This window comes from Papaver somniferum, chromosome 2 (genome assembly GCF_003573695.1).
Source record: "Papaver somniferum cultivar HN1 chromosome 2, ASM357369v1, whole genome shotgun sequence".
Lineage (NCBI taxonomy): Eukaryota > Viridiplantae > Streptophyta > Magnoliopsida > Ranunculales > Papaveraceae > Papaver > Papaver somniferum.
The window spans coordinates 42,759,408-42,831,496 of NC_039359.1; the positions used below are offsets into that span (position 1 = coordinate 42,759,408).

General features: G+C 35.4%; 1 protein-coding gene and 1 pseudogene across 1 annotated transcript; one reads left to right on the forward strand and one right to left on the reverse strand.

Annotated features, from left to right (window-relative positions):
* The first annotated feature begins 6,610 nt into the window (after positions 1 to 6,610).
* Positions 6,611 to 15,961, forward strand: LOC113347479 (annotated as a pseudogene).
* Positions 15,962 to 17,053: 1,092 nt separating this feature from the next.
* On the reverse strand, positions 17,054 to 17,653 carry LOC113350892 (uncharacterized protein DDB_G0283697-like). The gene has a single exon (XM_026594996.1). The coding sequence runs from the start codon at positions 17,651 to 17,653 to the stop codon at positions 17,054 to 17,056; it is 600 nt and encodes a 199-aa protein (XP_026450781.1).
* Positions 17,654 to 72,089: the final 54,436 nt, after the last annotated feature.

Sequence of the window (72,089 nt, forward strand, 5' to 3'; positions counted from 1 at the left end):
TTACTGGAGATTTCTCTTTTTCCTTGATTAATGGCTTAACAATCATATTGACATCTTTTCCATCCAAAGATATGATGCATAGAGAAAAGTTATAAACAACTGGTTTTTGTGAGTGGAATTCACAATCTCATCAAGCAGTCTTAAAATATAAAAGATATCAGAGAGGAAAAAGGAATGTAGGGTTCGCAACCTTTAAACAGGTTCGTGGACGCCTAATTCTAAACCCTATAAAGAGTAGAATTGCCGATAATAACCCTTTGTTTTATTTGATAGACAGGAAAAACAATCCCAAGAAAAAAAACTTTTCCTAAAGCCTGAGCGGTACACAATCTTATCTCTTTTTAATCAGGCACATGAGACAAGATTTACCAAACAATATAATTAATTTTTTATGTGGTGAACAACAATTTGTCCACCATTTTCCTCTTGAGAGGAATCCTCAGACTTATGTCTATCAAAGCTATTTGACCATACCTTCTTCTCTAATGGTCTTATTTTGTCTTTGGAAACCAACTTCTTAGACGAAGATAAAATCCTACATACCTCAGCAGTCTTCTGAGCAAGTTTAAGCTTCCTTGCCAATCGATTTGATATCCGTTGAAGTTTGTTGGCGTGCCTCACTTGATGTTTGTACTTGTAACATCTTGATTGTTCATGACCCTTCTGAGAACAAAACGAGCACGTCAAAATTGGATAGTATTCAGGCATCTGTGGTGTGAAAGCAGCCAGACACATAATAGATCCTGAAACATTACAACCAGAGTTTCCAAAGGATGGGCCAATTGATTCTTCCATCTTGATTGGATTCTCTTCTTCACCGAAACCATAAAGGTTGATATATGTATTGCTACAATTATCAAAATCAATGTTTTCACATAGAAGACCAACACTCGATTTCCTATCTTCATCAGAATCATAGATCTCAGACATCTCATCAAGTGTTACATCAAGACTTTTGTTCCTAGTGTATTTTCTACGATTTGGGCACTCGTTTGCAAAATTACCAAAACCTTTACACTTAAAGCACTGTGGTATATCCTCGTCATCATCCTTGTTAGCATCCTTGTTTTTAGGAGGAACGCGATTGTAAGGTTTATCTGACGACCTAGGTTTGTCTCTTGAAAACCGTTTACTTCTCTTCAATAGAAGATCCCTAAATTGTCTGGTGATCAAGGAGACTGATTTGTCAAGATATTCATCCGAAAAATCACCCTCAGACTGATCATCCTCAGAGACATAAATACTTTTACTTTTATCAAATAACTTAGTGTTCTTATGTGTTTTAAAGGCAACATCCTTTCCGATTTTAGATGTATGCTCATGATCAAAGATCTTTAGCTTTCCAACCAATGTATTTCTGGAAAAGATTATCAAGGTTATTTCCCTCAACGATGGCATACTTATTAGACTCATATCTAAATGGCAACGATCTGAGAATTTTCATCACAATTTCCTTTTCAGGAATAGTCTTACCCAATGCAAAAGATGCATTAACAATTTCAGACAGTCTGTGATTAAACTGATCAAATGTATCTTCATATGCCATACGAAGGTTCTCCCAATCGGAATTAAGGTTTTGAAGCCTAGCTTCATTTTCAATGGAGTTTACTTCAAATACGGTTTCTAATATATCCCAAGCATCTTTAGACCTAGTGCAATTTGACACATGGTGCTGAAGATTTGGGGTAATGGCATGTATGATGGCATTCAAACCGTCGGAATTTTGCTTTGCAGAAAGTATCTCGGTAGGATTATATTCACCAATATTTTTGGGAACGTTTACATCTCCAACTGCCACAACGGGAGCATCATAGCTATTAACAACATATACCCATGATTGAAAATCACGCGCTTGAAGAAAAGCTCGCATAGCAAACCATAACTAATTAGAGCCATCGAAGACTGGTGGTACCCTAATAGAGATAGCACCTCTGTCCATAGAGTCAGATCGCTACAAACCCAGACTTGTAAGGTCTTGAACGTGTTTGCGTGCTCTGATACCAATTGAAAGAGCGGGGGTCTAACAAACCACCCAATATTTCGCTTAGAAATCTGTATGGACAAACTCGAATATACTTTTAAGAGAATCAACAAGACTCAATCAATTAAAAGTACATCAACGAGTTTATATCTCTCTCTCTTGATTTGATTTCCTCAAACAAAAACTGCGAGTACAAATCAAATACAAGGAATAACTTTGATGGTACCAAAGACCAATATCCAAGGATCAATCAATGACAATCATCAACCAAAGGTTGGATTACTCTAATTGATGATCTAACGCACAACCTGTATTATTTCAGTTATAAAGATAAAATAATATAATGCGTAAACTGAAATAACACAGACAGCAGAAATTTTGTTAACGAGGAAACCGCAAATGCAGAAAAACTCCGGGACCTAGTCCATATTGAATACACACTGTATTAAGCCGTTACATACACTAGCCTACTCCAAGCTAACTTCGGACTAGACTGTAGTTGAACCCCAATCAGTCTCCCACTGATCCAAGGTACAGTTGTACTCCCTACGCCTCCGATCTCAGCTGGATACTGCGCACTTGATTCCCTTAGCTGATCTCACCCACAACTAAGAGTTGCTACGACCCAAAATCACAGGATTTGACAATAAAAAAATATGTCTCACACAGACAAGTCTATCAAAGGATCAATCTGTCTCCCATAGAAAAACCCTAAAGTTTTTTGTTCCGTCTTTTGATAATAATCAAGGTGAACAGGAACCAATTGATAATCCGGTCTTATATTCGCGAAGAACAGCCTAGATAAATCAATCACCTCACAACAATCTTAATCATATGGTAGCGAAACAAGATGTTGTGGAATCACAAACAATGAGACGAAGATGTTTGTGATTATTTTTTATATCTTGCCTATCAGAGATATTAATCTCAAGCCAATCAATCTGATTGTACTCGTACGATAGAAGATGCAAGATAAGGTCACACAACTACGATAAAAGTAGTATCGGTCTGGCTTCACAATCCCAATGAAGTGTTTAAGTCGTTAACCTGGTTTTAGAAGAAGAAACCAAAGGTTAAAGGAGAAACGACTCTAGCACGCAAATTAGTATCACACGTGAAGTATGTGGATTATTTTTGCAGAGGTGCTAGATGTCCCCTTATATAGTCTTTCAAATCAGGGTTTTGCCTTGGTTACAAAACAAGCAATATCCACCGTTAGATGAAAACCTGATTTAGATTCAAGCTAATATTTCTCAACTGTCATATCAAAAACTTAGCTTGTTATACACAAATGAAATGCACGCTTCTAGGTTTCTTAACCGTACCCAAACATGTACATTGTTGGTTCAACGATAGTTAACCAAAAGGTTATCCATATGAGCATTTCATACCAACCATATTCTTCTTCACCATAACTAGTTCAAATGACTCAAATGAATTAGTTAGAGAGTTGTTCAATTGCAAGGAAATCTTGTGTACTACACAAGACACAATTGAATCAAAGATGATTTGATTCACTCGAATAGGTTCATGAACTTTATAGCCACGGTTTGCAAATTACATTCCTTAGTCTTTATAAGTTTAAGTTCAGAAATCATCTTCAGATATATAACCTTCTAAAGTTCGCACACTAGGTTCGCGGACTTAAGCAACCGGGCAGAGTTTACAAACTCCAGCAGAAAATCTCGGCAAAGACTTTCCGCCGGTTCGTGGACTGGGTTCGCGGACTGGTACTCACGTAACATGTTTTTCAACTCCAACAGAATTTCCCGGGATGAGAAGTTCGGCAGTTCGCGGACTTGGCAACAAGCCATTCTTCCGGTTTCTCTTGATCAACAAAGTTCGCAATTTTTGGTTCAAGGGATAAGACTTATGCACATATGTGTTTCCATACCAATTCTTATGTCCATCATTGGTTATGTAATCTAAACTCTCATTCCAACCATTAAAACATTCTTAGAGGATGTTATATATTTGTTACACCATTTCTCGTCAAAGCAATTTTCAAAGTGATTGAAACATATCATGACTTTCGTCACTAGGTAAAGATAAACATGGTCGAAGGGAAACACTTACCAACACATATTTCGAGATATAGATAGGCGAGGTATACTCGGCTCGAAATACCAAATGTGTATAATCTAAGTCTATATATAGCATACAACCTTTTGTCTCAAGAAGTAGGAGATAGAGTAGATAGACTTTTGAGTGACATATAAGTTCAAGTCTTCACATACCTTTTTGTCTAGAAGTTCCGTCGGTTCCTTGAGTAGTTCTTCTTCTTGTATGATGAATCGCCATGAAGTCCTTGAGCTCAACTACACTTTCTATCCTAGTCCGAGACTTAGCTATAGTAGACTAGAAATCAAGATTTATAGTTTTGATCACTAAAAACATGCTTGAGATAGCAACACTTTCGAGTTCAACCAAGCAATGCTCTAACAATAATCACTCATCTGCAAAATCTGTTTCCAATCAAAGACTTAGGAGATGTGCACTACTTTTTAGCCCTTGAAGTAAAGAGAGTTTCTACATCACTGCCTATTTATCAAACAAAATACACCTTTGATCTTCTTACTAATTTTCATATGAAAGGGGTTAAACCATGTTAGACACCCATTGCTACATCCACTAAACTAACATCTACTGATGGCCAGTTATTTGACAATCCGGCTGAATACAAAAGTTTAGTTGGCTCTCTTCATTATCTAACTTGGACTAGGCCAAACATATATTTTGTTGTTAATCAAGTTTTCCAGTTCATGCAACATCTTAGGGACACCCATTTCGTGTGTGCAAAGAGAATTTTAAGTTATCTCAAGGGTACTTTAACTCATGGATTGTTTTATACCAAAGGAAAGTATTTTATATTGGGATTTTCTGATGTTGATTGGGCAGGAAGTATTGAAGACAGAAGATCTACGGGAGGGTATTGTATTTTTCTTGGTCTTAATCCAATATCTTATTCTTCAAAGAAATAAACTATAGTGGCCAAATCATCCACATAAGCAAGATACATAACTCTGGCAAACAATGCAACATAGATGGTTTATATTTGTTTTATTTTGCATGATTTGTTTTGTTTCTTCCCAGCCATACCTAAGCTTGGATGTGACAACATCAGCTCTATATCTCTAGCTTCTAATCCAATTCAACACTCCAGAATGAAACATGTGCATATTGATTATCACTTCATCGGAGAGTTGGTTCAATATAAAGCTCTAGATGTCTTCAGTGTATCCACTCTTGATCAAATTACAGATATTTTCACTAAAGGGTTGCATGGTCCCATATTTCTTTTTCCCAAAGACAAGCTCAAAGCTCAAGACTTGAGCTTGAAGGGGAATAATGATATACACAAGGATGCTGTAGTGAAGGATAAAATTATCGGTGTTGTAGGTTAAACTTTGAGCTCTTTACGTCTCACATGTATGCCACACGTGTTATTCTTTATCCTGATTAGTCGATCCTTTATTTGCTTTAAATAGTTGTAATAATAAAATTATTTTGTAATGAGTTTTATTTTCATCTGTAATGATACCAGAGTAAAATTGATCACTACTGATATGTTATCAATATGGACCTTTCGGAAAGTGAGGAATTCACAAATTAAAGATCAGTAATGATTGTAGCATACTGGAGGCGAAATTTTATCAGTTTCATGCGGTCTTCAAAAGACTGTACATATTCGGTGCTTCCTAGCTAATTGGGAGCCGTAACAAATTCCTATATTCCGTACGTGAATATAACCCTTTTTCTTTGAAAGAAAATAAAACCAACTTAGTTTTTCTTTTTCAGATTAACGTACCAGAAATGGCGGTGATAATAACAATTGATGTGGATTTCTTACTTGGTTCTTTCCAATTTTCATTAAAGTTTTCATTGATGAGAACGCACACCAAACATGACACAGACATTCTATTAGATAAGCTCTCTAATTGATAGCTTAACAAATGTGTCTTAATTCGAATTAACTTGTAATATATGTGCACTGAGCAGATATCTTGTCATATACTCGACCATGGTATTGACAACTTGTTTCTCTGTTGCTTAAAAAAATAAACTTGTTTCTATGCACATCCAACATCTATGAATTTTCCTGCTACAGTGGGTTGGGGAATTCTATTGGGGTTAATGTATCAACACTTCTCTTTTCCCCGCAGTTTCATGTTTTGTCTGGCTTCACGCTATACACGTACGTATAACTGGTGAGAGTCACTGTGACTTTAAAACAATATATAGCCATATATAGGACCAAGCTAATGCTTTTTTACTAGGGTGACCATTAATATCACATAACTTATCAGAGACAATGCTAACTAGTCCAATGGCGATAACGGAGTCATCGAGTTTAATTTTATCTCTAGTTACCGAAAACTGTTCGACAATAGTATTTGATAAATTTGAGTTACCCTCGAGGTTTCGTTTCCAAGTTGCATTAAAGAACGCAATCATTGTGAACTCATGTACAGTATAGCTGACACCAAGTCACTAATATCCGAGCTCACTCGAGCCGAGCCATTTAAAAAATAGTATAAAAAATAAAATCCAGCTCTATAAGCTGTGTCGGCGGTGTTATTGTGAAAGTAAAACCTTCTCCTTCGTCTCCTCTACACCCCACCACAGTCACTCACACTCACAAAACAACAATAAATTAAATAAATTAAAAGAAAAAAAAAGAAACAAAGAAAAGGAATAAAGATAAAAATCTCTCGCATTCCTTCATTGTCTCAGTCTCTTCCTTTCTTCGATCCTGAAGAAAAATTAAATCAGTACTTCTCTCTCTAGTCTTTAGAGAAGAAGAACTGATTTCTAAAAGAAAACCAAGGAAGAAGAAGCAGCAGAAGCAAACAGCGTGAATTTGTATCTCAATTCACATTGAACTATACTTCATCAAAATCCTTTGTTGGGAATAAAGAACGTTATTTCGTATCAATTTGTAAGTAAAAGTATAATCTCCGATTCATTTCTATTAGTTTCATTTATTCCGTTTGACATTTTCATTAGAATAGTCCGTTTGACTCTTTAGTTGAATTACAGTCTGATCTGATATTATTTTCAGTGAAATTCAATTCAATTTTTATCAAATTGGTTGAATAAGTTTAGATTGCGGAGAAATCAGCATTAATTCGGTTGGTAAATTCAACTTTTTGTAGAAATTTAGAGGATTATGTATTGCAGTATATTAATTGGGTTAAGATCTCAGAACTCATAGCGATCTGTATTGATTTTTTGAAATTGAAAGAAGCAATTCAGATTTTACTGCTTAAGATCTACATTTGCGTGCCTGTTTTTTTTTTTCATTGAGTAGGTCTGAAATTCTTTTGCAGGGAATTCTAAAGTTTTCATGATTTATTCGAAGTAGATCTGAAGATAAACAAAGATCTACAGTAAGATTTTATTTGGAGGTCTTGAATTCTAGTCAAGCTGGCGGCTACACTAGCTTGGAGGTATTCTGGCAACAATGGCAATGGCCATGGAGCTAATGATCCGGTTAGTTTTTTTTTCAACAATTCTTTGAAGTTCAAAATTGCTTAACATATGAACTTTAATTTTAATATTCTCATGGAAGATGTAAAGGTTTTTTATTGGCATTTCAATTTGATAATTCTGTTGGAATCTGAGTTGGTTAGGAATTTGTTTTGGATCTTTAGAAAGACTGTATAATGTGAATAAAGCCACTTTGGTTTCTATTTGATGAGCTTGAAAGCAAATGTACATTTCATTATTTCTGTTGTTTCGAATCTGAGAAATCAAACAACACTTCTTGAGAAACAATGTTAGTACACTGACATGTTCGGGCATGATCTGATGCTTGTATAATTCAAACAGCGACCCGTTCATACATATATATGTCTCTTTCTTGATTGTTACAATTGAAGTCATTTCTATGCTTAACGCCTTCAACTTTTTGCCTTCTGAAATGATCACAGGATTCGAAGCATCAAGAATCGGAACCTCCTACTCCACACTCTGTTATGAAGATGAGTTCGAGGTCAGTCTAAAATTATTATGTGGGGCAGAAACATACACACGTCGCTAGTTTTATTTTTATTTTTATCACTGTCTGAATTTGAAAGTGTACTTGTGGACCCATGATTACTGTATTCATGCTCGTAGCAGTACTGGTATGCCACTAAAAAAAATACAATACCAGTAACACATTTCTGTCCAAGTTCAGCATTTGCGGATTGCAGTTCTCTTCTCTTCGGATTGAATCCTGCTGTTAAATGATCTATATATCATTTGTTATTCGAGCTAGGGAAACTGATATTTGTTTGTCCTTCTTAAACTCTTGTCACGTGTCTTGTTCACAGATACTCATTTTTTTCCTTTTCCTTTGACACAAGGCTTATGACACCATTCTCACATTCTCTTCTCATCTATTAAAAAATCAAATTGGTTTCTCAAGCTCCACATTCTTTCATCGGACAGTCATCCTTGCACTTCACACCGTTTACAATTACTAAATTATCTCTTAAACTTTAAAAAACCTTTAAAGTAAACTTTAGGTAGCTGTACAAGAGTTTGTATCTGATTTATATGTCTGTTTATATCATCTCATTATGTTGCCCAACTAGCAAAACCTAAAAATACTGGCCTTATCTTTTACGGGCTTAACAAGTACACATTTATCCCTTTTCTTCTCAAGAATCATATCATACAACTTTTTACCTGTAGCAGTTCATGACTTTCTGTTAGAATTTTTTAGCCACTTAGATTTATTTTCAGGGACCGGACTAGTAGCAATATGGAGGATCCAGATGGGACATTGGCAAGTGTTGCACAATGTATTGAGCAATTGCGTCGAAGTTCCTCAGCTGTGCAAGAAAAAGAGAGCGCATTAAAGCAGTTGCTAGACCTTATTGATTCGCGTGAGAACGCTTTCAGTGCCGTTGGATCTCACTCCCAGGCTGTTCCCATACTTGTGTCTCTTCTCAGATCAGGATCTGTTGGAGTGAAGTTGCAAGCTGCTACAGTTTTGGGTTCTCTTTGTAAGGAGGATGAACTAAGGGTAAAAGTGTTACTTGGTGGTTGTATTCCTCCCTTGCTTGGTCTACTCAGGTCAAGTTCCAAGGAGGGCCAAATTTCAGCGGCAAAGGCTATTTATGCTGTTTCTCAAGGTGGTGCTAGGGATCACGTCGGTTCAAAGATCTTTTCAACTGAAGGAGTGGTGCCTGCGCTTTGGGAACAACTAAAAAATGGGCTCAAGGTCAAGGATGAGAACTTGGTTGATAAGCTTTTAACTGGAGCACTGAGAAACCTGTCTACAAGCACCGAGGGTTTCTGGACAGCAACAATAGAAGCCGGAGGAGTTGATATACTCGTCAAGTTGCTTGCCACTGGTCCGTCGAGCACTCAGGCAAATGTTTGCTTTCTTCTTGGATGTATGATGATGGAGGATGTATCTGTTTGTTCAAAGATCTTAGCTGCAGAAGCTACCAAGCTACTCCTCAAGTTACTGGGTTCGGGGAATCAGCCCCCAGTACGGGCAGAAGCTGCAGGTGCTCTAAAATCTCTCTCTGCTCAGTGCAAGGAAGCAAGTCGGGAGATAGCTAATTTAGGTGGAATACCTGCGTTGATAAATGCGACAATAGCTCCATCCAAGGAATTCATGCAAGGTGAATATGCCCAAGCACTGCAGGAGAATGCAATGTGTGCCCTAGCGAATATATCTGGTGGTCTGTCATATGTCATTTCAAGCCTGGGTGAGAGCCTCGACGCATGCACTTCACCTCCTCAGATTGCCGATACTCTCGGGGCTTTGGCTTCAGCTCTAATGATATATGACAACAAAGCAGAATCTGTCAGAGCATCCGATCCTTCCCTTATTGAGAAGATATTAGTTAAACAGTTTAAGCCCCGGTCACAGTTTCTTGTGCAGGAACGTACAATAGAAGCCTTAGCCAGTTTGTATGGCAACCCTATTCTCTCTCACAAACTTTCGAACTCTGATGCTAAACGTCTTCTTGTTGGGTTAGTAACGATGGCGACCAATGAGGTTCAGGATGAGCTGGTAAGGTCTCTTCTGGTACTTTGTAACAGTGAAGGCAGTCTATGGCGTGCTCTTCAAGGCCGTGAAGGGGTTCAACTCTTAATATCTCTTCTTGGGCTTTCATCAGAGCAACAGCAAGAATGTGCTGTCGCACTTCTTTGTCTTTTATCCAATGAAAATGATGAAAGTAAGTGGGCTATCACTGCCGCTGGAGGCATACCTCCCCTTGTTCAAATTCTGGAAATAGGGTCCGTCAAAGCTAAGGAAGATTCTGCAACAATCCTTGGAAACCTTTGTAACCATAGCGAAGATATTCGAGCATGTGTTGAAAGTGCTGATGCAGTTCCTGCTCTATTGTGGCTGCTGAAGAATGGAAGTACTAATGGGAAAGAAATTGCAGCGAATACATTAAACCATCTTATTCATAAATCGGATACAGGGACTATCAGTCAATTAACTGCTCTATTGACGAGTGATTTACCTGAATCCAAAGTTTATGTTTTGGATGCACTGAAAAGTTTGCTTTCAGTTGCACCCCTAAAGGATATATTGCACGAAGGCAGTGCTCCAAATGATGCAATCGAGACAATGATTAAAATTCTCAGTTCTACAAGGGAAGAGACTCAAGCTAAGTCAGCGGCTGTTCTAGCCAGACTTTTTGATATCAGAAAGGATCTGCGTGAGAGTAGCATCGCTGTTAAGACTCTTTGGTCAGCTATGAAACTCCTAAATGTGGAATCTGAAAAGATCTTAATGGAGTCCTCTTGCTGCCTTGCCGCTATTTTTCTTTCAATTAAACAAAACAGAGATGTGGCCGCCGCTGCGAGAGATGCACTGGCTCCATTGATTGTGCTAGCTAATTCTGCAGTTCTAGAAGTTGCAGAACAGGCAACGCGGGCTTTGGCTAATCTTCTTTTGATAATGAATTTCAGACGAAGCATTTCCTGAGATATCATTTTGCCGGTTACCAGGGTTTTGCGTGAAGGAACAATTGATGCAACGCCCATGCAGCGGTAGCAATCGCCCGTCTTCTCCAGTAGCGCCAATTGATTTGCGCTTTCTGATTGTGTGAACCGTGCTGAACTGTTCTGGCACTAGTTCCCTTCTAGAATCTACAAGTGTGAATCTTCAGCCACGTCAGAGGCACTTGATGCACTTGCATAATATCAAGGTCCAAAGTAACTAGTGGGCATGTCAAACCTGCATGGGCGGTCTTAGCTGATTTCCCCTCAACCATAGCTCCAATAGTTTCAACTATAGCTGATGCGACACCTTTGTTACAGGACAAAGCTATAGAAATTTTGTCCAGGCTTTGCCGAGATCATCAGTTGTACTGGGAGATACAATTCTAGTAGCTCCTGAGTGTATTTCATCAATTGCAAGAAGGGTGATTAGCTCAAAAAGCATAAAAGTCAAAGTTGGTGGAACTGCACTTCTGATTTGTGCTGCCAAAGTTCAACATCAAAGAGTGGTAGAAGCTCTCAATGATTCAAAGTCATGTGCCTATCTCATTCAATCTCTTGGAAATGCTGCAGACTTCCGCATTGGTAGTTTAAGGGGGAAACTGAAACCCTAGACATATATGTATTTACAGGCACTCTAACGGACAGACTAGATATGGCGAGTCTGAGAACAGCACAACAGTTATTTCTGGTGACAATGTTGCAATTGGTTACTTTCAGTTCTTGCTTTCATGACAAAAGTAAAATTGTCATTATGGAGGCTGGAGCAGTTGAAGTTCTTACAGACAAGATCTCCCACGTGTTTTTCACAAGCTAATCAGGTTACATTATTAACTCTTTCAAAATTAATTTCTTTTCCTTTATAAGCAGCAAAAGTTATGCTGATTCCATATCATTTTGTTTAATTCCTTGTGTGCCTATGCTGCAGTTGATACTCATAGTTAGTTAACTCTTGGGGCTTCTATTCACGTTGTCTATATTATGTTCTGCAGTATGATTCTAAAGAAGATGGAAGTACTTGGGTCTGTGCACTATTGTTCGCTATTTTATTTCAAGATAGGGACATTATACGAGCGAACACGACGATGAAATCTATTCCAGTACTTGCAAACTTGTTGAGGTTCGAGGAGTCAGCTAACAGTATTTTGCAGCACAAGCTCTGGCAAGTCTAGTTTGTAACGGTAGCCGAGGAACCCTTCTCACAGTGGCAACTCAGGAGCTGCAGTTGGGCTTATTTCTTTGCTTGGATGTGCTGACATTGATATAGTGATCTGTTGGAACTATCTGAGGAGTTCTGTTTGGTGCGCAACCCGGAGCAAGTTGCTCTGGAGAGATTATTTAGGGTTGTGATATCAGAGTTGGGGCTACTTCTCGTAAGGCAATACCTGCCCTTGTGATCTCCTCAAACCAAGTTCCAGATCGTCCAGGGCACCTTTTCTAGCACTGGGCTTCTCACTCAGCTCGCTAGAGACACTCCCTCAAACATGGTTGTAATGGTAGAATCAGGGGCTCAGAGGCATTACTAAATCTTTCACTGGTCCACAGATTCTACAGAGGAAGCAGCCACGGTTGTTAGGGATCCTTTTTGGAAGTGCTGAATAAGGAGGCATGAGTCTGCATTTGGCGCTGTTATCAGCTTGTAGCAGTCTTGCGTTTAGGTGGAAGGGGTGCACGTTATAGTGCTGCCAAGGCGTTGGAGAGCTTATTTTCTGCAGATCATATAAGGAATGCGGAGTCTGCACGACAAGCTGTTCAACCACTGGTGGAGATTCTTAATACTGGCATGGAGAGAGAGCACCTGCTGCCATTTCAGCTTTGGTTCGGTTACTTGTGACAGTCCATCTAAAGCCCTAGCTTTGCCGACGTCGAAATGAACGCAGTTGATGTTCTTTGCCGAATCTGTCATCTAATTGTTCCATGGAGCTAAGGGGGATGCCGCAGAGTTATGCTGGTCCTTTTTGGAAACACACGAATTAGGTCAACCATGCTGCAGCTCGTTGTGTTGACCTTTGGTCTCCCTTCATAACCGAGTACGTCCCTCAGCATTCGGTGGTTCGAGCACTTGATAAGCTACAGACGTGAGCACTGGCTGAACTTTGTAGCTGCTCATGGTGCTGTGATACCTCTTGTTGGCCTTTTCTTTGGTCGGAATTATACTCTCCATGAGGCCATTTCAAGAGCTCTTGTGAAGTTAGGAAAAGATAGACCAGCTTGTAAAATGGAAATGGTGAAGCGGAGTTATTGAGAGTGTCTTGGATATCCTTCATGATGCACCTGATTTCTTTGTGCTGTGTTCGCGGAGTTTTGCATTTTACAAAACAATAGTGCATTGCGAAGGGCCATCTGCTGCCAAAGTGGTTGAACCCTTTCCAATTACTTTCAAGACAAGAATTTGGTCCGATGGTCAACATAGTGCTTTGCAGGTTCTTGTCAATATTTTGGAGCATCCCCAGTGCCGGTCTGAGTATAGACTTACCCCTCATCAAGCTATTGAACCACTCATCTCTCTGCTTGACTCTCCGATGGCAGCCGTACAGCAACTGGCCGCTGAGCTTCTCTCACATCTTCTAATGGAAGAACATCTTCAGAAGGACTCGGTAACACAACAAACAATTGGACCATTGATAAGAGTTCTTGGATCTGGTATTCAGATTTTGCAGCAGAGAGCTATCAAGGCCCTTGTTAGTATTGCAGTTACTTGGCCTAATGAAATCGCAAAAGAAGGTGTCGTCACCGAGCTTTCAAAAGTCGTATTGCATGCAGATCCTCCATTGCCTCATGCTTTGTGGGAGTCTGCTGCTTCTGTCTTAGCCAGTATTTTGCAATTTAGCTCAGAATATTATTTGGAAGTACCTGTTGCAGTACTGGTTAGATTACTTCGTTCTGGAACAGAAGGTACAGTTGTTGGTGCACTGAATGCCCTCCTCGTGTTAGAAAGTGACGATTCAACTAGTGCTGAAGCAATGGCTGAAAGTGGTGCAGTAGAGGCTCTTCTAGAACTTCTTAGGTCACACCAATGTGAGGAAACTGCAGCACGTCTTCTGGAAGTTCTTCTCAACAATGTGAAGATCAGAGAAACAAAAGCGGCTAAATCTGCAATTTCACCTTTATCTCAATATCTTTTGGATCCTCAGACTCAAGCTCAGCAAGCAAGGCTGCTTGCAACTCTAGCTGTTGGTGATCTGTTTCAAAGTGAGGGGCTTGCTAGGTCTACAGATGCTGTTTCTGCTTGTCGAGCCTTAGTTAATGTCCTTGAAGACCAACCTACTGAGGAAATGAAAGTGGTTGCTATATGTGCGCTGCAGAACCTTGTAATGTACAGCAGATCAAATAAAAGAGCAGTTGCGGAAGCTGGTGGTGTTCAGGTTGTACTGGATCTCATTGGTTCAAGTGATCCCGATACATCAGTTCAGGCAGCAATGTTTGTGAAACTTCTGTTCTCGAACCACACCATTCAAGAGTATGCTTCTAGTGAAACTGTGAGAGCTATAACTGGTAGGTTCCCCATATCATTTTCTGATTCTCATTTACTTCACTAGTTAAGGCTTGAAATCAGATATTCAACAAAGAGGAATATGAGTGCATATAATCAGATATTCTCATTTTGATACTCTTAACTTAAAGACTCCGATGATGTTGAACGAAAGATGTCTCTGATATTTCTATGATCTAAACTGTTTTAGCTGTTGTTCAGTGAACATCGATAAGCTTGTGAATACCTTTATTTGTAGGCTAATCAGTTTTCCCCCCCTTCGCCTCCCTCTCTTCAGCTGCTATTGAAAAGGATTTATGGGCCACTGGAAGTGTAAACGAGGAGTACCTAAAAGCTCTAAATGCACTGGTGGGTAACTTCCCGCGTTTGAGAGCTACCGAGCCTGCAACACTCAGTATTCCACATCTGGTGACATCGCTCAAGACTGGCTCAGAGGCAACTCAAGAAGCTGCATTGGACTCACTTTTCCTACTTCGGCAAGCATGGTCGGCGTGCCCTGCAGAAGTCTCTAAAGTACAGTCAGTAGCTGCAGCTGAGGCAATTCCGTTGCTTCAATATCTAATCCAATCTGGCCCGCCTCGCTTCCAGGAAAAAGCTGAGCTTCTTTTGCAGTGTTTGCCTGGCACTTTGACAGTGATTATAAAACGTGGTAATAATTTGAAGCAATCAGTTGGAAACCCTAGTGTCTACTGCAAGCTCACACTTGGAAACACTCCACCAAGGCAGACAAAGGTAACAATCCATAATGCCTCGTGTATTTCCAGAGCCCTAGATGTTAATAAATTTATTGCTAACTTTGCTCTTGCAACTTGTTTCTCAGGTTGTATCGACTGGAGCTACTCCCGAGTGGGATGAGGGTTTCGCATGGGCATTTGACGCCCCTCCTAAAGGACAGAAACTACACATATCTTGCAAGAACAAGAGCAAAATCGGAAAGGTAAAGTCATTGAAAACTAAGTGAATGATAGTCCATTCACCTCCTTGTCTCTCCATGGACATCCTTGAACTCATACTTAATTTTATTCAATACACAGAAATCATTTGGGAAGGTAACTATCCAGATCGATCGGGTAGTCATGCTTGGTGCAGTCGCTGGGGAATACGTACTGTTGCCTGAAAGCAAAACTGGACCTTCACGAAATCTAGAAATCGAATTCCAATGGTCCAACAAATAACAAACCTTCTTTTAGGTAAAAAGAGAAACAACTAGTATCTTTATATTAGCGGTTGTAATTTTAAATTTCAGAGAAATTTGAGATATCTTTACATATCCTTTTTGTTATTATTCATGATGTTGTATAGAGATTGCAGTAGGATGATAGTTTTTCTTTCTGCAGTCACAAGAACCAGATATCATATATTTTTTTAGTCACTGAACACTGTGTGTGCAGATTTATCGTTTTGTATTTCTTTTACATTTTTCATGTATGGGCGGAGAAAATAGTCGGATTGGAGAAAACGTAGTTCCTTTGTATTCTTTTTCATCAAAAGTGTGTATTATTCCTGAGAAAATTAGTCTGTTCAGCTCACTTTGTTTTTTGTTATGGACCTATATCTACTTTCCGTTTTTTTCCCTTTCTTTTGTTTCTTGTCCGACACGCCTGTAAATGAAGAAAATGCTTTGTACACCAAATCTATGCACCATCACTCATTGGTTATACTTGGCCTTCGTGTGGGAATATGATTTACTATTCCTAGATAGCGTTTTGACGTGCACACGCAGTGGTGTGTGAATTTGGTGCAAGAATTGACCGGCACTCGTGCTTAGCTCTAATCATCTTCAATGGTCCAATTAGCCTAACTTTCACCCCGACCCATCTTTTTGAGGGAAGATTGCTTGGATCCCATCGAACCCGAGCTCTAATCCTGAGTCCTGACAGAAGAGCTTAGGATCTGTCTAAGATGGGAAATTTATCAAGACCTCAGCTTTTAAAACTTTTCTGGAACCTGATCTAGAAATGTTAAAATTCCAGCTAGAGTGATGTTATTTATATGGAAATGTTATCCTTGTCAGGGAGATCGTAATTCAAAGAATCTATATTGACTCTTATTTATGTCCTTTGTGTTTAAATGAGGAAGAAAGTTTGATGGATCCTCCTGTTACTCACTTATCCTTTGATTAGTAGAGTTCGACATGCCAGTGCTTTTAACATCAGATTTGCTTCTTTCCAGAATCACCCTATTCATGACTAGTTGTGCTATTTGGCTTGCAGTTGGTCAATTTAGTAACAACACTACTCGTGATTCTTTTAATTCTGTAGCTACTTTGATGTGGTCTATCTGTATAGCATATGAATCGCCCTCAAGAAAGCTACGGAACTCAAACTGTCGCATGCTATTTTGGAGAATGATGCTCCTGCCTTGGGAGATAAGATCTCCTAGCAAGATTTTGATAGCTCAGGAAAAATGTCTAATTTTACATTTCGTTCTGGTATTAGAAACTTTAAATATGTTTATAATCGTAGGACTTGTAATTTGGGAGCTTACTCTCCCTCCTTCATGATTGTTTAGCCTTGTGAAGGTGAGCTTCATTATTGAATTTCTGTTTGTCTAAACAAAAATAAAAATATAACAGTCATCACATATTAATTCTTGGTTATTCAAGAATGACACAAAATTAACTAAATCTTTATAACTGAAGAATTCTCCGCCAGATGAAAATTTGTGTCCTCATCGTTGGTGATTGGTGCATTGTGAGGAAACTCCGTTTTGTCTTCGTCGTGGTTCTTACCGTCATCATCATCGTCGGCGTCATCTTCACCATGATTTGCAACCACTGGCGGATTCTTCCATGAAAATTCTGTCTCACCATCATCTATAATTACTTCCTTATTTTTATTATTACCAAGTCCTAATACTGTTTTCTCTTCTTGTTTCTTGTTATCATCAGTCATATTGGGTAGTCCAGTTTTGTCGATCACCTTAGGATTTCTTGACGGGAAATCGTATCGTTCTGATGGCCACTGAATAGCCAATGACTTGTTATTTTTCTTTTTATCAGTTTTCTCCTCCTCTTCTGATTTTGAGTTCAGTATAATCTCATTTTGATAATTGTCTTCTTGCTTTGACGTTTTTACCTTCATGGAATCTCCTTCAAGTGCTTGATCATCGTCGGTATCTAATGATGGCTTTGCCAAGTTTGATCGAGTATCCGGATGTTGTTGTTGTACATCACCATTGCTGTTTTTCTCCTTTGTCTTCGAATAACACAATCCACACATATTTTTTCTCTACCAAACAAATTCAGATACATCATGTACGTGTAGCGACTTATAAAGAATGTGATAGGTGCTAGTTAGACTAAATTTAATTACGTTATTAGCTTAAGTATTTGTCATCACTGATTAACACAATTATTACTTTAATTTTATTCCCTTATTGTTGGAGATCTCAAGTAACTTGTTATATTGAAGGGCATAAGAACGTTTAAATCATTAACTAGACAGCTTTTGAGAATATAATAGACAAGGTTAGTAAGTGATACAAGAAACGCAGCTATACTCTTCCTATATATTCTTGTTAAAGTAATGCATCATTTTAGCTTTTATGCCTTAACATCTTAATTCTCGATGCTCACGCTGTAGTGCATGAGGAATCCAATGATTTTTATCATGTAGGAATCTAGGGTTTTTTTTTTTTTTTTCTGTAAAAAAAATTTATATGTGTGTCAGTCGAAAAAACGTTGCAGGCCAATAGCATCTGTGTTTGGAATTTGCCAATGGGACCTTCAATAGAGTATGTGCACCGTATATGCTTTAGTATATTGATCAACAAAGCCAGCCATAAGAAAACAAGGCTATTACAAAAAGTTACCAAATTCAGCTGGGGTTACCAAGAACAGTGATTTGAACTACATTCTCGTGAAATTAGTAAGCCCGTGGAATTTGGTAAACCCCCATAATAACATAGCTTTGTAAGAAAATGACTCCAACTTGTCATCGCGTTAGTAATCAGAATGTATAAATCCAAAGTACGGTAGGTTCTGATAAAATGGAATTGGTTCTCAATTGGAGGACCTATCTTCCTGACGAACATCAAGAACAAAAGTTCGTTTTTATCTTTGTTTCTCCAAAAAGTGATTCAAGAAGTAAAGTAGTTCTAAATTCTGTATTCCATGTTGTGTATCTTTTTCACCTCTTTATCCAACTACTAGCCTACTACCACTACTTCCCAATCCAAGCCGTATCCAATAGTTCAGTTTGTTGCCCTACCCCTAAACCAATCAGGTGGACAAATGCTTCCTTTACTGTGCATTCATTTTCTCATCACTTCCCGCGTTTTTTTCTTCCTGTAGGCACTAGCTAGCTGGTTTTGGTCTTAGATGGATGTGTTTGTCGTAGTTGATGTCGGATTCAAGCCGGTTAGCATCTCTGTCGTTTAATTGTAACAAATGGACATTGAATTTTATGAATATTTGTAACCAAACAGTCTAAAAAGATTACGGTCTCTTACTAATTAAGAGCATCACAATGTCAGCTATAAGCCTATAGCTGACAATAGCCAAATAAGCCAAATTTTACCGCCAAATATGGTCAGGCACATTTCTAAACTAAGCGTCCAAGCCTTACGTAGGAGGACTGAGTTTAAAACAACTGAGACTGACTAGTCGACCAAAGCTTGAACAGTGATCTATTTTTTTTTCTTCAAACATACAGGATCAGCCATGTTTAGTCTTGCAGTTTCACTCTAAGGCCGGTACACAACTTTTTAAATATGGGAACTTGAAGATTTTGGGATTGAAATATAGCTACTTCTAAAACAAAAAGAAACCAATCACGATAATCAATAACTTTTTTAATTGACAATATCAATTAGTAACATCTAAGCAACAGCATTACTTAAATCTTGTTAACCAGATATAGTCCTCTACTTCTTACCTGCTGTAAAAAGCACTATACTTGCATCTTTTTCATGTAGCAGTTCTTGCCATGTCCACTTTTCATAGTTTTCACGAACTATCCCTTGTTCTCTCTTTCGGTGGCAATTTTGATGTTTCAGCCTTGACGTTCTGGTGTGCAGTCGCTACTCCTCTACCTTCCAAAGTAGTCAGCTGCTCTGGGTCTCTTGATGGGATTAGCTCAACCTTTGGGGAGGCTTTTGGGGCTTGAGCATTCTTATTAGACTTCTCATTATTTGGGAACGGAGTTTCTTGTTCTCTCGACGCAGTTAGCTCTTCTGGCGACACCTTTGATGTTTCACTCTTGCTGTTTGGTGCATCAGTATACGACAAAGAAGCGTCGTTGATACTTTCTCTGTTACGGTGTAGTTGTTGTTGCTGCTGCGATTGTTTTGAGTAACTAGATTCGTCGTTAACTACATCTTCACGAACTGTTGTTGTACTAGTTTTGTTACCATTTGCATCTATAACTGGTTGATCTTGTGACTTCCTAGGGCTCCCATTGTGCCTTGGGTACGTACGAACCGGATCTTGGGTCGGCGGCTTTATAGGTAGGTTGGGCGGTTTCCGAGACACTTCGCCGGTGCCACCACCAAAACAATTAAAACACATCTTTTCTGTCTCTGAAAAAGTATTGCCTTGATTACTAGCTCCAAGCTACACAATAACAGCTTATATGTGAGTACGGACTATATAGCTACCTTGTGGGTTCCTTCCTGCTGTTAAGCAGAAGTATTACCAGTGAAGTTCCTATATGACCAAATGATTAGTACTTTTCTCATCCTGTAACTATATATGGTCCAAGAAAAGTGAAATAAACATTTATTAATGTGATCAGTTGAACAAATATTCTTTCAAGCCTAATTAATCTTTTGGAATCAAATCTTTTGAAGTTCCCATTAATCCATTACTAGGTGCTTAGCCCGTGCTTTGCACGGGCATTGTAATATGTTACAGATAGATATTTCAGAAAACACCTAAACAAATTCCAAAAACATCTATCAATTAAACTGCTGACTTTTGTTGAGAGAATATCAAGTTTAAGTTTTATGTATCAATCACATCAATCTCAACAATCGTTATTCCAGACTTGACACACATGACTTGCTTCCATCAAGTGTGTAGTGCATCAAACAGTTGTAAGTTACGTATTAATTCATAAAAATTAATGACTACTAAAATACCTGTTTTTTTAAAGAAAAAACAATTGATGTACCATTGATAACTTACTTCATTCTTTTTCAATGGGTGCTACTTTTTTTCTTTTTGTCCCGAGTGGTTAAATGACTTTGATTTGATAAAACCGCCGCCAATATACTTTTATAAGGTTGGCAGTGCAGATAACTGACTCATCTCTCGGTGGGAATAAATCATGCTTGAAAATGTGATGGTAATTCTACGGTTGCTTACTTTAAACGTGCTGCAACTAATGTAGGGTAAATCATTTCAGGAGAATCATCTGCAATGTGAGATTCCAACATCATAATGAACTTGAATTTCCGAATGATTGAACTCTAGTACTGTAATTGATTATCAAACTATCTCTAGTAGTTATTTTTACAGTCTAAAACTCATCTATGGATTACAGTTAAGTTCAAAAGTTACAACATCAAAATGCTCAGCCTAAACCCAAGATTAGTTGTTTCAGTCAATACATCGACTTCATCAGCCGTAAATGTGATGCTTGGCAGGAGAGAAACAAAAGAGTGCAACAAAACCAACATACTACGACACATATCCCGAGGCCCAAAAAATCCAATCATTCTCTATCCCCTTCAAATAAATATTCCACTGTAGCCAACCGAAACTTCAATTGACAACCTCCTCCAGGAGCCATTTCCACGCATAAATCTGGGTTCCTTGTAAAGCTTCTGGAAACCTCCAATTTTGTCTTCTCCAAGACAAAAATCCAGATTCTCTTCTCCAAGACACAAATCCAGACAAACAATTGTAAGGAAGATTCAAGAACGTCAATTCTTGAAGGGAACTAAAAACCAATGTATTTATTTATCAGTTTATATCTCATCTTTCTAAGAGTTTCACCGGCCAATGCTTACTCGAAATGCATATAAAATAATAATTAAACCACATTCTTTACTTCCCATAGATATCCAATCGGATTTTCTCATCCAACTACTACAAACATAAAGCAAAAACACAAGGGTCCAATCACCAGTTCGGAGCCTAGAATTTGACCAAGTTATTACCATCCAGGCACTCTGGAAGCATACTCATACATTGATTGATGCTGAAGAGATGTTAGTTGTGCAATCTGATTTCTTATTCTTGTCTTGGTTTATTGTCTAAAGTGCACCCAAGTAGAAAGCTATGTATGATTTCTACTATTCATGGTACCAATGGATCACACGGGCTAAAAGAGTTCTTACCATTTGAAGTTCAGTAAATATCTTCAGCATGATCAGATGCAGTAATCTCACCAAATCTGCATAAACAACTCGGAAATTCAATGTGCTGTTAACCTGCAATTGCATGAAAATGATTACAATGCATAAACTAACGCATAAACCTGCAATATCTTCAGACTATGGAGATGCTATAGGTATAAATTGCTTTCATATAATAGGTTTCTCTTTCTTCTGTATTGCTTATTCTCCTAAACTCCTTTTTACTTGAAAAAGAGTGAGCACATTTTAGAAGTTATGTATATGAAGGTACAATCAAATCTTTTCCATATCGTCCCTTGTTTTTTCGGATTGACCTGCTCAAAACAAACAATTGTGAAAGCATGAAAATTAAAGTGTATCTACCTGATATGATTAAGATTTGGCTTTTCAGCGTTTTCTTGTGCAACTTTTTTTTGAAGCGTCCCAATTTATTTTATGAAGAAAGTGTCGGTTCATTGCCCTATCTATATGACTTCATTGTTCATGCATCAACATGGGCCTGTTAAATGAAAATGAAACATAATTAAACAATAGGCTTTGATTAGAAATGCATTTTATTAGCATAATGTACTAATAAAATTAAGGTTATTAAGCATGAGAACACATCAAGATCGGTGTGCACCAAATATTAAGCTTTTTACTAAGGTAATTCATTTGGCAATTAACCCCATTCCGACCCAAGATTTTAAAGTCTTGATGGGCTAAATCAACTTGTGTAAAGAACCAAGAGGTGAATCATTTTCCTGATCGTGGCTTTGAATAACACTTGGGATTGTTAAATAATAGTACCTCGTGTTACGGATACATAAGGCATGCAGTAAGCTGAGATGGCCAGGCTCAATATCCCTCCATATTTTGGACTCCTAGCGAGCAGAACAATCATCTACAACTACTTGGATGTTGTCTTCCAAAATCTTCAAAAGGTTTTCTTCATCTCTTTGTAGCCTTTTTTTTCAGTCACCATGGTTATACGAAGAATCTACGTGCTCCACATGAACTGCTGCATTAATACACATGATATCAGTTGCATTTAGATAAATTCCGAGCATTAGTATTCTGAATAATAGTTGATGGAATCATATATAAGAAGAAGAATAAATGAGTAACTAACATGAATATATTTGGGGTTGTAGCCATTTCAACTTGGCTCCACTTGGAACTGAAATTAGACTCCGGATGATGGACTCTGTATCCAATTTACAATCAATCAACTCCGGGAGCTTTTGACTATCAACAGTGCTGTATCTACAAACAGAAGATTCAGCACAATTAAGAGGTAACTTAATTATATATATATAGAAACAGATCAAGGATGCATATGACGAAAATATAAGCATAAACTGCAGACACTCTGTGTGTATTGCAGAAAAATACGCAGTACTACGTGTCCATACAGTACACAACCAGAAAAAATTCAGTCTCAGAGGCTTATTTTTATAGAAAATTTGAAGAGTCTTCAAGCATCCCTTAAATCATTGGTGAACAATAAACAAATACATTTTTCATTGCGTCCTTTGAACTCAAAATATGACCTAAAATCTGTCCAGAAATCAGTCCAAGATAAAACCATACTTGATGACCTACAGATAAACTAAAGAACTGAATTGAGGCAGGAAATTGGATGCATTGAGTTTATTTACCTTTGGTAGTGTAAAATTAGTGGCCATTGACGTTGATGTAGTTCTGAAAGTAATCTTCATCTTCTTCAGGTGACCAAGGATTTTAATGCCTCCGATCAATTGGGTATACAGACAATATCACGAAAAGCTACTTCAAAATATCGTTTGTCAGCCGTGGTAACTTCATAAAAAAAACAGAATATAAGAATCGGGAGAAAAAACCCAGTCGTGGTAACTTCATAGACTAAAGTCACTAAATGGTTACCTGCAACTAATATTTTCATGATTGTTATAAAAAACCCAGTATTTCGACCTCAAATTATATGAATAGCAAAGGATTGAAAATAAAAATCATTGAGACTTAACTCGTCATCTTTACTGCATCCATAAACCTCAGTCCATTTAGATCAGGCATTCAAAATAACAGAATATAATCTTAACAAAAGATACAGCGAAAAGTATATAATCCTAACAACCATACTGATCCAAACCGAACTCAACAATCATTTAATCATTTACCAATTCATAGAACGTGATCTAGTAACCACAGATCATATGAAAAAAATAATAAATAGGTTTTTAATTTTGGATCCATAAGCAACCTCAGGGGAACCAAAACATGATCTAGTAACCACAGATCATATGAAAGAAAATAATAAATAGGGTTTTTAAGTTTGGATCCATAAGCAACCTTGGCTGATAGATGATAGATGCTGATAGATGATAGATGCACTGAGAGTTGGCGTTTATCTCTTCTTTATGTACGCAAATAGCGATTTCATCTGTTGTGAGTGACGGTGTTGGAGCAGGTTTGAGATTTAGGCTTACAGGTTTAGAGTTTTAGTAGGGGAAACTTTATCCGGAGGGAAGATCGGAGGGAAGGGTGGAGTGATAGGTTATGTTTTGTGCTACCGTAGATTGGTAACCATCGATTTCTATTGGTAGGGGGACGGGAGCTCTAGAATTCAAGCTTTTGGCCTAACTTTCATTCTGGAGCCAGCATTTTCCACTCAAATTATATATAAAATGAGTCATGCTTTTAGGTCGGTCTGGAGCCAGCATTTTCCACTCAAATTATATATAAAATGAGGCATTAATTATATATATAGAGAAACAGATCAAGGATGCATATGACGAAAATATAAGCATAAACTGCAGACACTCTGTGTGTATTGCAGAAAAATACGCAGTACTACGTGTCCATACAGTACACAACCAGAAAAAATTCAGTCTCAGAGGATTATTTTTATAGAAAATTTAAAGAGTCTTCAAGCATCCCTTAAATCATTGGTGAACAATAAACAAATACATTTTTCATTGCGTCCTTTGAACTCAAAATATGACCTAAAATCTGTCCAGAAATCAGTCCAAGATGAAACCATACTTGATGACCTACAGATAAACTAAAGAACTGAATTGAGGCAGGAAATTGGATGCATTGAGTTTATTTACCTTTGGTAGTGTAAAATTAGTGGCCATTGACGTTGATGTAGTTCTGAAAGTAATCTTCATCTTCTTCAGGTGACCAAGGATTTTAATGCCTCCGATCAATTGGGTATACAGACAATATCACGAAAAGCTACTTCAAAATATCGTTTGTCAGCCATGGTAACTTCATAAAAAAAAAACAGAATATAAGAATCGGGAGAAAAAACCCAGTCGTGGTAACTTCATAGACTAAAGTCACTAAATGGTTACCTGCAACTAATATTTTCATGATTGTTATAAAAAACCCAGTATTTCGACCTCAAATTATATGAATAGCAAAGGATTGAAAATAAAAATCATTGAGACTTAACTCGTCATCTTTACTGCATCCATAAACCTCAGTCCATTTAGATCAGGCATTCAAAATAACAGAATATAATCTTAACAAAAGATACAGCGAAAAGTATATAATCCTAACAACCATACTGATCCAAACCGAACTCAACAATCATTTAATCATTTACCAATTCATAAAACGTGATCTAGTAACCACAGATCATATGAAAAAAATAATTAATAGGTTTTTAATTTTGGATCCATAAGCAACCTCAGGGGAACCAAAACATGATCTAGTAACCACAGATCATATGAAAGAAAATAATAAATAGGGTTTTTAAGTTTGGATCCATAAGCAACCTTGGCTGATAGATGATAGATGCACTGGGAGTTGGCGTTTATCTCTTCTTTATGTACGCAAATAGCGATTTCATCTTTTGTGAGTGACGGTGTTGGAGCAGGTTTGAGATTTAGGCTTACAGGTTTAGAGTTTTAGTAGGGGAAACTTTATCCGGAGGGAAGATCGGAGGGAAGGGTGGAGTGATAGGTTATGTTTTGTGCTACCGTAGATTGGTAACCATCGATTTCTATTGGTAGGGGGCCGGGAGCTCTAGAATTCAAGCTTTTGGCCTAACTTTCATTCTGGAGCCAGCATTTTCCACTCAAATTATATATAAAATATGAACAGTGTTGGCCTAGATCGATTAAGGTTTCTAGATGCATGGTAGGTTGATCCGATAATTGGGTAATCCTGCTTACTCCCTCCATCCAAGTATATAGCCGGAATTTTGGATGTTCATTTTGATGGGCTAAACTCCTATTTCAAGACAACCTCTTTTTTTTTTTAAATAATTAAATAGGTATTAATTCGAAAGAGACATGACACGATAAACAACAACAAACAGGACAAACCGAAAATCACTTTCACACCAGACCAAGTAACGAATCTCTATGAGCAGTCTCTTAGTTAACAGAATCACGGGTAAAAGGATCTGTTAGAAATATGACCTGTAGTTGAGAGAAACTAATCTAAAAGGAAAGATTAATATTAGCCTGAGTCGAGGATTGCTCTTTCCTTAAGACAATATTTGCACTCTCTTATTTCTACTGCAATGAGTTAGAGCAAATTGTCTCCCAAGATAAAACAGGCTCAGTTCTTCCCAATTGGATATCACTTGCAGAATGATAACCAATTCACAAACACCAACCAAGAGAAAATCGTTTTTTCATATCTTTCAAGGTCTGAACATACGTCTATTTATAGAGTTGGAATGGGTTCCTTGAATAGTTGCATTTTTTTTGGAACTGCTTTATCGAAACCACACGTCTGTTCAAGTATTTCAAATTTTGAAATACCTCTTTGTGAAAAGACACAACTGTTAGCAATATTTGTAGTTATCCAAACTGATTTGCAGTTACAATCAGTTACCCAAATAATCAAAATTCCTAACAATCCCCCCAAATTTTTGAGATTTGGGTACATAAAAAACTCTTGTTCAATCTGTATGTATTCGTCAGGCTTATGCATATATAAAGGTGTCTTTCAACTTGAACCTCCACTTAGTCTGGACACATCAAAATTTGTCAAGGTGCTTAGTGAATATAATCTTGAACTAGTAACCTTATGCTGACAAATCGGATATAACAGACACACAAGCCTTTGTTTAGTTGTGTTTGGAACTTACCGGAACATTTATAGCCTTGTGACCTTACTTGGTTTTTCTTTAGAGCTTTCGAGACAAGCCTTGAGTCTCGCTGGAAGAGGCTTAACTTTCTGCACTAATATAGGTGAATATTTTAGCATACTGTATGACCTACGCTTTGCCACAGATTCATTAAAAGATTTATTTCTTATCCTCTTTCTTTTCCCATACAAACTTGCACTACTTTGGATGGTTTTAGAGAATAATTCTCTGAAATATTTAGTGCATCAGGTTACCTCTATGAATGGTTTTTCCCATTGAACCAATAGACCAGAGGCTATCAAGTTATTGGTTGGGTTACCATCATAGTCTACCTATTATGTTAAAAGGCTTTAAACCCATCCCCTGGAGGATTTCCAGATAACATCCCTTGCAAGGCCTTTCGTAAAGGGATCAACCAAATTATCTTTGGACTTAACATAATTTATTGATATTACTCCAGATTTGAGTAAATCTTTCACATAGCTATGTCTCAGACTTATATGCCCATTTTTTCCGTTATAAACTTTTTTATAGGCTCGTAATAGTGTAGCTTCACTATCACAACGTAAAGATATTGCAGGCATTGGCTTAGGCCATAGAGGAATCTCTAATAGCAAATTCCTAAGCCATTCTACTTCCTTGCACGCTGCCGCTGGAGCTATAAACTCTGCTTCCATTGTTGAATGGGAATTACATGTTTGCTTTTTCGAAGCCCATGATATTGCAGCCCCTGCAAAGTAAAAATCCATCCACTTGTGGACTTAGCTTCATTGGAACTTGTTATCTAGTTCACATCTGTATAACCTTCTAACACTGAAGGATAACCTGAATAGCACAAACCATAATCCATTGTCCCCTTCAAGTATCTAAAAATTCTAGATACTGCATCCCAATGGATACTTCCTGGATTGTTAGTAAATCTACTTACCGCCCCAACAACAAACGCTATATCTGGACGTGTACAGTGCATTGCATACATTAGGTTGCCAATTGCACTCGCATATTCTAGTCGACATATTGCACGCCCTTCATTCTTTATAAGCTTGACACTAGGATCAAAAGGTGTCGAGGCTGTTTTACTATTTTCATGCTTATATTTTTTAAGCATTTTGTCTATGTAATGAGACTGTGATAAGACAATACCATTCGGTGATCTTACAATTTTGATACCAAGTATCACATTAGCCTTTCCCATGTATTTCATATCGAAACAAGACGACAAGAATTGTTTGGTCTACACTGCTATTTGCAAATCAGTAGCAAATATTAGCATATCGTCGACATAAAGAAAAATTATAACTCCTTTTCCCTGAGCAAATTTATAATATACGCACTTATCGGCTTCGTTTATTTTGAAACCATTACTTATAAATTTTTGCTCAAAGTTTTCGTGCCACTGTTTAGGGGCTTGTTTCAAGCCGTACAAAGACTTCACAAGTTTGCACACCTTGTTTTCTTTGCCTTTCAAAACAAATCCCTCCGATTGTTCCATATAGATTTCTTCGTCTAACTCTCCATTTAGGAAAGCGGTTTTCACATCCATTTGGTGAACAACCAAGTTAAAAATGGATGCCAAACCAATCAAGACTCAAATAGTGCTTATTCTAGCCACATGAGCATATGTATCGAAATAATCTACTACTTCCTTTTGTCGATATCCTTTGGCCACTAATCTGGAATTATACTTATCAATGGTTCCATCAGCCTTGAATTTCCTTTTAAAAATCCATTTACTCCCAATCGGTTTACAACCCTGAGGTAAATCAACATATATCCAGGTCCCATTGCCTAAGATGGAGTCTTTTTCTTCATTTATAACTTCCTTCCAAAAAGCGCAGTCTCGAGAAGCCATCACCTCACTATAAGTTAAAGGATCATTATCGATGTTACATATCATTTGAGTAATGATATCATCCCTGGTCCCTTCAACTAGATAGAGGTGAAAATGAGAACCATATTTGGAATAATTCTCATTTCTTTCTCTTTTGCTTCTTTTTGGTTTAGGCTCATCGACATTGTTAGGCGTTATAGGTACATCATTGTTATGTTCAGCACCAAGAATTGGTTCAACAGATTCTACATACTTTCTTTTCAAAGAAAATGTGTTCTCATAGAATTCAACATCTCTTGACTCAATTATAGAATTATAAATTGAAGAGTCATCACAGTTCATATTCAGAAATCTGTATGCCTTGTTGTTTTGAGCATAGCCAATGAACACGCATTCTAGCGCTTTCGCACCTAATTTCGGTCTCCTTGGATTAGGTAATCTTACTAAAGCTCTAGATCCCCATACTTTGAAATACTTCAAATTTGGTTTTCTCTTTTTCAGATATTCATAAGGGGAAACAAGAGTTTTCTTATGAGGTATTCTATTTAGTATGTAACAAGCCGAGAGCAAAGCTTCACCCCACAAATTTATGTTTAATCCAGAATTCATCAACATACAATTAACCATCTCCGTTAGTGTTCTATTTTTTCTTTCTGCGATGCTGTTTTGTTGAGGGGTATAAGGAGCTGTTACTTGGTGAATAATTCCATGGGTTTCGAAATATTCAGAATCCATATATTCACCTCCCCGTTCAGAGCGTAAGATTTTAATTTTATGACTCAATTGGTTTTCCACCTCTGCTTTATAAACCATAAACTTCTCTATTGCTTCGTCTTTGGATTTAAGGAGATGCACATAACATTAACGTGATGCATCGTCAATGAAAGTGACAAAGTATCGTTTACCACCCCTAGTTAGAACACCATTCAAGTCACATAAATCTGAATGTACCAAGTATAAAATTCCTGAATTCCTTTCTACTGACGAAAAAGGTTTTCGAGTAATTTTATACTTTACATACATCACATTTTTCTTCAGAGATTTTGTTGCAATCAGGAATTAAACCAATTTTAACCTTGCTTTTCATTCGTTTATCATTAATATGTCCTAATCTAGCATGCCAAGTATCAAATGACTCAGATACATAAGCGGAAGAATTTATTTCATTACTCAAGTTTAACTTGTACATTCCATTGGTTACATAACCTTTGCCAACATAAATAACACCCTTAGATAATATGACTTTGTCCGATTCAAACAAGATTTTGAAACCATGTTTGTTAAGAACACTTACAGACATGAGATTTTTTTCTAATTTCAGGAACATGGAGAACTTCATTCATCACGAGTTGCTTTCCGGAAGTAAGGTTGAGAACCACCTTTCCCTTTCCAACAATTTTGGCAGTAGCCGCATTTCCCATATAAAGGTCTTGTCCAGCAATCTCAACATAGTCCTGAAATAGATTCCGGTCTCTTGCAACATGTTTTGTTTCCCCTGAATCCAACCAGCATTCAGTGTCCCATTAAAAATACTTCTGAAACTATAGTAGCAATCTTAGTGGGTTATGATACATGATTTGCTTGGTCTGAATTCATCTTTTTCAAAAATCGACAATCCTTCTTAAGGTGTCCTGTCTTGCCACAATGCCAGCAAGCACCTTTTGGTTTGTCTCTTTTGTTCCTTTTGTTTGGTGCATCATTATTGTTTTCATCATGCTTTCGTTTATAAGATTTCTTTTGGGATTTTTCTTCCACAACATGAGCATTCGGATCAACTTCCGATAATTCCAGTTTTTCAAGATTTCTGGAATTTTCCTCAACTTGCAGACGCTTGAGAAGTTCTTGTAAAGACATCTCTTCCTTTATTATCTTGAGTTCTTTTCGGCGTTTCTTCCATGACGATGGAAGTTTTGCAATTATATTAGAAACTTGAAAAGACTCATCAAGCTTAATCCCATCAGAAATAATGTTTTGCATAAATATTTATAAATCATGAAATTGAGATAATACAGACTTCCCATTTATTATTTTAAAATCATAAAATTTACTTACTAGAATTTTTTTATTGCCAGCATCCTCTACCTTGTACTTGTGGTTCAAAGCATCCCATAATTCCTTTGTTGTGGTAGTCGTTGCTTCATAAACATCGTATAAGGTGTCTGACATATATTTAAGAATATTCCCACGACACATGAAATCGTTTAGTTCCCATTTATTGCGTTGAACATCATCATCCGCGGCTTCATTTTCTGGTTCAGGAACTGACGTACCTTCTTCTGTGGTTGCACTTTGCTTTTCAGAAATTGCATCTTTCCCTTTCTTTTCCGGTGCAGCGTCAGTTAGTACGTAAGCCACTTGCAGAAAGGTAAGATAGAAGAACATCTTTCCCTTCCATGGTTTGAAGTTAGATCCATCAAATTTGTCAAAACGGGCGATATCATTTGTTGTTGGTGCTTTGCTTGAAGACTGAGACAATAGATATTGTCTTAAGATTGTTAGAAATATGACCTGCAGTTGAGAGAAACTAATCTAAAAGGAAAGATTGATATTATCCTGAGTCGAGGATTGTTCTTTCCTTAAGACAATATTTGCACTCTCTTATTTCTACTGCAATGAGTTACAACAAATTGTCTCCCAAGATAAAACAGGCTCAGTTCTTCCCTATTGGATATCACTTGCAGAATGATAACCAATTCACAAACACCAACCAAGAGAAAGATATGATCGTTTTTTCATATCTTTCAAGGTCTGAATATACGTCTATTTATAGAGTTGGAATGGGTTCCTTGAATAGTTGCATTTTTTTTGGAACTACTTTATCGAAACCATACGTCTGTTCAAGTATTTCAAATTTTGAAATACCTCTTTGTGAAAAGACACAACTGTTAGCAATATTTTTAGTTATCCAAACTGATTTACAGTTACAATCAGTTATCCAAATAATCAAAATTCCTAACAGAATCTTAGGTGACCAGAATCTGTAACGGTAGTGCCCGCTTACATACGAGAGAGCTTGAATTGGTGATGCTAAATCCACAACCCGAGAACATTTTTTTAAGTTATTCTGATGATCACAACTAAAAGATGGTTTAACTGAAATGAATCTGGTAGGTAAATAATGAACTCGCCGGATAAATCGTCGGAGCTCATGCATCTGCCTGAGAAGATCATAACTAAATGTGGAGCTGTTTCGATTAGATGATGATCTGAACATAAGAAACTGATAAGTGCATAATTCATATGATTTTAGTGTCCATTCCATACTTGCTTTAACTATTATTCTTGCATATTTTTGTATTATTACTCTTATTTTCTCTTATTTGTCTCTAATTGGTGAATCATCCAAAAAGGAGCTACAAATTGCTGAAAAGATCTAGGAAGAGAAGTATTCCAAGTGCCCAAGTCCAACAGAAGTGGAAGAAGTGCGACGAAAAGGAGCAAAACGCTCAAAATCAAGAGAAGGGACAAAGACCGATCTTAACTCATTCAAATTAAGGATTTATTATCATCATATTTAAAAGAATTGAAAGATAAAAAGAATGCAAAAAGAATGAGGTCATTCCAAGTTCAGATGAAGAAGTTGTGGACAAAACAAGCTTTTATTGAATACCGAAGACAGTAAAGTTCGCGAACGGGTTTCATACTTTAATTCCAAAATATCTGCTAGAATTTGAAGTTCGCGTATTGGGTTCGTGAACTTAGCAAGTGAAAAACGTGTATTAACACCTTGGAAGTCCTAAGGGCACGTTTGGGGTCGTTACTTCGTTATTTCGGGTCGGTTTCTTAACCGAACTAAATACTTAGAGACCAAGCAATGTAAACCTATAAAAAGGTATTAGGTTATGTAAAATAAAATGTCATTGAATCTCATATCACAAGTTCTACATCAAAACCTAGGGTTTAACCCTTTAGGGGGAAACCACCATTATTCATTTTCTTTGTAATATGAGTAACTAAACCCTTTGTTGATTAAGGATGCATTCAATGTTCTAAGCGTGAAGCTTTATTAAGAATACAAATCTATTGAGAGTTTTATCATCATCGTTTTTCTTTACCATATCTAGGGTTTATGAGTTATTCTTAGATTGATTTGGGATGCATACTAGATTAGTCTATTGATTGTTCTATTGCTAATAGAAGTTATGAGATAAGTAATCGTCGATTAACTCTCTACACAAGTAGAAATCGCGAGACCTTTACAGAGGGATTCTGTGGAGCAATCGTGTGTGAAACAACACCAACAAGTAAACCTTGATCTAAGAGTTTAACTACTGGGATCAACCTAAATTTACAAAGCTTAAGGCGTTCGATTGGATTACACCTTGAGTGATCTACTACTTGGTGGTTCGTTGAATAGAATCTGGTAGTCGAGAACTTCCGTATCCAGTGATTGAAGGAGTTTTGGGGATAACACTGATCTAGCTGTTATTCTACGGTTGGTGATGAATGGTTCTTACAAACGATAGATAAATATATTAATCCAGCTATCGCTTGGTAACGGCGAAGGATTCCTTAATCATCTCTTTTCTTTTTTGTTGTATTTTTATCTATCTCACAACAAAAACCCCTTTGTTATTTACTTTATTTTGCTAATCAAATAACCTATCAATTACACAGCTCTCTCTGTGGGAAAGATCTCTTACGACCGCTATATTACCAGTTAATTAGTGGGAAATATCTTTATCAATTTGTTGAGCCTACGACAGCCCATACAGAAACCCATCACAGAGAAGTATACATGACCCATAAGTGAAAGCAACATAACAAACCTGTTAAACATAAAATTAAAGCTTACATCCGAATAAACACATGATCTAAATAAAATTAGCTCAACCATAAACCCTAAGAGAGGATTCAGAGGATATATAGAGCAGGAGATCAGAGACGAAAAAACTGAAAAATCCGGAGATACTCCTGAAACTGCTATTTGGGTGTAGATCGGTGCTGAAGATGATGAACCTTCATCTATTTTCTTCATCAGAATATAAATCATGCTTCCACTCACAACCCAGTCCCCAAATAAACGAATCCAAAATTGTACAACAGCAAAAACACAAACTAAAACATTAAGAAAAAAACATAATACATAAATGAAGCTAAAAACAAAGATTGAAAAAGGTTGTAGATCGAACAACAAACATGGCTGCTTAGATCTGCTCCAAAGGAGCCGATCTGAGCAGGCGGCGGCAATGGAGGGTAGGGTTTTTGTTTAGGAGGGTTAGAGAGAAAGGAAAGGATAGGGTTCTAATGAGAGACAACCTCATTAATATCATATAGGGTTAGGAGGGTTAAATACAACCTCTTTCATGCATACATTTTATTTAGTTATTTATGTTATATCGAGTATATGTATCACTAAAACTAATTTAATATTTCAGGCCAATATATAAAGAGAAAATTCATGTCTATGAAGGCCAAATACTTTCCTAATGTAATGTACTAGAAATAATTCGTAGCGTAAGGGTACTGCATGAGGTTGTACAGCGTGGAGTTCCAGTAAATGTCTACCAAAAATTAGAAAAACGAAAAACGATTTTTGTCTAATCTAACGATTACATTTAACTATATTATGAAATCTTGTTAGGATAAATTTCATAAATAAGAATATGTGACTCTAAAATTCTCATGTAAATAATTTTTAAATTTGGTGTAAACTACAATGGACTAAATAGTAATTATTGAATTAATTCATGCTAGTTAATTTTTTTTTATATGAATCAAACCGATACAACATAAGTTCGATCAAGCTTGGATTAGTATACAATATTTTTAGGATTGTATCATCAATCCATCTAACAAACCTTAACATTTTAATATTAATTTATTATACCAAATAAAAGAAAGTATATAAATGATTGTTATCTTGTTTACTTGATAAAGAATTTTTATGCGTTCTTAGTTTTATCTTTAAAAATAACTTTTTGTTCCACCTCTGACTTCTTCTTACAGACATATAAAATGAGGAAGAGCTTGGCGTGATCAGTTTTCCACAAACACAAACTTTTTTTTTATGTCTCGATTTTTTTTGGTCTCGATTTTGTATAAATAATAATGTAAATCATTTCATGTTTGCAACCATAAAAGACACATGTTTAAGAATAATCATTTAAAAAGTTCGTATTAATTCATTTTTTAATGGTGAAATCTAGTAAATGCAATATGTAATTACTCCCTTTATTTCAGTTTAGACGAATGTCTAGGGTTATTTTTGGTTCTACATTAATTTATGGTTTTCATATTTTCCCAGAAAACTACCAATAATATCCTAATATTTTTTCTTGGAAATATAAATTTATTTTTGATTCACTCATATCAATTAATGTTAGAAGACTTTTATCAAGAGCATAGACGGAAAATTTTCATATCTCTCTCCGTCTCTTATTCTGCGTGAAAACTCTCAAAACGTCATCTAAAATGGAATAGAGGGAGTATGAAGGAATATAATCAATGCATTTTCATGAAAAGAAGTTACAACTCTTATATCCATCGCATGTCTTTGGCTGGGATGAGACTGAGATGGTCGGATGCGATGTTTGTCTATCAAAATGTTATCCATCCATTCAAATCTCAAAATCTCGTAATGTTTTGTATTATAGATTTTATCCTTTACGTCTATTTAACTTCGATGAAAAAGGTAATTTCTTATGTACAAATATTGATATTAGTAATAATTAATAAATGAATAATATTATTTTTTTTTGGTCCGTTTCCTTATCTTTATACTCTGAATTTCAATTTTTTGGTTTAATAACTCTTTTTTATATGGGTCTAGATGACATCTAAGAATGGATACCGTTGAAATACCCAAAGATTATTTAGATAATTTTTAAATATCCTTGGTTGGGTGTTTTTCCCAAACATGTTTTTACCAGTTGAATGAAAAACCCTAATCTGTATTATATCACATCATGAACAAATTTCAAATTAACAAATTTTAGTTTATAGCGACCGTTGAAACCGTCATTGGCAGTTGTTAACAATTATAATTTGTGAGCGACTGTTATGTTGGATGTATATCTTGGAAATTATGAATTTGTTGTAAATTTGTGATTTGTTTTTAAATTGGAGAGAGAAAGGGATAAAAGAAAAGAAAAACATAAAGATCAAGGATATAGTTGTCTATTTGTGGTGTCCATTTAACCCATACCTATTATTTATTTTTCCACTAAAACCATGTTTTGGAGTTACCTGGGCAATAAACTATTTCCTCTGGTATTTTTTACGTTGGAACGAGAATCTGTGAGCTACATAGTGACACTAGCTCATAGAATCTAAGATATGTACTTAATATCGGAAATATAATTCAGATCATATTTTTGATATCTCAGTTTTCCGTGAGTTTAATAAAGAACATGTCATATGTACTAGATGTTCCATGTTATTATGTGCTCCCTCCATCATATATAAAGGTGGAATTTTGGATTTTGATTGTCACATTAAATATGTCGAATTCTAATTTCAAAATGACATTTTCCACATACACCCTTATATATCGAGAACTTATTTATATATGAAAACAAGGAAAAATTCAGAAAAATATATGAGTTCACCAAAATCCTATTTTCTTTATATAACATTAGATTGCGAGGCATGTCCATGCACATGCCGAAATCAATTGTTACGCAGAAATGTAATTACCAAGTATAGATCATCGACTAACCCTTTATTGGTTATATTATTGCACGGAAGCGAAAAAGCCAATTGTTAATGTTGATGGAAACAATCCACTTTTGGTAATGTTGATGAGAGGATACATATTATTCAGAAACAAATTCAAGAGTCCCAACAATCTAATGAGGTGTCACAACACTATTTGAAGGTTCGACAGTCAAAACTTCAACACTGGTATCAAGTAAGGATGATATTGCATTCCAACAATCCAGAGATAAAGTTCTACAAAGCCATGATAGGAATACAATTTTTTTTCATGCTAAAGAAAATTTTTGAAGAAGGAAAAATCAAATTGATTTTATTAGAGATGATAATGGCTATTGGTACACTTTAAGAGAAGATATTCAACAACTTCTACTTACTCATTTTAGCACTATAACTACAACTTGTAATCCTTCTCCAGGATCGGATATTTTTCGGCTTATTACACCATATATTTCTCAGGATGATAATGATGATCTTACTAGACTTCCTACTAAAGATGAGATTCGGCAGGTGGTTTATCAAATCAATGCATGGGCATCGCTAGGTCTTGATGGCTTTTGGGATGGGTTTTATCAATTTTGTTGGGACGCAGTTGGTAATGATATGGTCTCTATGGTTCAACATTTCTTCAGAACATGTTATTTACTCAAGAATTTAAATTATACGTATCAAATACTCATTCCAAAGAAATTATGTGTGGAAACTCCTTCAGATTTCAAGCCTATTAGCCTGTGCAATATTGCTTATAAGGTTATTTCGAAGACTCTTGCCAACAGATTGAAGAAATATCCTTCTCGTATCATTTCGCCTTGGCAAGCAGCCTATATACCTGGAAGCAATGTTTTAGATAACATTATTATATCTCATGAGCTAATCAATTATATGAAGAAAACTAAAATCTTTTCAGGCGTTGCATCTATCAAGTTAGACATGGCGAAGCCGTTTGATAGAATGGAATGAGGATTTATTATGAAGATCATGGAATGTATGGGTTTTAATGCTAAGTGGAGGCAGCTAATAAATCAATGTATCAATACTTCATCCATCTCAATTTTATTGAATGGTTCTCCTACACCTTCATTTATTCCCGTGCGAGGTCTTCGTCAAAGTAATGCATTGTCACCTTACATTCTCATTTTGTGTATGAAGGCTTGTAGTAGGATGTTGCAAACAACATAATTATCTGGGTTAATCTCTCCTTCCATCCAGTTAGAGGTGAACCTAAATTTTCTCATTTGTTCTTCGCTGAAAACTACATTTTATTCTCCTCAGCCTCAGGTAATTCAATTAATAATCTAATGAAAATTGTAAGGCATTTCTGTGAGGTATCTGGACAAATGGTGAATTTGCATAAATCTAGTTTTCATTTCGGTAATCATATGAATGAAACAACCAAAACAACAATTACAGATTTGGTCAAGATGCAAAGAATGCACTTGAAGGAAAAATGTTTAGGTAAAATAAAAATGCTTGCTTCACAAAAACTTTGGATAAAATAGGTTTTCGATTGCAGTCTTGACAAGGCAAGTTAGTTAATCAAGCTGGTAGAAGCACTCAGATTCAAACTGTGGTTGGAGAAATGGCTTAATATCAAATGGGTTGTATTCTAATTCAAATAGAACTATCAAGCAAATGGAAGTATTGTAAAGGAATTACTGGTGGAATAAGAAGACATCTAAAGGGTATTATTTTATTGGATGGAAGGATATTAATAAGACTAAAAGATTAGGAGGTTTAGGTTTTAAAAACATGAAATATTTAAATGAAGCTCTCCTAATGGAAATTGCATGGAAGATGGTTCATAATAGAGAGACTAAATAGGTTCAACTTTTGGAAGCGCGATACTTTAGAAATGAGGATCCTCTTTATGGTCAAGTCAAGGAAAAAGGAACTTGGATATGGACCGATATTCAAATTGGATTAAGGTGGTTGAGAATATTTCATATCTGGGAGATAGGTGATGGCTCAAGAATTAATTTTTGTCACGGAAATTGGTTTGGAGAAGTGTCTAGGAAAGATTATCAACCACCTGTATTTAATACTCAGCATAATGAAGTCAAAGTTGTAGAGTTTCATAAGAATCGAATTTGATTAGTTGATAAATTACTATGCATCTATACAGGTGTTCAACTCACACAGATGCATAATATTTTAATTCCTCAACAACCAGCTAATGATCGTCTTTGATGGTCTCTCACAAAGAATGGATAATTCTCAGTTTATGCGGCTTATCTGGCTATTTTGATGCAACATAATGATCAAGTCATTTCTGAACAACAACAACGAATGTAGCTATTAATTTGGCATCTTGGAGTTCCCTTTAAGTGTCAGCTATTCATTTAGAAATTCACCAAGGATATTTTGCTAGTAGCTGCAAGATTCCATAGATTGGATAGATTGGAAAATTATAATTGTGTGATGTGTGGTCATGAGTTAGAAACTAATGATCATTCGTTCCTCCAATGACCCTTTGCTCGTGAGATTTGGTCTGGGATATCGCCTTCTATTTTGCAGGAATCTCATCGTTTTCATAACATACATGATTGGATTTTGTCATGGTCTTGTAGGAATAATTTGATTTCAGTAACCGAAAAGGACTTAATTCACTTAGTAGTCGTCAGTCTGTGGTTTATCTAGAAAAGCCGATGTCTGCAATTGTTTGATAACAAAACCCAGTCTCCTAGGGCTATTATTCACCAGATTTATAAGTTCTATCATGACTTTAGAATAAACATCCATTCTAGGGATAACATAAATCCTTTGCATGATATTCATACTAAAAAACATTGGCAATATCCTCCTGTTGAATGGTTAAAAGTAAATTTCGATGCTTCTATTATTCCTACTACTAATTGTGCCGGTATTTCCAACGTGGTTCGTAATCATTCAGGAATCTTTTGGGAAGCCATGATCAGGATAAGCAGGGAAACAGATGTAGACCAAGCATAAGCTTTAGCTCTTCTTATGGTAGAACAATGGATAAAGACTAAAGGTTTAAGTAAATCTATTGTTGAAGAATATAACAAAGTCCTAATGGAAGCAGTTCAAAGAATCACGTAGATAATATTTGTTGGGAAGATAAGTATCTTGTATCTGAATGCTTAGATTTATTTAAGAGTCTTTGTGATATTATAGTTAGGTTTTCTCCTAGAGCTTGTAATAAAGTAACTAATGATCTAGCTAAGTATGCTAGAAGAAATAGGTGTAACCAGCATTAGTTCTCTAATCCTCCTTCGTTTATATTTTTTTTCTCTTCAAAAGGATACGTATGAGCTAGTTAAAAGGGAAGATAACTTCTGATCTGGTGTGAGAGTTAGTATTCCAGGTTTAGCTGGTTTTCTTCCTTGTGGTTTGAAAGTTTGTATTATATGTTTGTACTGTTAGTTGGTTTCAATAAAATGTTATGTATTCTTAAAAAGAAAAAAAATAAATGTTGTTGGATTTCAAAATCGAATGGCATTTGCAATTAACTAATATAGAAAACGTTAAAAATAGCTAGAGGTTATATAATAATACTGTAAATACATAAAATAAATAGGATGATAAATAAGTTTGCATTCAAATTATTATCATCCTAGTAAAAACTAAAAAATGGGAATAAGAGTACAATAAAAATGCGACAACCAAAATTACACAGGAGAGCTTGGGATATGTATATTTTATTTCAGGCTTACCACATAAATTAAAATGTGGTCATTTTAAAGTAGCATGGGGAGTGGGGACCCTTATACTCTAATTTTTGATAATGGTTAATTTCATATTCATTAATCAGTGTTAATTAATTCATTTAGTAATAAAAAAATCGTGTTAGATATGAAATTAATTAGTGCTTATTAATAATCAGAACATGATATTTTTTGAAAAATTTGATCGTTCTTTAAGACATCAAACTAGAATACTGTCACCAAGAGCATAGAGAAATTATGTGAGTTTCTATATAGACCGATTGTATTTCATAAAGAAGAATAAGCAACTAAATCATATAAAAATAACCAGGTATAAAAGTTCGGCCATATTATTAAGAAAAGATCCAGGCGTTCTTATATATTTTTTGTGTACGTATACTTCACTTATATTATTAACAAAAAAGCCGAACATGTTCTTAATTAAAACCTAAAGCTGATACATCATATCCGTTTGTTGAAGCCATTAACAGTTTATAATCGACAGATATACATGGTAAAATCATCTGATTGTAGTTAAAAAGACACTGACTGAAAATTATGCATTTGCTCAGAGCTACAGTCGGTCAATATAAACATTTTAAAAATTCAAAGAATTTATAATCTGTCAAGAAAGAATTTCATATCGACCAATTATAGTCTAAAAAACTTTAGAAAAAATTGGCATTTTCGTTAACTAGAATCCTGGTATGAATGTCCACATCGATAGATTCTAGGTTGAAGTTCTTCAACCACGACGAACATCAAGAGTAATTGGCTGCCATGCACGTGTATATTAGCCGATTGTCCAGAATCGTCTAATGCAAAAATTCATATCGACTGATTCTTGTTAAATATTGGAAACCTAAACTTCTGAAAAAATTTCAGTTTTCAACATATAAATGAATCAAAAACCTAATTAAGAGGAACAAAGTGGTAAAAAAGTACCTAAGAGAACGGAATTGAAACCGAGTTTTTAGGTTTTAATAGTAAGGATAATTTAGTTGTTTCACTTTTATATACATTCTCTACTCATCTAGGTGGGAGCAGAATTTAATAAGCCTCGTACAAAATGAAGTAGACTTCAAACTAATCAGACAAACTACAGTAACATCATTCATCTATTTAGTTCTCAAAAAATAGATAATGCAATGATAAAAGTGGAATGTAAATTTACAGCTTCAAGTGTTATCATAGCTGGATAGTTTCCTTCGTAGTATTAGATAAGGAGAGAGGATCCATGGGAACTTATTTACACGCTATCTCACACGAGTTGCGTTAATTTTTTTACAAAACTCAAGAAATAATGAGTTTGAAGCTAATATGTTGATAAGATGATCTTCTTATAAAACTCTATACTCCTACCAAAAACAAGCACAATCTGTGATAAATAACATCAATATATACCATTTTGAAAATTAACCCTTAAAAGTTAACAATCAAAATTAAAATTAGCAAATAGTGAAGTTTGGTATATCGGGTGGGTTGCTTTCGATTCTAGTAGGATTATAGAGTTTTAAAAGTGGAAAATCTCATCTGAATATTAGATTTAAACTTATTGTGGTTTGAATTTTATTCAAAAATTGAGGCAAATCATGTCAGATGGTGTGTCTAAACAGGAGCATCCATAGGCCCTTCCTCTTAGACAAGATTACATAGAGTATGTTTAGATTCGTAAAATACATTCACCGTTGTGCACAAGTGTCGAATTCACGAATCTATAATTGTACTTTTTACCTGCCACCTTTAGAAAATCATAACATATCAAATTCAATGGTTCTGGGCGTACCGCCCTTTTAAACAAAAATAAAACCGTCACTCACATAAAAACGGGCCCTACCCCTGGTATTTTTTAGGGGGGCCACGTTTGTGTAAAGTTTGTGAGGGGGTTGTTTTATTTTTGTTTGAAAAGGCGGTGCGCCCAGAATTTTTGTATCAAATTTGACCTTAGAAAGCAAAGTTACTGATTACTGACCAACTTAAATGAGAGACATGAATCACATGCTACAATTAAGGTCTGAATTTGCTGACCAGTTTAAGTTCATGAAAGTTCATTTAGAAATTGTAAGAAGTCTATTATAGGGGCTCTAAATATTTTGTTTTGAGGGCCCACAAAATAACGAAATCAGGTCATCAAATAGCAATTAGCAATTAACAAACCCCTTATCCTACTAATTTTGCTAGTGGCTAGAATACCATCAATCAATTAGTACATGATTGATTAACTAAATCAAGGTTAGTGATTTGATTAGACTAATGATTTGATTCATAATTAGTGTTAGAAAATTAAAGATCAATTTTTTTTTCTGAAAACTAAACTTACGGTTGGGAGTTCATGTTTTCCCAACCGTAGACAAACCCAGTAGATTTTTTTTTAAAACCTAAAATACGGTTGGGTTTCCTAATCGTAAACCATAAATACGGTTGGGATTTCATGTTTCCCCAACCGTAAAAATCATTATGGTTTGGTTTCCCAACCGTATTAAGTTTTGAACTAATTTTTAAAACCCTAGTTTAACCAAATCCAGCCTATTCTTGCAATCAAAAGTAAAAAAAAAAAAAAAGATGGGTTTTTCAATTCTTACTCAATTAAAATCATTATTGGCTAAGATAATCATCTATTCTATTTTGTGAACCAACCCAATTGAAGAAAAAGAAATGGTAGAAGAGGAATAAGAGGAGAAGAAAAGAGGAAGAAGATGGAGAGCCGTGATTTTTTTTTTTAGGTTTGGTTTTTGGTTTTAATTAGAATTAGACTAGCTATTAGGTAAGTTATCAAAAGCTAAATTTGTATTTGTTATCGAATATAGGTCTCCCTCATCCATATATAGGAATGAGACTTCAAAACCAAATCTTTGGAGCCGCTATAACATGTTTCAATTTTGTAGTGCACCCAGCCCAAATTTAACAGGGGATAGTCAAACGAGATTTCAATGGACTTCTATGGATTTTTAGTTTGAGTGACTTTCGGAGATTCTCTGAAAATCTAAAGACTTTTAGTGATTCTATGAGAGTATTTTAGAGAGTCTTTGTGATTTATGGAGACAAAAAAATGAGATTTGTAGAGAGTCTTTGTGACTTGTTGAGACAAAAAATGTATAATTTCTCTTAAAAATTTCAATATGTCTACCAAATTTCTTTTATCCACATTACAATGTTCATTAAAGTAACGTGAATACCTAATGAAATGAAAAAAAAAACCTAATGAAATATGTGTTCATTTTCTAAATAAATCTCATCATAGTTGTTTTACGCCTAAATTTTCATTCTCTTTATTCCACTCGTCCCGCATTTTATTTGTTGTCCATGACATTTGTATGCGACAGTTTTTTACTTTTTTTTTAATCACATAGTTCAGAGGTGGTTATAAAGGCAACCCAAGATTACACGAAAGACAAAAAATGGAACCCTCCATCATTCCGTTAACAGGGTTATCTCGGCTATGATGTTTACCAAAATTCCCTTTTTTTTATTAGAAAATTCTCAAATTCTCAAGTCTCCCAAAATATCACCTCTTGGGGAGAGACTTCTACCATGCCTATTTTTCAAAAAAAAGTCTCTCCAAATCTCTGAAAATTACAAATCCATGACTTTCAATTCTATTTCGAATAACAGGAGTGTTTGAGTGACTCTTACGAAATCATAATCCAATAACATGGAGTTTCGGAGAATTTAAATGACTTAAAAAAAAAGTCTCTAACCAATAACAAGAGACATTAAGAAACTCTCTAAAAATCTCAATGGAATAACAATAGATTTGGGAACTCCCTAGAAGTCATTTGAAATCTCATTTGATTACCTCCCTATAAGGAAATCATTTGTTAGACAGAGGATACATATTTAAATTCTATATTTGCTCGAAAAAGTTGGAATGAGGTTCATAGGTTAACAAGGCCGGTTCTTTATATCTAGAGGCTATGTATATTATAATGGTAAGGCAAGATCCTAAAAGTCTAGCACATTCCAGAGAACTCAATATCTTAATACATCATACAATCCCACTGTGGGCGGCCAAAGAGTGTATATTGTTGATATCCTAAAAGTAAAAGGTAATGCAACAATTCCACTGCAGGGTGCAGGGCCAATTGCACCGGATATAGTGAAGGTATATGACTAGAAAAACGGATTGAAGATTCACACTGTAAACAAAATAGCAAAAAGTAGGTAATCGTTACCAAATTAGGTATATATTCAAAAAATATTTGAGAGGCACACAAATAGATTCTAGGAAACTCGATCACAATGGATATATCTTCAAATCGAATATGAATATATGGAACACATGGACTCCTCTTTTTGTAAGATTGGCATCATAATCATATTTGATTTCTCCTTAATTTTTCTCTATAAGTCTAATTTGGGGATTGCTTCTTACTAACATCATGAAAATATAATTATTTCTTCTTCTTTCCCCCCACCCCACCCAAAGAAACAGGGAATAATTATCAAAATTTTAAACGACAAATATAATCTGCTTTCTTGAAGCTTGGAACTGGTCATATTCCGAGACGATAAATATTTGATAGTGATGTCACCGTGAATGACCTCACCCATCATGACTATGTGATCTTTACTCCAAATTATTCTATCATTTCAAACCCTATTACAATTTGGCACTTACGTCAGAGACCTATTCTTGATTTGGCATTGGCTAAGAGATTGAACCTAACAAAGGTCATTGTGGAGGGTGTGAAAGGAAAATATTCCCATATCTCTAGTTTCCGCATAATTTTCTATATAAAAACAGAGTTCGAGCGTCGTGGTTAACCGGAGCTTCTGGTTGATTCTGGCTCCACCTTCTTATTTATATTTGGTAGTTTTTTGATATGTCGGGTAATACAATTTGAAGAAAAATAATCTTTGTCCCACAATATATATTCGGCCAATCAAATGCAAGAAAAAAATTACCTAAAACAATTAAATCTTACAAATCTTATACCATTACCAAAAATATATCAAAAAACTCAAATACAATAATTAAATCTTAATCGAATTCATAAACAATTTAAACTAAAATCACATCAAAATATGTATATTTCATCATAAAAATAAAAATAAAAGCAAACGTCCAATGTCTAATCAAATCGATCATAAAATTAAAAAATAAATATCCAATGATCAATTACATGTTTTATAATTAAATTAATCCTAATTACAATTCTATACTATTAATTAACATTCCAATAAAATTAAAAGGATATTTATCAACTATAAAAATTAAAAATCGATATGCATAAAGTTGCAGAATTTTACCTGGAAATCGAAACATTCTTCTTTTTCAGTAAGAAAAACGATTTTAACCCTGTCAAAAAAGTCAAAAAGAAAAATCATTAGTAAAAAATCATAGAGTATTACAACTTGACACTAAATAAAAAGTTTGATACGAAACATGACTTCTTTGCGATCAAAAATACAAAAACGTTAAAGAAAAGCAATAGACAATAATGAAAGATTTTCAATATTATTTATTCCATTAACAAAAATATTGTTCATAAAATAAATTATAAGAAATCCTACTCACATGTTATTTTATTCCTTCCATAAAAAAACAAAAAGAGATTTTTTATAATCTTCGTAGTGGAAGATGTGATAAATATATTTTTTGAAACAAGTAAAAAGATCAATATTTTTTAGACTAAAAAAAAAAAATAATTAAATAGGCAAATGTCACTATCCAAAAATATACAGATTACCAAATTTAGAAAAAAGATCATTGATTCTTTTTGGATACGTAAAAAAAATGTAACATAAAAATATACTTATTACCAAGTTAGAAAATAAATTATTGATATTTTTGGATCCTCAAAAACATATACAGGTAAACTTGTGCCAAAAATATGGATATTTTAGATGTTGGTTAATATCATTTCCAAAATAAAATTGTGTTTATTTATGGATTTGGTAGCTCTATTTAAATCATCCGAGCAAAAGCCAAACCCTATTGTTTTCCATTGATTCCATATTATAGGGTTTTGCTGGGTTTTTTTTTTACAATGTCTGATCCCGTCTATTTTTACAATGTTTGATCCCGTCTATTGTTTATTTTGCAGGTAAACTACCACAATTGTAGTCGATTGACACCCCGTCTGATATTGGTGCTGCTTTCTTTGCTCTAGCTGTTACGTATGATACAAAAAGAAATTGGGGTTTTCTGCTCTTCTTTGTTTGATTTTTGGGTTTCTTCTATGTTCTTATGTACAGTGATTCCGATTTTTTTAGGTTTTTATAGGTAAGGGTTTTTCAACATAGGCATAATTAGGGATTTCAAAAATCGTTGTTTCCATGCTTCTCAACCACAAGGTAAAATATATATCCATGAAAGTTTTTTAATTTTGTTGTGAAACTATGTTTAACGGCAGAAATCGGATTTTTTGCATTATTTTATATTACTACAAAAGTTTTCTGGTAGAAGTGGTTCTTAGTTTCTAGAGGGATAACCACCACCTCATCCTACATATCAGGTACGTAGTTCCACTCATTCGGGGACTTATTTTTGCAGTTTCTTATACTTTACTTGTTGGTAATACAGTAAAAACAACACCATCATAAGAGCAGAAGAGAGAAACTTTACAAGAACGGTGGGATATAACTGATTTTAACATCAGATGATAGATATTGGGTTACCTGCACGAAAGGGATAGATATTCCATTTATGTGTGTAGATCACGGGAAATACTCTTGGGCACTGAAAAGTAAGGGTAATAAAAAAAACTGGGATGATATTATATTTGCCGTACGATACTTGTTTTCCTGGTCATCCACTAATACTTTAAAAAAATATACTTTTAAAATAAAAATTTGTTCCATCTGAACAGGTACTTTCTCATCGAATCTGAATCTAAAAGACAAATAATAAGCAGAGACAAAACGCGAAAGGAGCTGCGAGGGAACTTTATGGAGCGTACATTAGCTAGGTTTGTTAACATACTTTGTAAATGTATTAATATCTTAAGCTCAATTACATTTAATGGTATTTTTATTCCTTTTTTTTTGGACGGATGATCTTCTTAATCCTGATAAGCATTTATGTTTTCTTAGATGCTCAAGAAATCTTAATGAAGTGCATGTTTGTTACTGTGTCTTAAAATATTATGTCCATTGTGTTCCTAATTTATCATGTGGGACAGAGTATATGTTTTAGATTGTATTGTACTTTCACTAAGTTATAACGTGTGATATTTATATATCAAAAAAAACCAAAGATATGTTTTAGATTGAAATCCATGAACGAATTTAATATGTTTTTTTTTCCGAAGAAGAGTATATTATGGTTGGGATTGAAATCTTAACTTTATTTTCATTCTTTGTTTCAGGAGAGTACTAACCGAAGAAAATAAAATATTTGGATGATTTTATTGAAATTCATGAACGAATTTAGTATTTCTTATTTTGGCCAATTCCCCCAACCGAAGAGCACTAACAAATATGTTGTTTTCTTTTCCATTGATTCATCGATGGAAAGTAATTGGAATCAAGGTAATCGATAATAAATGACTATACTACCCCTCCTAATTCGTTATTTTCTTTCCTCTTTCAAAAAATCTCCTTTACATCCATTTCTAGGAATTGAATTGCTGTAAAAGATTACCCTGCAATCCAATTCCTAGGATGTTAACAACTTGAAGCGAACACGCTGTTATAAAATAGAAAGCGACGTATACTAATTATACGTTGAAGGCCTTTCAAAAATCACCCATACCATCAGTCTATTGTTATTTCATATTTCATATTTAATATTTAATTTTGACTCCCAATTATAGAAAGTTAGACTTCTTAACGATGTCAAAGTTATAGTATTGGTGGTATGGGTAATTTTTGTTATTACAGAGAGGTGATGATAGAGTAGCGCGGTATAGACTGGTGATGATAGAGTGGTGCAGTTTAGACGACCTCCTTTAAGGTTTACCATGGAAATGGAAGGGGAGATAGGCACCTCTATACATGCCTAAACAGTTTCTACTATTCTGTTCGTTGAGAGAAGAGGTACTTGGTAATGATGCGAAGCAGCATGATTTTATTGATAAAATCATCTAAATATTTCTTATTTCTTGCTCAGTTTATCTTAATGATGAAAATAAAACTACTAAATATTAATTGTTCTTGAAATTGAAACTTAACAAAGGGAAACAGTTTAGACTATGCCCGAATGAAATATCTGTCAGAGAGACATGTCTGGAGACCATTATGTGCATTCCATTTTCCCAACCCAAAATAAGCCATCCTTCTCCACGTATTCATTTAAGAATATAACAGAAGGGTATATGAACTCCTTATCATGTGATTCATAAATTGAATGGAGTAGGAGCAACTTCCATGATCTTAGCCTCCTAAATAACCAACAACCGATCGATTATCGCATTTGATCATAGCTATTGGATGAGGGGGGTTCAGTTAGTGACTGCAATGATAAATGATGAAACGAATTAACGTGATGGAACATCCTTCTGATTCCCCCTTCATTATTATTTTTAATATAGTTACGATACTTTTTACCTATATAGAGGAAACAAATCTACACTTTTCATCCAAGAAACCTATCATTCCTTACAAGGACATAGAAGAATACTTTATAGTCAAGACAGAAACCTGTGAGAGGCGGTTTTTCCACAGTTTTTTTTCTCGGTTCATAGAGAACCACTGTTATTTTCATTTCATTGTCTTCGTTGGGACTTATATTTTTTTATTCCTTTTTGGGTAATTTTATTTTTTTCACACCAACTCAGTTATTAACTTATTAATTTTCTTTTGTAAGAAGACAATTATATTTGTTGATTTGTACCCAATTTTATAATGCACATTTAATATTCTTTTATAATGCACATTTAGTATTCTATAAGCAAGAAACATACCCGTGCATCGCACGGGTGACAAACTAGTTAACTTAAAATATAATATGGAAGGGCCGCTCCACTCATTGCCAATTGGTCTTGAGTTGGATGCCCGCAGACTTTAACATGGTATCAGAGTTAGGACCGTACGCGGGGTGTAGGCCAAATTAGTGGCCACCGTGACCTAATGACTGGTCACTCGTATGACCTGTACGTGGGGTGGACCGTGAACGAATGTCACATGCACACCCATGACCCATACGTGCGTAGGTCCACGTGTTAGGCCGAATGACTGGCCTTACACGTGAGGGAGGGTGTGAAAGGACAATAGTCCCACATCCCTAGTTTCCGCATAATTAACTTAAAATATAATATGGAAGGGCCGCTCCACTCATTGTCAATTGGTCTTGAGTTGGATGCCCGCAGACTTTAACAAAGGGAGATGCTTCAAATGTAACCAAAGCTTTTACGGAGGATGCAAGTGAAATATCGTGGAAGCAAAATCTTTGATTCTCAGGATTAAAGTAGAAGCTGAGACCTTTCAGGATGTTAAGTTTATTTTTATTCCTAAATGTGTCAATATTTTAGCACATAAAATTTTTCGATTTGCAAGGCGCGATTCTGTAATGGGCGGGTGGGAGTATGATTCTCCACCTATATACATCTCTTCAAACTTTAATTTAATGAGGTAGTCTCAATAAAGCTTAGGGCTCTTCGAGCCCTTTATCCTTTAAAAAAAGATTGGGCAAACACAAAATTTAAAGTGTAATTAATTGTTTGGCCCTTTCCCCACTCTTTCTTACTCTTATGGTCTTGGGCTTGAAGCTCATTTGATTCTTTTTAACCCACTTTATTGAAATGACTCCTAAAAAATAAGGAGGGTCATATGAATAAAGATGTTAAATGATGTCAAACTCTATTTTTTAAGGGTATAATTGACAAACCAACTTCAATATAACATATCTCACAACTCATAGGTAGGAATTTGACAAATCTTATATATTTAGAAAGGTTTTTGAAAGACCAATCCACCGAGCGTAAATACAAATATTAAGTTATTCGTATTTTTAGAAATTTTATTTATGAAATAACAAGGGCCACCTGGGGCTTTTATTAAACAAAGGTTTTCTTAAGAACGCACGATTGGGGGATACTTAAACTAATTGAGAGATACAAATTACTTCCCCCAACTAATAGTGTTTACTAAGGGGTGTTTTTGGGAAGCAAAAATAATAAGATATCCTTTCCTCAAAATACAAATCAAAAAATATCCCCCGTTTCCATCTTCACTTATTATTAATCTCTTTTAGGGTTAGGGATTTGAACCTAAATATTCCACATTCCCTTTCAAATTCTAAATTTTCCCCACTCCCTTTCAAATTCTCTTCTCCTTCTCTCCTGGCTCCTCACTTTGAAACAATTTTTTTTCACATTCGGAAGTGATGAAGACCATGCCGGAAGTGATGAAGACCATTCAGAAGTAATGAAGACCATGCCGGTAGTGATGAAGACCATGTCGGAAATAATTTTTTTTGCATCGCCGGAAGTGACGAAGACCATGCCGGAAGTGACGAAGACCATGCCGGAAAATGATGTCGGCATGCTCGGTAGAAATCTATCAATGCCGGTACTCAAGTGAAAAAAATTCAATTTTCTGGATACTTTATATCATGTGCCGGCAAAGAAATTTAAGCAACATACTATGCCGGAGAATTAACTAACTGTGTCGGCATTGGACTGAATAAAACCAGAAAAATTTCAAAACGAAATAGGTTTTGAATTTCAAAACCAGAAAAAATTTCTAAGAGACGCTACCTCGCACTATGCTAGGGGACGCTGCCCCCTAGACCCCCGGGAGGGGCTACGCCCCCCGGATAATGACAAACATTTATGAAAATTTCCAACAAAGGCCGGCATGGTTTTTTCGATTGAATACAATGCCGGCTTGCCTTTCAAAATGGGGGATATTGTTGGCCTGGCATGGACATAGTATGAATACAATGGCGGAAATGTTGTTGCCGGTATTGTATTCATACTACGTCCATGCCGACACCGAGCTATTTCAGCTGCAACAATGGTGGATTCAAAGAGAAAAATCAAAATTTCAACACATTAGCACCTTTACCTGAGTATTGGGAGTGCTTGTACAATCATCCTCAATTTTTACCAAAAAAAGTTCCCTCTCAATTTTTTTCCCTCCTTCTACTCTCACCTCACTCACCCAAATACAAATAAAAATACACACTAATCATTTATCAAATAATCTTATGAATTTACTAATTATAATTAAGCACTAAACATGATTAGTGAGGAGTAGATTAGGTATTAGGTAAAATACTTAGATAAGGGGTGACCATGATTTAATATTTAAATCCAGTTTTTGTTTTTTACTCTATCCTCCAATTAGTTTTAGTATCCCCCAATCGCGCGTTCTTTCTTAAATGGTTTTTAATTTTTTTTTCTTATTTTTTAGTGTGTAGATATTATCCACAGATTTTTTTAAAGTACAACTATTATTCGTAGTATCTTTTTTATTGTACATATATTATTCACGATTTTTTTTACTACGCAGTTATTGTCCACAGTGTTTTTCCAGTGTGCAGATATTATCCACAATGTTAATTAACCTTTCATAATTATTTATATGCTATAGTATGTACATTAAATAAGTTTAGAAAACCATTTTTTAAAGATGAACAAACACATTAACATGAAGTTGGGCAGAAAATATCCACAACTACGTGCAGGAAATATGCACAACTAGAATCTGTGCAGGAAATATTCACAATTGTTTCAGGGTCATGAGAATAATTCGCATAATTATTTCTATGATCCTAGGCCAAGAGTGTAAGACCCATGTTTTCTAGGGTCATAAGAATAATTACACAAAATTGGTTAAAAAGACCAAAATCAACAATTCCTGGGTGGAAAGAACATTTAGATTTTGATACTGTTTAAATGGACAAAAATGTGAAAATAGCCTGGATGTAAACAGTTTCATCCTACCCATTTTCAAATACTTTTCTTATTTTTAATTTACATCAGGATGCATCCAGTTTCATCCTTACTATTTTTTAAGTTTAAGTCAGGATGAATCCAGTTTCATCCTTACTATTTTTTTAGTGTCCATTTCACCGATACTAATATTTACTCGTCCATTTGAACCATTTTTTTTAAAAATATTTGGACAAATTATCCATTTTTCGGAATAATTAATCCTAAAGTAGGAACCTTAAATACAAGCCTAGGATAATTATGGAAAAAAATTACTCTCTCTGTATTTCTTAATCTTTATACAAAACCGTGTTGTGACATTTAAACTAGGACGGAGGGAGTACGAACCGTCCACATCAACGATGTAACCTTGTAGTTTTTTTTTGAAGCAGGTATAATTGTTATTAGTTGGCTAACATACTGCAGACAGTAATCACAAAATTTTTTTCTTCCTAAAATTCCAAAACCTTAGTTCAATGCTTTATGGTCTCTATGTTCAAGGATCATCACATTTTCTTCACGATCTGTTTTGTCTTTTTATTTTGTTCTTTTTGAAGCATAAATCGGGTGTTGTACTATATACATAATACATCGTTATATCCTTGTCCTATTATATTTGCTACTTCTCCGGACAAGAAACCGCCACTCATGCGCCTTTTAGAGTAAATAAGATGTGGTTAAGTTAAGGGATCCTTGTTGTAAGTAATGACTCATATTTTTTTTCCATATCATATTAAAATTTTCTACCTTGATTTTACGTTGGATGAGTTAATTAAGGAAAATGTAAAGTTCAAGCTTGGAGAAGTACTTATATATTTTGCATATAGAGTTTTTAGTCTTTAGTTAGAAATTTCACTTTTTAGGTAGAACTTTTGAAATTTTTATACATAGTGTTGCATAACCTCTAACTTTTAGAGATTTTAGAGTTACATAGTATACATGTTGCTAAGTTTACATATGGAGTTATTACTGAATAACTGAATTTAATAGTCATAAAAAACTTATTTTGAGGAGCTTAATCGTTGAGAGGGTATCTGTGAAGAACCTAACCATGCGGTAGCGAATTAGGTGCAGATTGAATGTATTTTAGAAAGTTGGGCAATCTTTAGTGGAGTATCTGACTTTACTGAATAACCCTTGAAGATTGAAGACTGGAGATCAGACGAAGACATTTGGAGAACTTTATCAACAAAGAGGTATGTGAAGCCTGAATCATCATATTTACTCACCAACTATTTTTTCTTTCAAGTTGATCATTTGGGAATTTTCCAAGCAATAATGTTAGAGCATTGGTTGGTCGAACTCACAAGTGTTTCTATCTCAATCTTGTTATCATATTTAGTTGTCAAAACTATATATTTATTTCTAGTCTACATTTAGTTAAGTCTCGGATTAGGATAGAAGTGTGTAGTTGAGTATCAGATATCATTGCGTTCTACCATTTGATGGCGAAGATCAACAAGAGCTCTGGAGAACTTCTTCAACAAAAGGTAAGTGAAGACTGAACCACTTATTTCTCAGATTTTTACCTTTATATCTATGAGACATTGTCGCATGACTAAGTTAGACAATATATGCATAACAGAAATTTTTAGTCACGTTTATCTTGAATATCGTTCTCGAAATATGTTAAGCTTAAGAATTTTTTTTCATACTTGATGAATTTGGTTAAGAAAAATTTATTATTTATGACCTAATTATGATTAAAGAATTAATCATTTAAAAATAGCTTGGAACAATGATATGTGTCATTGATGTTATTCGGGAATGTTTCACATTGATTATTAAATAGATATAGAACTACTGTAAATCTGGATATATGACTAGATGCATACCAGTTCACATACTGGGAGAAATTTTATAAGTCCAGAGCCACAATACATGTACCCAGTACACGTAGCGGCATAGCTATAGTTCGGCAGCGACTTTTTGGCACGCATACCCGGTATCCATACCATAAAATGTTTGTGGACTCGTGAATCAGGAAGGTACACATACCTAGTATGCAAACCGAAAAAGGTATGTTGGTTTCAAAATCGATAAGGTACGAATACCCAGTACCAAACTATAAAAGATCTGTGAGTTCCTGATACACATACCATGAAAAAAATATTCACGAACAGGTATAATACACGTACCAGGTACACGTACTTACCCTGTCGAATATTTTTAGATGCATCAGAATTATTTCTATGAGATAATCGGCATTTGAATAACTCTCTAAAAACACTATCTAGACATGATTGATCACATTGTAACTCAAGATTAAATTCTTAAAGTGATATATGAAAATGATTAAGCTTATCGTTCAATTGGCTAGTTTCGGCAAACCTTCCATGAATAAGTCATTGTACACGGTTAGTTATGGTTAATCCTAACTAGAGTGTATATTTTGCTATGTTAATCTCAAGTCAAGTTTTTTTAATATAACGATCATTATTGATTGCTTGATTCCAAAGTTACCTTAGCTTGAATCTAAAGCAACCTTGATCTTGAAAGTCTATATAAGGAGAACCTTAAACAACTGGGATCATTGAATCCATGACATTATTCTTGTGTGTCCTAGCTGTCAACTAGAGTCATCCTATACTTCAAATCCTTCTAGGGTTTAACGACTAAAAATATTTCACCTAGGGATTCGTGAACCCAGGTCCAACTATCGTTATCTTGACAGTTCGTGTATCCTAATCTTGTTTTGAATGTCGATCCTTGCTCCAACAAACAAGATAGATAGAAATCACAAATTTTCTTCGTCTCAGACTTTGTGATCTTCACAACCTGTGAGGTGAATAATAATCTAGGCTGCTCTTCGGGAGTCTGAAAAAGTGGGGGTCTAACAGCCACACCCAATATTTTGTTCGGCAATCTGAATAAACAAACTCCAATATACTTTCAAGAGAATCAACTAGACAGTCGGACTCAATCTAGAGAAAAGTATATCAAAGAGTTTATATCTCAATTCCTCAATTCAATCTGCAATCAAAAAATAGGAATTTGCGATCCCGATTGAATATGAGAAATAACTTGAATGGTACCAAAGACCAATGTTCAAGTGTCAATCAATTTACATCAACAACCGAAGGTTGGATTGTCTAATTGATTGATCTTAACGCATAACCTGTGATATTTCTATTATATAACAAAATATAATACGGAAAATAAAAACACAGACACCAGAACTTTGTTAACGAGGAAAACCGCAAATGCATAAAAACCTCGGGACCTAGTCCATCTTTGGACACCACACTATATTAAGCCGCTACAGACACTAGCCTACTACCAATGAACTTCAGACTGGAATGTATTTGAGCCCTAATCAATCTCACACTGATCAAGGTACATTTGCGCTCCTTACGTCTATGAACCCCAGCAGGATTCTACGCACTTGATTCCCTTAGCTGATCTCACCCACAACCAAGAGTTGCAACGACCCAAAGTCGAAGACTCGATAAACAAATCTGTCTCACACAAAAAAGTCTATTGGAATAGATAAATCTGTCTCCCACAGAAATACCTACGAGTTTTGTTCCGACTTTTGATAAATCAAGGTGCAGATGAACCAATTGATAAACTGAACTTATATTTCCGAAGAACAACCTAGTATTATCAATCACCTCACAATAATATTAATCGTATGGTAGCGAAACAGGATATTGTGGAATCACAAACGATGAGACGAAGATATTTGTGATTACTTTTTATCTTGCATGCCGGAGATCAATCTCGAGCAAATCTTAGAGAAGATATTACTCAATACGATAGAACATGGCAAGATCAGAACACGCAGCTACAGAGTAAATAGTTGGGTATGGCTTCACAATCCCAATAAAGTCTTCAAGTCGTTAACCTACAGGGTTTCCTTAAAAACCTAAGGTTAAAGGAGAATCGACGCTAGTCGCAACTAGTATCACACATGAGGTGTGGGGACTAGTTTTCCCAGTTGCTAGAGTTATCCCTTATATAGTTTTCAAATCAGGGTTTGCAATCGAAGTTACCTTGGTAACAAAGCATTCAATATTCACCGTTAGATGAAAACCTGATTATATTCAAGCTAATATCTTTCAACCGTTAGATCGAACTTAGATTGTTATACACAAATGAAATGTACCTTCGTTTAGGTTTAAGTAACCATACCTAAACGTGTACACCATGTTGTCTCAACAGTAGTTAACCGAGGTTAGCTATATGAACACTCTCATATCAACCTTATTCATCTTAACCACAACTAGTTCGAATGACTCGAATCAATTCATGAACATTTTATCCACGGTTTTCAAAGAATGCATTCCTTAATATATAAATGTATTAGTTCATGAAAAAACAAATTTTAGAACTTTAACCACTCAAATATGCATACGGGTACGCATAGCTAAGTATCCGGTCCGAGTTTGGGTTCGCCGGTATGCGAACAGGTACGCATACCTTAGTACACTTCCAAAACCCAGCATAAATTCCCGGACCTATACCTTATGCAAGTATGCGTACCGGTATGTGTTCTTGGTACCCGGAATTCCACGACCACAAGTACGCATACGGGTATGCATACTATAGTTCCGGTCATATGTCACATACATGCAAGAATGCATACTATGTTCATAATCCAATAGTTCTAAACTCTTATTTCAATCATTGAAACTTTCTTAGAGGATGACAATAGCCGTTTTCACACACTATTTTTGCATACACAACCCAACAAGTTGTTATCTCCTGAGTTACGCATTGTTGATTGCCAGAGCAGTACAACATCTTGGTCTTGTATTAAGTCAGTATGCATAATTCCTAGGATTAGCTATTGATTCTCGCAAGCTTTGTCTCCCTGAATTGATGTTGCAACATGTGAATGGTATGTCTGTATGATGATCTGTGATCGTTTCTTTTCGTGACCAAATTGGTTGTCTATAGTCCGCAACTGAAATCCCATTTTCAGTTGTAAAAAAAAAAATCATGTCAGGATTTTGGACTGGTGTTAGGGATGAAAAATCATCGCATAAATCAATCAGAGAACTTGCACAAGAGCATGCTTCACGTTATGAGTTTCCAGTATACCATGATGTCAATAGCTATAGGGATTATTACCAACCTTTTCAAGGTTCTGGGCCTCCATATACGTACCCTAATTGCTATACACACATGGACCAATCACCACAATGGGAAAATGACCAATCTTGTACTCCCCTTGAACAACTTAATATGCTTTTAAAATTGAATCTGATTCACTTACAAAATGAGGCAAGGGGAGAATTTCAAGATGAATTGTTTGCTAGTCCCAATGATATAAATTTTGAAAATAGTGTATCTATTCCTACTCATGCAAATAATATTGAATATGAACCTGATATAGAGGTACATGAATGGAATATAAACACCATGGTTTTGAATGAGACATTACATCCTTGTTATGATGATGATGATGATGTGTTAGAGGAGCATGTTTTTTCTAAAAATGTTCTTATGGAATCTTATGTTTCTAAGACTTTAGACTTTGTTGTTGCTTCTTCTGACTTTCTTATTCATAACAATGAATTTTTGGATAATGTGACTACTGATTTGGGGCATGTACAATTGTTCAGTGAAGGAGAGCATAACACACAACTAGTATCTAACTTAGGGAAGGTTGATTTTTCTGTTCACACCAATGATCATATGCGTGAAAATAACCTTGACGTGTCTAGTTCCCTTCCTAGGTCAAAATGTGTTGTGTCTTATGATTTTCTTATGCATGAGATTGAGACTTTGAATAATCATTATTCAGAATTTGGGCTTGTTGATTTATTCTATGAGTATGAGCATGCTGCAACTCTTGTAGGTGACTTAGGGGATGTTGATGTGAGCAACATAGATGTGATGAATTTCCTTCCTAAGTTACAAACTGATGGTCTTGCATCCAACCTAGATTTGGTTTGTAACAAAATTGTAAAACCGCTTCTCAAGTTCTTTTGGACCATTTTGCATCTAAATATAACATCTTTAAGGAGCCACAGTTGGAATGTGTGTCACTGCCCGTTCCTAACATAGTTCACTTTTAACTAGACCTTGTGCATGATGCACTCTTGAAGTTGCGACATTTTGTGTCCAAAAGCATATATGTAGAAAATCTCTGGTTTGGGGGTAACTCGTGTACATCTGCAGTTGCACTCTCATGTTGTACATGTGTAAGACTGTCGATATCTTTGTATATCTTCTTTTGGGTTGATCCTCAACTCTTTAGGCTGTATATTTATGGTGAATCATACGTGTATATAATTCAGTAGGTAATTTTTCTATCTTGAGTCAGTTGAATCTTATTTTTATTTTGTATGTAAATGTGCTAATCCATTGTAATCTCAGCTGAAAAATGTTGGATTCTAGCCGCGAATAATGGAGTTCAGTACTTTTTTTCGTCAAATCTAGTAATCTCATTCCTTTTCTCTACTCAGCATAGTTATAATGGTATGTTGTAGTATAATTTTGTTCATCTTTTGAAACATCGAGGACAATGTTTAGTTTAGGTTTGGGGGTGAAGAATAGATACCTTGATTGTCACTGTGCTATAGTTTGAAACTGAACTCTGACACATAAAAAAAATGAAAAAAAGAAAGAATAATGAAGCTCATTTACCTTGATTTGTGATACCTGTGCATGTATGATATCTTAGGGTTCTTAGTCTAGATGATGAGGAACCCCTGATTCTAGCACAATTCACATGTGATACAAAAAATTTGCACATGCACAATCTACCAAGCGTGTATAGCGTCGATGTTTCATAGGTTAAGTAGGTTGCCAATCATCCAGAATAATGAATGAGACTTGACTAACTTGTTCTTTGGTTGGTTGGGATAGAAGTTGGAGGATACATTAAGAAAAGCAACCATTGAATTTGACTGGGTGCATCGAAAAGGACTGCCTCTTGCTAAAAGTGTCATGTAATCTATTTTTTCTGTTTTTGTGTAAAGTTTGTTGTGTTAGTTTGTATCTGTATCTCTCATTGTACCAAAATCAGTTGAAAAAAAAAGAATATGAAAAAAAAAAGAAAAAAAGGATGAATTGTTATTTGTTGTTTGTTTCAAATAGTCTCTTTTTAATTATGTTCTCAAGCCAGAAACTTAATGTAATTAGGCAGTCAATGTTTTTTTGTACATATGAATGTGAATAGTTTTGTAATAAAGCAAGGGAGGGTGCAGTCGTCGATGTATAACTCGGGTAAACTGAAATATCACCAATTCTGAAGGTGAACATTCACAATTCTCGTAAAGCCGAACAGCTAGCTTGGCTTTGAATTCAGTTCTTAGCCTAAAAAACTATTTCTTAGTAATTGGCAGTCATGACTTCTTACAGTAAACCATTCTCTATGCATGTCTAAGGTGATACACTTTACACCCTTATCACATGTATTTAGTTGTTTCAGTGCTAGAATTGTCCCTTTGAAAGATAGATTGACATATCCAATTGTTGTGAGCTAAAACTGAATGCAGGTATCACTTTCATGGAATCTGAGCTTATATTTTGTCCTAGAACTTGTGGGTTTATTTTGATCAGCGACAGTGGTGTAGGTAGGAATTTTCTTTTAGTTTTTTGTTTTCCTCGAGGTCGAGCAAAATTCAGGTTTGAGGGTGTGATCGGTGCCTAATAATGCATATTTTTATATCATTTTGTTATATTTTTATCACATCTCAAGTGCTTTAATGTCACATTTTAAGTGAAATTGTGCATTTTGCATCTCGAGGCCTCAATAATCGTTTTATTGTAAATATTGATTATCTATGTTTGTTTTGTAGGAGAAAAGTAGAGAAAGAACGCTGGAAAGAATTCTGGAGAAGTGGCAGGTCAGTACACCAAGGGATGAAGTTCTTTGTGTGCAAGCTTGAAGCGCTGCCAATGTACACAGTGGCGTATCGGTTTCAGGGGTTATGGTTCAAGCTAAAGACTCTCTAAAGCCGGCACGTCAAAATGAGCATGCCAAATGGTTAGCAATTCACGTTTGGAAATTATAAGGAAAGGTCCAGGAGGAAACCAAGACCAAGGTCCATTCTTGTATACCAAAGCAATGTATTCGTGCTTTACACCATAACCTATTACCTTTATCAAACTCATTTCCTCCACGAGAACAAGTTCCTTTCTCTGTGTTGTTCTCTCCCAAGAATTCACTCAGACCAATCTTTTTTTTGTCCCCATTTTGCTCGGCATGTCAAATCCCTCTGTAAATGTCTTCTCTCAATTGTTTATCATACTTTTTCTACCACAGTTTTGTATCCATATCGCACCTAGCCCTAGATTATGAACTGTACAACAATAGGGAGGCTTTGGTGAACAAAAGAAACAGGGTTTGTCTAATCTAAGGTCTAAAATCTGAATCAATTTTTTGAGACATGAAGACAAATTCATGCGGCGTCGCAGAATGGATGTGTATTTTGAAGTCTGCATCAGTGGTGAGTGAAAAGAAATCAAATCCCTAAATTTCTTCTTGTGCATCTATTGATTATTGGGATTTGGATATTGGGATAACTCTTGTATAAATAAGGAGGAGTTTACATGTTGAAACGAAGCCCGGAGTAGCCGGTGCAATTTGTAGTAGTGATATTTAGGTTTTAATTTCAATCTTCTTATGTTCTAAAAATCTCTGCTAGGGCAGAGATGAAACCCCTTTAATAAATAGAAATACTTTATTTGATTTTACTTTGTTCTCCATGGAATTTTACTGAAAGCATGATCTAATCTCTGAAAAACATCAAAGTACTTTCACCTTGTATGTCATGCATCCATGGTAGTTAGAGTAATTCTTTGTATGTTTTTAAGCACTATGTAAACTGATTTAGCTCAATTTGTGATTATCTATGCCTTAAAAATATAGGTAATGCTAGGAATTGACATATTTTGCTGAGGTTAAATTATCTATTTGTTAGTGATTATATCACATCTTCAAGGTAGTTTGAAGCTAGAACTTCTATAGCTCCTTGATTGAAGGGAGAGCTAGTATATCAAATTAGGGATTTATATGCGTTTAGGAGGTGGATTTGAAGCCCTAGTTTACCCTTTATTGTTCTGTAATCTTATTTCCTTTGTATAATCATCCATCACTTTGTTGTGTCGACGCAAACAAAACCCCTTTTTGCTACTTCTCGTTTGAATCAATATAGAAAGACCTTAGAATCAACTCTACATCTCCCTGGTCTCTGTGGGATCGACCTGTATTTGCTCTGTCTACTATAAACGTTGTGTACTTGCAGTTTAATATTGTAGGCATCTTTCTTATCCTACCACCTCCTCCATGTCAAGACTCACAATCTCTTGAGATCTTGAAAATTTCTCCATATAAGTTTTTTGTTAGGGATGAAATAACACAATATAGAATATATATATATATATACATGTTTGTAAACAGGAGAAGGAATATCTTGTTATGAAAACCCTATGAACTCATATGAAGGGGACACGTACGTTCGTGGACCAGTCACAGAAGAGGAAAGGATTTAGAAAAAATCCAACGAGAGAAAACACAATACTTGTTAACATGGCTGAATAATTTAGAAAAGCTTCTCTTCAAATTAGAGCACGAGATACGATCAGCAGGATCGAATGACTCATATTATTAACATAAAGACGCATAAAAACTGTAGCGCCCCCAAAGCTAGTAGCTGACTAATCCAAGAGATTAGCTAAAATAAAGAGGCACTAAGAATTTAAATCATTTACTTGAACATTCAATTAACGAATCTGCTACAAAACTTAACCCAAAACTAGACCCGCTCAGAAATATATGTACAAGAACTCCTCTCAAATGATACATATACAATAGTCATTTGGTTTTCAAATATAATATGCAACATAATAAACATAGCCGAAGTAATCTAACAAACGGACTAAATCCTCGAAGATTTCGATGCGCAACTCTGATCTGTCTATGAAATTGAAAGTGGGAATGGGTGAGCATAACATCCCTAAAAGGGGTGCCCAGTATGAATAATATTTAACTTTGAAGTAATCATAAGCAAAAGTTGGAAAACAATACATGTTTTCCCAAACATTAAAAAGTGACTAAGTCACTGAAATAAACAAACATGTATATGGACAAACTCCTTCTTCAAACAACGTATAATATTGATGCCACATCCACACCGAATAATAATATTGATGCCAATTCCACACCGAATAAACATAAAGTAGGTATAACCGCGAAGGAGCGTATCCTATATACCATAAGTGGAAATTCTTATTTCCCATAACAACTCATATTGACAAACAAACAATACAAGTCTTTTCCAAATCGTGGAAAGATTCAAAGAATCAACAACAATCATAATGCAAACTAAACAATGTATGGAATACACAAACGGACAATGCATGAGTTTGGAAACATAAACTTTTGTAAAAGAAACAATAATGATTACAAAAGAGTTAAATGTATTCCCACCACTTTTGATGACATTCCACGCTTACCTCGAGATCCACGATCCACTGGTTCATCCGTTGAATCGATCGTTGTTAATATAGACTAACTGTTAATCACACAAGAACTCTAAGAATCTAGCCAAAAGGCTCACACAAGGCTCATAAAATAATTTATACAAATTCAGTTATAAGCTAAGTGAACTATCTAATGGTTCTAAGTCCATTATGGTATCTCATTCTCTACCTAAGAGTTTACTAATCCAATTAGGTTGATTTTATAGTCCATAACTAAGTCTTATGAATATATACAACTTTGTAGAAGGAACCTAAAGCTAATTCAGACCATATGGGTCTAGAATATCAAACTAAGAATACATGGTACTAAGACCAAGTCCACTAAACAAGCCCATCAGGCTAAGGTCCAGTCCATCAGAGTCAACTAACGGTCACTAACTGTCAAACTAACAGTCACAGGTCAACTAACAGTCAATGTCTAAGTTCGGTCAAAGGTCAAGTCTAGTCAATACTCAAGTCAATTCTAAGGTCAAGATTGAGTTAACTCAATCACTAAGACTTATCGAGGTTAGACATACTAAGGTCACTTCACATCCTAATACACCATTAAGGTGGAACACCACAACATAAACCAAAACTCTAAAACATGTTCTTCGGTACCATTTCAATTTCAATTCAATTAGACTAAACAAATTACAAATTAAAATTACAATTACAATCAAAACTACCTGCAATTGCAGCTTTTCCAAGCTTTCACAGGAACACTATCTACAACTTTATAATTACCATCAAACTAAGCTTAACCTCAGCTTCATCACTCTCTCTTTATTTTATAACCAATCCATGAACTGAAACATCATAACCACTACCAATTCAGCTTAGCTCGATCACTAAAACACACTTTAGTTCCACCAACATAGCGATACCCATCCACAGTTGTAACCTCAGATTCAAATAATAACTGCAATCACTCAAAACATTTCTGTAACCTCCCCACATCACAATTAAACTGACATCCACAAATAATAATCAATTATTCATTTCAACTCCACTAAACCTCAGAGCTACATCAAAAAAACTCCATATTCTCTTGTTTTCAAACTCAGTTACACTGTTAGAGAACCGCTCGGTCGAACTCGCATGCGTTGCTATCTCAAGCATGTTTGTCAAGTTTAGTTGTCAAAACTATATGTCTTGATTTCTAGACTACTTATAGCTAAGTCTCGGTTTAGGAAAGATTAGTGTAGTTGAGCTCCAGACTCCATGGCGATCATCTTACGAAGACGAAGAACTACTCGAGGAACCAGTGGAACTTCATACGACTAAAAGGTATGTGGAGAGTTGAAATTATCTATCACTCAAAAGTCTATCTCTTTATCTCTTACTCTTGAGACAAAGTCGTATAAGTATGTTAGTTTTCATACATACACATTTGTTATTTCGAGCCGAGTTTACTCGCCTATCTTTTTCTCGAAATACGTGTTGGTAAGCTTTCGCTTTAACCACTTTTCATCTTTATCCGTGAGAAAAGTCATGATGACATTTCAATCTTGAAAATATCTTTGATGATGATAGTCGTGAATAACGATTGTTACAACATTATAGAAGAATGTTTCGATGATTGAAATGTAGAGTTGAGATTATGTAACCAACTATGGATATAAGCATATATAGTGTGTTCGCACATTAATGTGTAAGTCCATGTGCCGAAAACTAATAGTGTGCACTTGTGCATGCGACATTGGTAAAGGAAACAGGTTGGGTACACGTACCCGTACGCGTACTGGCGGAAGTTTTCTAACCGAAAATTTCTGTTGGAGTTTGTAGTTTACAAACTAGAAAACCAGTTACCTTAGGTACGCGTACCCGTACGCGTAGTCACGGAAGTTTTCAAACCGAAAATTTCTGCTGAGTTTCCAAACTCAAATACGGTAGCTAAGGTATACGTACCCGTATGCGTACTCAAGCTGGTTATTTCTCAAATCGGAAGTTCACGAAATTAAAACAATAAATCAATAAGGAATGCAATCTTTGCAAACGTGGCTATATTGTTCATGAATTGATTTAAGTGAATCAAACCGATTTTGTTTCAATTGTGTCTATGAATAAAGACCTTAGCAATTGAACAACTTTATCAACTAGTTCATATGAGTCATCTGAACTAGTCATGATAAAGATGAATATGGTTGATATGAAAGTACTCATATGGATATCCTCGGTTAACTATTTTTGAACTAACCAAGTGTACACGTTTAGGTACGGTAACTCAAACCTAAATGAAACATATTTCATTTGTGTATGACAAGCTAAGTTTCGATCTAATGGTTGAAATATATTAGCTTGGAGAAATCAGGTTTTTCATCTAACGGTGAATATTGAATACTTTCTTACCAAGGTAACTTAGATTGCAAACCCTGATTTGAAAACTATATAAATGAGATATCTAGCAACTGGAAAAACTAATCCCCACACCTCCTGTGTGATACTAGTTAGTTTTCTGGAGTCGATTCTCCTTTAACCTTAGGTTTCTTCCCGAGACCCTCTAGGTTAACGACTGAAAGACTTCATTGGGATTGTGAAGCTAGACGAAACTACTTCTCTTGTAGTTGAGCGATCTGATCTTGTCATTTTCTATCGTACGAGTTCAATTGAATAATTGACTTAATATTATATCTCCGATAGGGCAAGATAAAAAGAAATCACAAACATCTTCGTCTCGTCGTTTGTGATTAAGCAACATCTTGTTTCGCTACCATACGATTAAGATTGTTGTGAGGAGATTGATAATACTGGGATGTTCTTCGGGAATATAAGTCCAGATTATCATTTGGTTCCTGTTCACATGGATTTATCAAAATATGGAACAAAATCTCTTGGGTATTTCTGTGGGAGACAGATTTATTCAATCCTATATACTTTTCTGTGTGAGACAGATTTGTCTATCAAGTCTTCGACTTTGGGTCGTATCAACTCTTGGTTGTGGGTGAGATCAACTAAGGGAATCAAGTGCGTAGTATCCTGCTGGGATCAGAGACGTAAGGAGCGCAACTGTACCTTGAATCAGTGTGAGATTGATTAGGGTTCGACTACACTCCAGACCGAAGTTTGTTTGTAGTAGGCTAGTGTCTGTAGCGGCTTAATACAGTGTGGTGTTCAATATGGACTAGGTCCCCGGGTTTTTCTGCATTTGCGGTTTCCTCGTTAAAAAAATTTCCGGTGTCTGTGTTATTTCTATTCCACATTATATTTTTTTATATAATTGAAATATCACAGGTTGTGCGTTAAGATCAATCAATTAGAATATCCAACCTTTGGTTGTTAATTTAAATTGATTGACACTTGGATATTGGTCTTTGGTACCATCCAAGTAATTATGCTTGTATTTGATAAAGACTCGCATATTTCTATTTGCTTGAGTAATGATCAAATTAAATGAGAGATATATTAACTCCTCGATATACTTTTCTCTATATTGAGTCTGACTGTCCAGTTGATTCTCTAGAAAGTATATTGGAGTTAGTCCATACAGATTTCTAATCGAGATATTGGGTGTGGTTGTTATACCCCCACATTTTCAATCGGTGTCAGAGCAGGAAAACACGTTAAAGACCTCAAAATTCTGTGTTTGTAGCGATCTGACTCTATGGACAATAGTGATAACCTTAACGTCACAAAACCAGATCAGAATTCTTCTGATACTATTCAAAGTACTAAAACCTCTGAGAATTCTCTCATATCTTCCCCTCTGTCAAAAACTGTTGTAGACTAGGAAAATCGCCTAGATGAACAACTGGATGAACTTTCAGATGAAAATAAATTTGACGAGGGACCAAGTATTGATGAGGAAGTATCGCAATATATCATACTCTTTGATGATATCATAGATGAAAAAGGATCATCTGCCTACCCGGCAGAATACTTGTTTCCTCTCTGTCGTGAAAACAGGAAACTAAAAATACTCTTAAAGGATATGATAGTGGTTATACACTGATACAATCCATCCTCAAACACCGTGATGAAGAAATCATGTCAAAGGACGCTGAATGTGAAAAACTTCAGAAGAGTATCTATGAGTTGAAAGAAAAACTTGCAGAATCTAAGGCAATGTGTGTCTCTCAACTGAAAGAGGCTAATGACAAAGAACAACTCTTTCGCATCAAAGAGAAGCAACTGAAGGATGATCTTTCTAGAGCAGTCAACAAGGTAAAGTCTCTAGAAGAGAATCTGAAAAGGTTCAATAGTAGCTTTACAAAATTATCTTCCATGTTAGGATCATGTAAAGAACATCGTGATACACGTGGTCTAGGCTATAAAGGAATAGACGCTCCAAGCACTGGAAAGATAAACTTTATCCTTGCTAATGAAAATTCACTATGTGAAAAATCATCTACTATAACCGGTGATGTTGTAAACAAAGATTGCCATCCTTCAAAGAAAAAGTCATAGGAGAACCGTCAAAACCTTTAACTGCTACTACTGTGGATACAGAGGTCATGATGAACGGAAATGTCGCTTTCGGATAGGGAATGAAAAACTTCATAACATTCTCATATGGATGTCAAAAGAAGTAATCAAACCTGTTTCTCTTCATACTGGGAACGTCATCGTCTCAAATCCTGAAAAGCACAGTGACAATTCTTCTATTAGTTGTAAGTATGATTCAAATTTCTTCTACAATCGTAGGGAAAAGAAACACATATGGACAACTAAGTCGGTTGATGTTCCAGTAAAGGCAAAAAGACGTCAAAGTAAGAAGGATATTTTAATAAAGGAGGTAATATCATTTATTGGCAAGGATCACACTGTGTGAAAAGTATCGGGTTCTGATTACATTCATATCAACAATTATGCTACCGCTTTAAAGACTGATATAAATAATCTCAAGCGGAAAATCAAAAAATTAAGGAAGAAGTAATTTTCAGGTATGACTTATCCTTATCATAATAATTCTTTTGAAAATATTCCCGCTACTTATCCTTGTACCTCAGAGAAGGAAAACGATGATGAGCTACTCGCTCATTCAACAACGTAATCATTTTGTAAACTGTGCGTTCTCATTCCAACCTTAAGAGAATGCACATTGAGTTCAAGATATAACCCATATTGATAAAAAAATGGTTGTTGTATTACTCGTTTGTAATTCGTTTTCTGTGGCTTGTTAGAACCACTGTTTTTTTCAATGCTCCTTCCATGTCTTAAAAATCTCTTGGCGAAGTCTTTTGACATAAGGTTCCCTTGCTCATACAGTTTAGAACCTGTTTCCTAACCGTGATCATTTGCATACCTGTCCATTACCGACATTAACCCTAAGGTTTGTCTATATGTATCTCATACATATATATATATCATGAAATTTTTTCTTGGTATATACTAGTTCGGTAACGGAAACAGTCTCCTGAGGATTAAAGGTGCAAACAATGGAAGGATGCAAGAAGGAAGTTGAGATTGAAAGAGATGTTATTGCTGGGTTTTATGAGAATCCTGTTCTTATAAACTGCTACCAGGCAATAGATCATGTAAACAATCAACCAGTTCAAATGTCTCAACAACTGGTTGGAAATCTTCTTCAAGATTTTCAAGTTCTACGTTAACAATTCGTGATCGCTAAAAGAAATCTCGAGTTCGTGAGGATCAAGTTGAAGGAATCCAATGAGGAACTTGTCTCTGTTCGAGATCTTTTAGATCGACTTGATTAGAAGATCTTAATGTCTAGTAAAACTTCTTAAGAGAATTTTATTCTTGTTTTTGTTTAAGAAGGATAACTAGGGTTTGGAATAGCCATTATTGTGAGTACACATAGCTATGTCCAACATTTTCATCTTCATGTTTTTAGATTTATTTGTTTAAATTATAAAGTTGGTTTCGGAGATGATTTTTGCAGTATTAATCTTTATGATTTTATATATTGCAATATGTTGTGGTAAATGTGTGTTTGCATCCGTGAACTATTATTGTCCCATACTATGTCAAAAGTTATATCGTTTATATGTCGATATGAAAATATTGATACAAGAATTGATGAACTCTTGACATAACAAAAGTTAAGCCTATATTGTCAATTCTTTGATGGAAGACAGGTTAAAATCTTTTGTGTACAAAGAGTATGTCTATTGTAAGTCGTTATGCAAATAGTGATGAAGATAGAATGAATCTTTGTATATTCCACAGTATTGATCTTTCCCTGATCCATATTTTATGTGTATACTGTGCGGCTCCATAAGTCTTCTTGTGTGAGCATTTCCAACTAAACTAATCATAGATTCGTTTGTGATTTATTTTGGTTGTGTATTCCGATTAAATTAATCATGGGTTCTCTTGTGGTTAGTTTAACTGAGAATTTTTGGATACAAAATCATTTTGTGGTTTTTGGTGTCTAAAGAAATCCTTCTTTTATTGTAAAAGTAAGGTCGCTCTTGTTGTTCTCTTGGGAATGACATCAAATGGGGGAGAGTTCTTTTGAACTTGCGCTTCATTTCCATATCTTTCTGGGGAGTGCGGCTGTGGAATTTTGAGGAGTTATCTTGTATATTTATAAACTCCGTGATCAATGCATTTAGCTTCGGCTATATGATTGCATCTAAACAAGTTGATATGTGCTTTTCATTGGTCTTGAAGTGTCTCCATGAAATTTTTATTAGGATCCCGTTTTTGTACCTTTGCCAATTTTATTGACAAAAAGGAGGAGAATTAATATGTAGTTCACACTACAAATACATATGGTTTTCGGATCATTATGTAAGGGGGAGTGGTTTTCGTGATGAGACGAAGTATTGACTAAGAGGGAGTGATACATATCACCATAGTATTGTTGTCGAAGTTGTGATATAAGAAATTTGATACTGTGTAATAATACTATGACATTGTATAACAATGATCGAGAGCTTTTGTTTTCTCATTGTTATGACTATGGAACTTCAACAACTATGATGCTGAATTGAACATCTATGGAATCATGGGAGTACTTGGAAAAGACGAAGTTTTCAAGTAACATTGAAGCACCAAGGAGATCAAGCATGTGGATGAGAAGCTACAAAGTTTTATTTATTTTGTAATCCATATGTATTGATAGTTTTTCCACTAAAATTGACAAAGAGGGAGATTGTTAGAGCACTGCTCGGTCGAACTCGCATGTGTTGCTATCTTAAGCATGTTTGTCAAGTTTAGCTGTCAAAACTATATGTCTTGATTTCTAGACTACTTATAGCTAAGTCTTGGTTTAGGACAGATTAGTGTAGTTGAGCTCCAGACTTCATGGCGATCATCTTACGAAGATAAAGAACTACTCGAGGAACCAGTGGAACTTCATACGACTATAAGGTATGTGGAGACTTGAACTTATCTATCACTCAAAAGTCTATCTCTCTATCTCCTACTCTTGAGACAAAGTCGTATAAGTATGATAATTTTCATACACATACATTTCCTATTTCGAGCCGAGTTTACTCGCTTATCTTTTTCTCGAAATACGTGTTGATAAACTTCGCTTTAACCAATTTTCATCTTTATCCGTGACGAAAGTCATGATGACGTTTCAATCTTGAAAATAGATTTGATGACGATAGTCGTGAATAACGATTGTTATAACATTATAGAAGAATATTTCAATGATTGAAATGTATAGTTGAGATTATGTAACCAACTATGGATATAAGCATATATAGTGTGTTCGCACATTAGTGTATAAATCCATGTGCCGAAAACTAATTGTGTGAACTTGTGCATGCGACATTGGTAAAGGAGATAGGTTGGGTACGCATACCCGTACGCGTACTGGCCGAAGTTTTCTAATAGAAAATTTCAGCTGGAGTTTGTAGTCTACAAACTGGAAAACCAGTCACTTTAGGTATGCGTACTCATGGAAGTTTTCAAACCAAATATTTCTGCTGAGTTTCCAAACTCAAATCCGGTAGCTAAGGTACACGTACTCAAGCTGGTTATTTCTCAAATCGGAAGTTCACGAACTTAAAACAATAAATCAATAAGGAATGCAATCTTTGCAAATCGTGGCTACATTGTTCATGAATTGATTCAAGTGAATCAAACCGATTTTGTTTCAATTATGTCTATGAATAAAGACCTTATCAATTGAACAACTCTATCAACTAGTTCATATGAGTCATTTGAACTAGTTATGAGAAAGATGAATATAGTTGATATGAAAGTACTCATATGGATAACCTCGGTTAACTATTTGTGAACCAACCAAGTGTACACGTTTAGGTATGGTTACTCAAACCTAAATGAAACACATTTCATTTGTGTATGACAAGCTAAGTTTCGATCTAACGGTTAAAATATATTAGCATGGAGAAATCAGGTTTTTCATCTAACGGTGAATATTGAATGCTTTGTTACCAAAGTAACTTAGATTGCAAACCCTGATTTGAAAACTATATAAAGGAGACATCTAGTAACTGGAAAAACTAATCCCCACACCTCATGTGTGATACTAGTTAGTTTGATAGAGTCGATTCTCCTTTAACCTTAGGTTTCTTCCAGAGACCCTGTAGGTTAACGACTGAAAGAATTCATTAGGATTGTGAAGCCAGACGAAACTACTTCTCTTTTAGTTGAGCGATCTGATCTTGTCATTTTCTATCGTAAGAGATCAATTGAATTATTGACTTGAGGTTATATCTCCTATAGGGCAAGATAAAAAGAAATCACAAACATCTTCGTCTCGTCGTTTGTGATTCCGCAACATCTTGTTTCGCTACCATACGATTAAGATTGTTGTGAGATGATTGATAATACTAGGTTGTTCTTCGGGAATATAAGTCCATCTTATCGTTTGGTTCCTGTTTGCCTGTATTTATCAAAATACGGAACAAAAGCTCTTGGGTATTTACGTGGGAGACAGATTTATTCAATCCTATAGACTTTTCTGTGTGAGACAAATTTTTCTATCAAGTCTTCGACTTTGGGTCGTAGCAACTCTTGGTTGTGGGTGAGATCAGCTAAGGGAATCAAGTGCGTAGTATCCTGCTGGGATCAGAGAAGTAAGGAGCGCAACTATACCTTGAATCAATGTGAGATTGATTAGGGTTCAACTACAGTCCAGACCGAAGTTAGTTTGTAGTAAGCTAGTGTCTGTAGCGGCTTAATACAGTGTGGTGTTCAATATGGACTAGGTCCCGGGGTTTTTCTACATTTGCGGTTTCCTCGTTAACAAAATTTCTGGTGTCTGTGTTATTTCTATTCCACATTATATTTTGTTATATAATTGAAATATCACAGGTTGTGCATTAAGATCAATCAATTAGAATATCCATCCTTTGGTAGTTGATTTAAATTGATTGACACTTGGATATTGGTCTTTGGTACCATCCAATTTATTATCCTTGTATTTGATAAAGACTCACATATTTCTATTTGCTTGAGTAATGATCAAATCAATTGAGAGAATATTAACTCCTCGATATACTTTTCTCTAGATTTAGCCTGACTGTCTAGAAAGTATATTGGAGTTAGTCCATACATATTGCTAATCGAAATATTGGGTGTGGTTGTTATACCCCCGCATTTTCACACACAATATGCTCTATTAACATACTTCCAACTCCTTCCCTGCATTCCACAACACAACGAAAACAATAATAACAACACTACTACCTGTAAACCCCATTCATACATTGTTAGAGCATTGCTCGGTCGAACTCGCATGCGTTGCTATCTCAAGCACGTTTGTCAATGTTAGTGATCAAAACTATAAGTCTTGATTTCTAGTCTACTATAGCTAAGTCTCAGACTAGGATAGAAAGTGTAGTTGATTTCAAGGACTTCATGGCGATTCATCATACAAGAAGAAGAACTACTCAATGAACCGGTGGAACTTCTCGACAAAAAGGTATGTGAAGACTTGAACTTATCTGTCACTCAAAATTCTATCTACTCTATCTCCTACTTCTTGAGACAAAAAGTCGTATGCTATATATA

Excerpts from the sequence above, each read along its gene's own strand:
- LOC113350892 (XM_026594996.1), bottom strand. The coding sequence starts at position 17,653 with ATGTGTGGATTGTGTTATTCGAAGACAAAGGAGAAAAACAGCAATGGT.